Raw genomic sequence first — 72,089 nt, forward strand, 5'->3', positions numbered from 1 at the left:
GACCAGAGAGAGGTAGGCCTGGATTAAGGTGGGACTGCTAGACCCAGCCTCTTTCCTCTTCAATGCCATCTGCCACCGCGCAACGCCCGCCCACACTCGGTGGTTAAAACAATTTCCAATTGCAATCCCCTAAAATAAAGCTTAATATATTCACATCTGGCGGTTTTCCTGCCCTAGTTTATGCTTAGCATTGGCCTTCATTTTAGCAAACTATTCTATGATTGCTTTGTGTTGCTTTGGAAGGGTTTCTGGATGGGGATTTGCGGCTCTGTTTGATTGCATTGTGATTGCGTTTGTGAGTGACAGAGCAGCGAGGGAATCTGAAGTCTGTTTTTATCTCGTGTCTGTGCGGGGACCAGCCCTGGCTGCACATCAAGAATCAGCTGAGCAAGCTTTTAAAGTGCAGATTTCTGAGCCCTGCCCCGGACCCAGAGAAGGAGCAAGACAGCAAGATGTTTGGTTGAAGGATCACCCCAGGTCAGTGCATTGATCTAGGCTGCTTGTGGACTTGGCTGTTTGGCAGGTTGAGCAAGGAGGATCTTTGCAGCCCAGGAGTTCAAGATCAGTCTGGGTAGCCTATAGAGGGGCCATCTCTTCCAGTGTGCAGCCAGGACTGCTAACTCTGATCATCTGTTTCAAGTTCCATCATAAACATTCAGCACAGCAGCTGCTGAAGAAACCCTCCTTTTGGGCTGAACTTGACTCTTGAGTATTCAGAATGTTGAAACATCCGAACTTACCATGCATAGATCGTGAACACAATGGCTCAATGATATCAGTGTTTAAAGGAACAGTGGATGGCTTTGGTGGAGCGCCTAGCGAGCTTGTGTGAAGCCTTTCAGTCAACTCTAGCTCCATAAACCCCAGCACTCAGAAGCGGAGGCTCGAAGAACAGACTTCCACAGCCATGTTTCGCTATGTAGTGAGTTCGAGGCCAGTTTGTAATAAGTGAGACTTGTCTCACATTTAAAAAGAAACAAACAGCCGGGAGGTGGTGGTGCACACCTTTAATCCCAGCACTTGGGAGGCAGAGGCAGGCGGATCTCTGGGAGTTCGAGACCAGCCTGGTCTACAAGAGCTAGTTCCAGGACAGGCTCCAAAACCACAGAGAAACCCTGTCTCGAAAAACCAAAATAAATAAACAAACAAACAAACAAACAAACAAATAATAAGTAAAAACAAAAAATAAGTTAAATCAAAGGATACCACAGTAAAGCATTTATTTGACTGAAACTCTAATCCCCATTGATTTCAGGTGGCAGGACCCAGTGTCTTCCTCCAGAAGTCTGTCAAATCAGAGCACTGACTTCTCTGGTCCTCTCTTTTTTTCAAAGAGTGTCACAGCATTGGCTTTGGCTGAGTTTTGAGTCTTGGCACTATCACGATTTTATGGTTATCATGCCTAGTGTCCACATCTGTAAAGTGGACATATAATGTATTTCTTTCAGGATCATTGTCTCTGGAGTTTTAAATAATACCTACCACATCACAGTTGCTAAGATGGCAAAGATGTAGCCGGGTGGTAGTGCACAGCTTTAATCCTAACACTTGGGAAGTAGAGGCGGGCAGATTTCTGTGAGTTCAAGGCCAGCCTAGTCTACAAGAGCTAGTTCCAGGACAGGCTCCAAAGCAACCCAGAGAAACTCTGTCTCAGAAAAATCAAACTGAAAAAAAAAAAAAGATGGTAAGAGTGGAGAATTGCCCTGTAGTGGGATGCTTCAGATCATACAAGTCTTAGCTCCATAAGTTTCTGTTTTAAGACATTATTTGCTCTGTCCCTAACCCATGTCTTTCTTTTTTACCCAGTTTCCCCATTTGTTTATCCCATAAGCCTACAAAATTAGAGCCAAGATGCTGTGCACAATGGTCTCATATTGTTTTAATGAAACTCTGATTGGTCAGTACCCAGCAGAAAGTATAGGCAGGGCGACCAGGCAGGAAGTAGAGGCGGGGTGATGAAAACTGGAGAATTCTGGGAAGAGGAAAGGGTCAGTTTGCAGACGTTACCCAGACGCAGAGGAAGCAAGATGAGAACGCCTCACTGATCAAAGGTACCGAGCCACGTGGCTAACACAGACAAGAATTATGGGCTAACTTAATAAGAGTTAATAAGAAACCTGAGCTAATAGGCCAGAGCTAATGGACCAATTGGTTTATAGCTAATGTAGGCTGGCTGCGAGATTGGGCGGGACAGAAACCTCTGTCAACACCAAGATAGTTTTACCCCTCTGTACCAACTGCTGGGATCCATTCAAGCAAAAGCTAGAAAACACCCTCGTTTAACCAAAGCAAGATTCTGGGGGATACTGTTCGCCTTCCCTCTGCATGCAAAGTCATCAGGAGCCCACCCTTCCAGCCCCTCTGCCATCTCGCCAGCTCTTCAGGATGCTGTCCTCCCTCACCATGTGCCCCAGCAGGGAATGCCGTCAGCTCTCTCTCCTTCACATCCTCACCATGTGCTCCGGCAGGGAATGCCATCGGCTCTCTCTCCTTCGCGTCTTGGTTCTGCTCTGCAGCTTCTTTTCATTGCCCCTCTGAACCCAGGGCTTTCCCCAGCACCGCTGCAAAGGCAGAGCCTTCCCTTCCAAATACTCACAGGGGAGGTGTTACACACCTGGGCAACTAGGAGAGCTGTGAGGCTTGAGAGTCTGGTGGAGACCTGTTCTCTTTCTTTGGCAGGCAGTAGCCTCCTCTCTGGAAGAAGGAAATGTCTCCTCTGATAATAATTAGCATGGCCCCGTTTCCGCTGAATTCACATTCATGAATTATAATGTTTGGCCATTTCTTTCCATTTTATTTAGGAAAAACTGCTACCTGGGATTACAAGCAAATACCTCATCGCCCTACAGTGACTCGTATATTACTTGTAGCACAGCAGTTTTGACAGATGGCATTTTTAGATGATGAGAGGAGTTGACCAGATGGGGAAGGGTAGGAGGGGGAGTGGGTGGGTGCCTGGGGTAAAGAACTTTCCCATGAGAACACTTTGGGTAAAAATTAAAAATGTGCTTGAAATGAACAAGGCGAAAGAAAAGGGCATGAATAATTGGGGACTTTTCACGATGGCTGTGTGACCAGCGGTTTGGGCTGCCACTCGGGGACAGGAGTAAGTCACATTAAGAAAGGGAAGTGCATTAGACCTGAAGCTGTAGGGCAAGAATGGCTCAGAGCAAAATGGATGAGGTGGGTTAGGAGGAAGACAGACAGAGGAAATTTACTATGGAGTAGCGCTTGACTCTCCCTATCTACAAAAAACTGGAGGCGGCACCCAGAGTGTATCAGGAGTGAGTGAGGGCCAAAGTGAGGACATCCCAATTCCAGGGTCTATCTTGACTCTGTAGGAACTCCCAGTACCCCGAGCTGCCTGACTGATGGTAACGCCTCTCTGCTGGTTTGTTTCTTGTCCGCTTGACCCGGGCTAGGTCATCTGGGGAGAGGGACCCTAACCTGAGAAAGTATATCCATCAGATTGACCCGTAGGGCATTTTCTTGAGTGATGATTGATAAGAGAGGACCCAGCCCACTGTGGGTGGTGCCATCCCCGGGGCAGGAGTTTCTGGGTAAACTCTTTTCTCCCCAAGTTGTTTATAGTCAGGGTCTTTATCACAGCAGTAGGAAGCTAAACTAGAACAGCATGCAACCTCTCTCTTGAGATTTGGCCGGGAGGATGAATGAGAGAAGACGGAGTGGGTACTCAAGAGTCCAGGGGTCTCAATCAGTGTGCAAAGATACACAGATATCCCTTAAACTCTTAATGGATATCAGTGTACTCTTGTGTACTGTAACCCCAGCAGGCATAAGACATATGCTAGATTTCCAAGTCCCTTTAGTACTAGACTAATAGGGGTACAGTTTGATGTGTTTGTGTGTGCGCGCGCGTGCGCACACACGCTTGTGTGTGTGCATGTGCGAGTGTGCACTCATGTTTTCTTTTTTCTTTTGTGGGGAGAAATGGTGTGTTTGTTGGTACAGATGAGAACTTGGCCTCAGGAGCCGCCAGGGCCGTAAAGAACTCTTTTTAACAGTGACTCAGAGACAGAGTGTGGGGGTGAGGATCAAGTAGTGTGAAAACCAGGGATGCTTTGAAGGCCAGCTGGCTTAAAATGGAACGCTGAAGCCAATGATGGCGTGTTTGGGGGCCCCTCCTGTTGTTCTCTGGTTTTAGTTTTATTTTGTTCTTTTGAGATGGAGTCTTATTTAGTATGTAGTCAAGGCTGGCCTCAAACATATGATTCTCCTGCTGCCTTCCAGTTCTGGGATTGCCCAGCTACTTTTCTGTTATGCCAGATCAGTCCAGAAATGGGGGGACACAGTGGTTTAAGGAGCATGTGATTTTTTAAGGTCCTTTCCAGTGTCTATAGGTCGGTGAAGGTGAACTGGACACAGTAGCGCATGCTTGTAATTCTAGCACTCAGGAGGCGGAGGCAGGAGGATGTTGAGTTAAAATCCAGCTTGGGTTACTTATTAAGGCCCTGTCTTAAAAAAGGAGAGGGGGTGTTGAACTGTGGACTGTTCCTTCCTTCTCTGATTTCAAGGTATCTTCCCCCCGATGCATTGTGAACACCCTCATCTTGGTTTCTTCACTTTGGACATCATAGTACCAATCATTGACTACCTGGTGTTACTGGATGTTTCCATATGTGTTTAAAAACACGGTTCCCTATCCCAGACCTTTTTATTTTGTTTTGCTTCTGTGGTAGGCTGATGAGAGCCCTCTCTGCCCCCGAAAGATGATCCTGTCCTAATCATCAGAAGCCGAGAGTATTCTGTTACATGGCAAAGGTTGTGCAGAAAGATAACACTGCAAACCATCTGACCTTAACACTCAGGTGGGCTCTACATCAAGACGGCAAATCCTTAAAAGTGTGAGAAACATAGAAGAAAAAGTGGGAAGTAGACTTGAACGCATTGGCATAGGAGACCACTTCTTAAATATAACCCCAGTAGCACAGACACTGAGAGAAACAATTAATAAATGGGACCTCCTGAAACTGAGAAGCTTCTGTAAAGCAAAGGACACAGTCAACAAGACAAAAAGGCAGCCTACAGAATGGGAAAGATATTCACCAACCCCACATTGGACAGAGGGATGATCTCCAAAATATATAAAGAACTCAAGAAATTGGTCATCAAAAGAACAAATAATCCAATTTTTTAAAAATGGGGTATAGACCTAAGCAGAGAACTCTCAACAGAGGAATCTAAAATGACTGAAAAACATTTAAGGAAATGTTCAACATCCTTAGCCATCAGAGAAATGCAAATCAAAACAACTCTGAGATTCCATCTTTCACCTGTAAGAATGGCCAAGATCAAAAACACTGATGATAACTTATGCTGGAGAGGATGTGGGGTAAAGGGAATTGCTGGTGGGAGTGCAAACTGGCACAGCCCCTTTGGATGTCAGTATGGCGATTTCTCAGAAAATTAGGAAACAACCTTCCTCAGGACCCAGCAATACCACTTTTGGTATATACCCAAAGGATGCTTAATCGTGCCACAAGGACATGTGCTCAACTATGTTCATAGCAGCATTGTTTGTCATAGCCAGAACCTGGAAACAGCCTAAATGCCCCTTGACTGAAGAATGGATAAGAAAAATGTGTTACATTTACACAATGGAGTACTACACACCAGAAAAAAAGACATTCTGAAATATACAGGCAAATGGATAGATCTAGAAAACATCATATTGAGTGAGGTAACCCCGACCCAGAAAGACAAATATCACATGTACTCGCTTATACGTGACTTTCAGACATAAAACAAAGAAAAACCAGCCTACAATTCACAATCCCAGAGAACCTAGACAACAAAGAGGACCCTAAGAGAGACATTCATGGATCTAAACTACATGGAACATAGAAAAAGACAAGATCTCCTGAGTAAATTGGGAGCATGGGGACCATGGGAGATGGTAGAGGGGGAGGGGAGTGGAGAAAAATATATAGCTCAATAAAAACAATTTTAAAAAAAAAGGGAGAGAGAAAAAGACCTGGTGGTGAAGGCCAGTAATGTCAGCTATTCTGAAGTCCAAGGCAAGAGGCTTGCAATTCAGACTGCCTGGGGTATGCTCAGGCCCTGGGTTCAGTCACTGGCACCATGCAGACACAAGGAAAAGTGGAAGGAGGAGACTGTGGTTGAGTCAGAGTGATTCAACATGAGAAGGACCCAATCTGCTATGGTTGTCTTTGAAGATGAAAGAGGGAGCCATGAGTTAACCTGGGAAGGTGACTTCTAGAAGGTAGAAACAGCAGAGAAACTGATTTCAAGAAAATAAATTAAACTTGTTTACTTATTGTGCTGGGGATGGAACCCCGGACCTTCTGCATGCAATGGATTCACTCTGGAACTAGAACCCCAGCTCAGGAGTTGTTAACATTCAAACCACTAAGTCATGGTAATTTTTTGCAGCAGCCACAGGACTCTGATAACATTTGCATCTCCCGCTCTGTAAGCTGAGCCAACAGCAGCAAGCAGAGGTCAGCAGCCACACAGAGGTCTTGACTGGTGCCATTACACCCGGGCCCCTCACTGCTTAGAGGAGAAACCCTGGCTGCCTCAGAGCTCTGGCTGGAATGTCATGGAATGCCCCCTGGAGGAACCTGTTCCCACCTTCCCACACCCTCCCGGTTCTGCTCCACACTCGCTGGCTTACTTCCTGTTTTGGTCCTTTATTTACAGGAAACTCATCTCCCCCTTCTGAGAATCAGGCCACATGAGCCAGTACAGAGCAGTTCAGGAAGTGCGTACTACCACAGTTTCATTCTGAAAACCCAAATTTGAGAGTGGGGGTTAGAAAGCTCCAAGACCCCCCAGCTCAGCAGGTTTGGGGACTACTGCCCACCATCCGTTTTTGGTAGCACAAGTGGTTATCTTTCAGAAAACAGTGTTTGAAATATCCTTTCATCCTTCACCCCTGAAGGATGGGCAAGGCATTTTGAAACTCTTAAGTGGCAAATAAAAAACCTGTTCTTCAGTCACTGTTTCCCTCCTGGGACCTGCGTCTCACAGAGTTGTCCTTCTTCAGCGTGTTGTATCTGGAGCCATCAGGCGTTTATTAAGGTGACAGACCTTGACCTTGGGTTGATGGAGAAGTGCGAGGTGTTGCTCGTCCCCATTGTCTCTGGTTAGTTACTAATTATATTCACAATTAAAATCTGTGGTTAATAGCGATTGTGTGGCTATATGTGCGTGTGACCAGACAAAGCGGTGCTGATTTGTCCTATAACTTGCTGAATTGTATTTGGATAATGCCCAAAGAAGCCGCTTAGATGCTTTTCTAGGTTGAATAGCCCTATTGGATCTTTTCTTTTCTTTTTAAATTATGTGTATGTGTGTGAGTGATGTGCCCTTGGGTGCTGGTGCCCACTGAGGCCAGAGGCCTGGATCCTTCTGGAACTGGAATTACAAGTGGTTGTGGGCCACCTGAGGCAGGTGCTGGGGATTGAACTAGGGTCCTCTGCAAGAGCATCTTAACCACGGAGCCATTTCTCAGCCCCTATCCTGGGGAGCACAGTAAGAGACTTTTATACAATTGAACTAATGGTTATGAGCCACCTTCCCCCTTTGCCTCTTTTCTCTCCTTTTCCCCCAGTTTTGATATTGTGTCTCTTTCAAAGCACGAAACTGTCTGTGATTGACTTCTGGTTTTCTCCCTTGAGTCTCAAACACTCACTTATGAGGCACAGGCAAGGGAATCTCTTCAAGGTCTGCCTGGTCTATAAAGCAAATTCCAGGACAGCCAGGGCGATGCAGAGAAACAGAAATCCCGTGTTGAAAAACAAATAAACCCAAAGACTCACCACATCTTTATATTTTTCTCAGCTGTGTCATTTTAGAAAGGCATGGTGAGAGGCAGAGGCAGGCAGAGCTCTGTGTTCGAGGCCAGCCTGTCTACATAGTGAATTTCAGGACAGTCAGGGCTGTGTGGAGAGATCCTATCTCAAAAACCAAACAAGGTTGTTTTGTTCTTTTGTTTTGTTCTTTAGGTTGAAGGTGGCACAATGCATTTGCCACACAGATGGTATTTTACTTCCCGAAGACTATTCCAGAATGGCCAAGTTCAAGAGTCAGGCCTTCAACATGTCCTATGATTTTAGGGCCCTATCTGCAGGGCCCACAGGAGGCATGAAAAAGATGCCAGGATCAACAAGAAAGGTCTCTTTGGCCGTGGTAGCATATATCACAGCAAAAAGAAAAATAAAAAGACACCACCTAAAAAGAAAGGCCCGGTTTTCAGAAAAATACCATTCCCAAGTGGAAGACATGTTTTATTTTTTTGCTGCTGCTGTTAGCAGTGGCAGGCGTCGCCAGGCCAGCAGCAAACATCCGGGAGCCCATGGTATTAGGCAGGATGTTCAGATGCCAGCTCCATGGAGGAGAGGAACAATGGCTGTTTAATTTGCTTTTTATAGCAAAGCCCATTTGGGAAGAATGAAGACAGGAGCCTCTCAGAAGAGCTTCCTTTCCCTGAGGGCCGGTCCATCTGCTCTGTGGAGAGGAGGCTGCTGACTCAGGCCAGAGAGCCTGCCACTGTTGCTCTGAGCCCAGGCGCCTGGCCAGGATGCTGGCCCACACGGCCGGCCGGCGACCAAATGGTGTGCCCGGGGTGCAGGGAGGTTGTCAGGGCTTCTTTCTAAGATGGGACAACTGACTTCTGTCCTTGGATTACTGAGACATATGTTCCGTGACCATCACACAAGCGCCCTTTCACTAACAAAGCCTCTTTCACGGAGCCCTTGTGAGGAGGATAAAAGATAATGAAGGTTGCTCCTAAGAGATTAAGCATTTAAGAAAGATTAGTCAGTGTTTCTTAGTATCACTGAGCTCCACCGCTTTTTCAGGACGAAACAGAAAATGCAATCTCTCGTAAACATCCACGCATGCTCACGAATATTCATCTTTAAACATAATGAGCTGTCATAACTCCTATTTTATTTTGGTAAATATTACACTGAAATTTCTAGAGGTGTATCAACAGCTAAAAGATGCTGTGTGGTATTTTTGTTTGTTTTTGTTTTGAGCTCACAAATCTATTTTCTATTATCTCCCCCTCCCCCTACTTTTAAAAAAAACTGTTTTAACATCTTTTTGGGGTGAATCTAGAAGCATGCTCTGCTCCCAACCTTCTACCGAAACCGATCAATTATTTTGTGATAGTCACGTGTGAGACTCCAGAACGAACTCTGGAAAGAACCTGAGTGATGTTTGAACTTGATGCCTGTGGAGTGGGTTTTGTTTTCTTCCTGCCTGGGAATTTCTGCCAGTCTTGCTGAAGATTCTGCATCGGTGATCTCCAGTAGAGCAAGGTGTCTTAGGCTTGAGCAGACTTGAGTAGAAAGTGGTCTTCCCTGAATGGCTCAGGCTCAGTGGAGAGCTGGACACTCTAACTGTTCTTGATAAAGAAATCAGAATGGAACTATTTCTCATATGCATGTCTCTGCTATTTTAATTATTATTAATTTCTTTGGTTATGTATGTTCTGGCATGACAGTGGGCATGAAAAGTACCCTCATGACTGCTTAAACCATCAGGGAATGGATGGAAGATAAGGTTTTCTGTTGGCCCTCCATCCATTCTGATTTCATCCCTGCACAATTCCTTCTCGGATACAAAGGGATAAATGAAAACCTGGGCTGGGGACAGAGGTCTTCGAGTCATGGCCCACAGTGCCGGTTCTCTGTTCAATAGCAGTTGTCCTCCTTGAGTGAGTCTTGCCCAGGCTTCCAAGCACTGATTTGAGTTTGGACTCTCCGTGGAGCCTACAGCAAGTCTTGGGTCTCAGTGGTTCCTGTTTAGCAATGTTGTCCAGTAGAATTAGAGTGTGAAGTGTTGAGGTGTTTGTATGTTTTAAAGACTTTAGAGTTACTTTTGTTTTGTTGTTTTTTTCGAGACAGGGTTTCTCTGTGCTCTTTTTCTCCTCCTCCTCCTCCTCTTCTTCTTCTTTTTTTGGACATAGAGTTTCTCTCTAGTTTTAGAGCCTGTCCTGGAACTAGCTCTTGTAGACCAGGCTGACCTCGAACTCACGGAGATTCACCTGCCTCTGAGTACTGGGATTAGAGGCATGTGCTACCCTGCCTGGGTCATTTAAGGAGGGAAAAGGAGTCAAGAGGATCCAGAAAAACACTGCATAAGACAAATACCATACAGCTTTGCTTCTTCATATAATCTAATGAGTCAAACTCAGGATCAGAATTAAAAAATGGTTAAGATGGCTTGGGTGGGAACATGGGAGGATACTGGTCACAAGTCATATTCTTTAAATTACCTGGCAAGGTTCTGCAGATCGAATATATCACATGGATGGTGACGAGTGTGTACAGGAAAAGAGCTCCAAAATGAACGAAGTTAGCTACATTATACAATATGCATTATTTAATCAAATATACTAAAATGAATCGTTTGATTATAACCTATACAATATAATTTCTGTATTTTATAGTCCTGTACTTCATGCTAAGACTTAGTTCAGGCCTGTGGTGCTCAGTAGCACATACACTGAGAGACAGAGCAGCTGAATAATGGGAGAAGGTCTCTGCTTGTTGAGAATATCGTATAGTGTCTGGAGAAAACGAATACTTCGACAGATATGGGCAAGAAATCATGATGTCACGAGAAAGCAAAATGAACATTTCGTTTCCCCTTCACGAACAGAGGCTCAGATGAGCTTCCAAGACCAGACAGGAGTCTGTCTTAAGACTATTTCCTGTTGCTATAACACAATACCCAAGGTGAATAATTTATAAAGACTGGAGGCTGGTTTGGGGAGGGCTTTCTTTCCCTATCCTTCCATGATGTTGAGACAGAACAGGTGTCAGAGAGAGCCACTGCATTTTACAATCTGGGAATCAGCCCACTCACTGGGGTTATGACCCAGTCACCTCCTAAAGTCTTTGCCTCCAACTGCCGTTAACACCTGACTTTGGGAACTAAGTTCTTAGCACAGGAGGTCACACCCGAACTATAGCAGGGGGCTGTGGATTGCAGGAGCCTACAAGGCAAGGCCAAGAGCTGCTCGGTACAGTCACACACACCACAGGAATCTCAGGGCCACTGCTTAAGGCTTTACCAAATGACCGCGGGAAGGAGTCTGAAGCATGTTTGGTTACAGTTTGGGCCAGAACTGGAAAGAAAACAAAAGCCTCAGTTTCTCTACCTTACCTATAGTGTTCCAATGTGTAAGGAAGGTGAAAGAGAAGCCAAGAGGCATCCATGTGTAGACTTAGCTGTGAGATAGGTCGTCAGAATTATGAGGAGAATCTTTTCATGGGAGACAGGTTCTTCTAGCACCAAGGTCAGGCCATTCTCACCCCAGCCTGCAATTTTCTGAGAGCTTTTATTTTATTTTATTTTATTTATTTTTGCTTATCCAAGACAGGGTTTCTCTGTATCTTTGGAGCCTGTCCTGGAACTTGCTCTGTAGACGAGGCTGGCCTCAAACTCACAGAGATCCACCTGCCTCTGCCTCCCGAGTGCTGGGATTAAAGGTGTGTGCCACCACTCCCCAGCAAGAATTTTCATCTTTTTAAAGTTTTTTTTTTTTTTTCTTTTTTCTTTTTTAAGCTTTTAAGGGCCCGGTTACACTGCTCTAGTGAGTCACAGAGACACAGCTTCCCTGAGATTAGCAAGATAAGCATTCAGAGGCTGGGTTAAACAACAGACTTGTTCAGTGAACAACTCACCCTTCTCTGGGAGGAATGCCAGGTAGCTCCCTAACATCACTGAGTATTTTGATTTGTTTTACTTTTTGTCAGGACAGGGTTTCTTTGTATGGCCCTGGCTGTCATGGAACTTGGTCTTGTAGACCAGGTTGACCTCCAACTCAGAGATCTGCTTGCTCCTGCCTCCCGAGTGCTGGGATTATAGGCATGTGCTGCCACCACCACCTCTGGGTGAATCAGTTGGTCTTTCAAAACAGGTGTGCTGTGAAAGCCGTTGAAATGAACTGTTTACTAACAACAAGTGTGACAAGGAAGGTGGGGGCTTGCAGGAAATCGCACATTCCTGTCATTATCTTTGTAACCTTGTCCAAGATAAAGGACCATTTTGGTAGACAGCAAGCACCAACCCAAGGCAGAGAAGGCTGCTTAGGAAGTCGGCCTCAGTCTGGCAAAGTTTCTGTCTGTCTGGCTCCTCATTGGTTGCTCAGATGTGAAGATCTTGTCAAACACCATGAGCAAGGGTTTTCCACAACTCTAGTGTAAAACAAAGTGGTGTATCAGATCGCTACAGCAGCTGTAACACAAGACCTCCATGGAGTGACTTGGGCAACAGGAAATGATTTCCCAGTGGTTCTGGATGCTGGGAGTCCAAGATCAAGATGCAGGCAGATTTGGTGCTGGTGATACCTTGGGGCACCTTGGCGCAGTAACGAAGTTCTATAGCCTTCCCTGAGTCTAGCGAAACACCCAGGAATTGGTGCCCTCTCTGAGGCTGAGGCAGACAGTCTGCAGGCTGGCTGTTCACCGGAAGGAATGTGGTTTCACGGGAGGCATGTAGACCACAGCGGAACCTCCTGGGCTAACCTGACTAACTCCCTAGAAGTGTGGCTTCTCCGCTGGACACTTAAAGCTAGAGAAAGCAGAACTGCCTCAGCCAGAGTCCTCATTGCGAGACCAACCAGCTCGTTCTTAATAGCTTAAGGAATAAAAGAAGCAAGCGATCACCGTCAACAAGGGAACGTGCTGTGTCCCAGTCAATCTCCCAACCTCTGGGTGTCATTGGCATAAACAGCTCAGCCACAGAGGTGGCCCAGAATGGTTTCCTTTTCCGGGACTGTTTTGGCCCTCAGGGGGCCATTGCTGGACAAGGGGGTATAAGAAGCCCACTGCTGTCAATCATTTCTCTACTTCCCACCCACAAGCCCCAGGGCGGCAGATGTGTAGGTAGCCTCCGTATCTTGCTGAGTCAAATCACTCCCAGATGAGAGAGAAAGAGCGGATGTGGCCCAGAGAAGAAACCTGTACGCTGGGTTGTTTGTCTGCTTGCTTCAGAGAAGCGCCACGTGGCTCCACTTCCTCTGCTGCTGGGAACGGGCTCAGGGCTGTAACAGGTGCGGCCCAGGAGTTTTATTCTGGGGAGACTCAAAAGAGGTTTTACCCCCGACCTAACCCCCCTCCCACCTGCTCCCCCCACACAGTGTTCCCTGGAGGCAAGCGCTGGGTAAGGAAACCAGAACAGACTCAAACTGCCTCAGGCTCTCTCCTTGCCTTTGGCCCAACCGCTTGAGGTACTTAAGGGCCACACCACAAGGTTTTTTTTTGTTGTTTTTTGTTTTTTTTTTGAGATCAGATAAATTTGCTTCCTTCCCCACAGACCCACCTCCAAGCAGGAGGAAGTGCGGGAGGAAATAAGTCATTAAAAGAATGTGGGGGTGGGTAGCCTTGCGTGGGTGGTGAAGGGCATCAGTTCAGGCTTTTCTGGGGCTAAACACTGTCCTCACCTCTACAGGAACTCCTGAAGATGTGGCTCAGTGGCGTGCAGGATGGCGTCCCTTGTTCACCTCAGGAAGCTCGCTTTTCTACTCTTTGGATTCTGAGCTTTAAAAGTACATGGGGGGTGGGTTGGGGAAAGACTTTACCCAGAAAATTAAGATAAAAGCATCATTTACATTTTGTTCATCAGTCCTAGGAATGCTAGCCAAGTCCAGTGCCCCCCCCCCTTCACGGAGACCACCAAGAAAATCCACCCAGAAGTCTATACAGAGTGTTATTCTCTGTCTTGGCAGGCCCCTGCCTGCTGCCCTGAGAAGATGGATGAGTTTGCTTTTGAATCTTTCTGTACTCTTCTCCCCTCTTCGAAGTCATGTGTGTGTATGTGTGTGCGCGCGCATTGTGTGTGCATGTGAATGGAGAGTAGAGAGTTAATAAGGCCTTCAGTAAGACTGTTTATAGAACCAAATGGGAAGAAAGCAATTAAAATGGTTGGCATAAAGGCCAATGAGATGGCTCAGAGAAGTGAAGACGATTGCCACCAAGTCTGATGACCTGAGTTCAGTTCCTGCAAGAGACAAAATGGAAATGGGAATGGAGAACTTTGGACTCCCGTGCACACACGATAGCATGTGTGCCCTCACCGACAAAATAAACAAGTGAGAAATATTAAATGATTGGCGTGAGGAATTGGGGCATAGAGGGTGGGCAGTGGGAAGGTCCCAAAGGTACCAAAAGAATGCTACTTTTGATGAGCTAAAACATCCGAGACATATCTAAACAATGCCTCATCAAACATGGGAATCTTAAGTTTGTGGCTACTATAGGAAGTCAGATGGGCTTTTGTGGCCCCCTGGTGTGTTGGAAAGTTCTGCTTGTATTCACTGGAAGATGTGTTCGGAGTGCTGACACCCACTTGGTTTGTCTCTCAGCCAAGTAAACTGGATTTAGGTGCTGCCGGCCTTGAGTTCAGGCTGTTTGGGGGTGGTGCCATGTTGGGTGTTGGGCCTTTTGCTGTGTCATCTGCCTCCTGGTTCCTCTGATCTCGGTCCCTACTCCTCCTAGATTGACACCTACCTGATCCCTTCCCTGAGGTCTTACTGTAGGTTATACCGTAACCCACATCCCAGAAATTGGAAGGCTTTGCCATCAGATAGATACCTTCTACAAGCTCACCAAGCATTCGGCGGAATAAAGGCCTTCCTGGTAGCACCGTCTTCCCTGGTTCATGTGCTCTGGAATGGTTTATAGCCTTGTGGTAGAGGTTCCCTCCACACACTGATTGGTGGACTTTTCGTTCCTGCTCGCCAGGTCCCAGATAACCAACATGAGGTCTTATATTAATTATACATGCTCTACCCATAGCTCAGGACGTTCTGCCATGTGGCATTACCTCGCTTTCATTTTTCACCTCCTGTTTCCTCTCTGTTCATTGGCAACTCTTCTTACTCCGCCCTCTTTTTTCCCAGCCTCCTCTGTGTCTGGCTGTCCCACCTATACTTCCTGTCTAGCTACCAGTCAGTCAACTTTTTCTTTTTTTTTAAATTAAACCAAACTGAGTGACAATTCTTCACAGGGCACAAAAGGATTATTACACACACACACACACCATCTACAGAAGACTGGGCAAAGGAGCCTCCCCCCATTATCCCCAAGAGCAGCCAGCATAGTTACTCCCGTCATCTCACGTCCCACCCGTGCCTGTCTGTCCACCAGATCTAGCCCCCTCCAGGACTGGCGCCTCACATTCTTCCCTTCTCCTGGTCCTGATCCCGGAAAAACAAATGCCTTCGTGTCCGTAAAAAGACCCCCTTTCCAAACAGTACGTAGATTTTATTTAATGTTCCAGGCCAAAGATTATCCCCTCATTTTTCTGAGAACAAGCCTCATTGGGGATGCCTTCCATGTGGTGCTCAGGTTATAATACAAACACAACACAACAATTCTCCCTTTTAGATACACTGAGAGACGTGAATGCCTATATAATTTACATGTAAAGGCCAAATAATTGCTAACATTTTATGAGGTTTGCCCCCCATACATCAATAAATAAATTACAGACATCAAAATATTTTATCCCTAAATGCTTCAGCTTGTATTTAACACGAACAAAGAGATTTTATAAATTGTACCTTTCGTACCTAAAAAAGTAAACTTACTGTGAAATACTGTGAAAGACAAACTGCTTTTAAAACAGCACTCCCACCCCCTCATAGTCTTCCTTCACCCTAGAAACCATAGTCAGGAGCTCTAGGTACTTGGGAATGCCAGGTTCTTCCTATCCAAAGGGGGAACACCATTGCTGACGTTGAATGTAAGGTTAGCTCAGGATCAGAGCAGAGGCGTGCCAAGTTATCTTAAAAGGTGTGAAGGTTGCCAGCTAGATCTGCAACATATGACTGTGTCCAGACTGAGTACGCTCGCCCAGGTCTCCAGGAAGAGCCAGAGGCAGGTACTTCAGTGTTCATCGTGATCACCCAGGACTTGCAGGGTTGCATTGAAGAACCGGAAGTGTTAGCTCCCAGCTGATACAGCAAAATCCCGCAATTCAAAGGAAATCTGGCAATGTGCATAGATCTCAGTTTGTTCTGAATAGAAGTCCAGCATTCCTGGTCTTTGGAAGGTTGGAGGGAGCAGAGTCGGTATTGGAACTTGCAAGAAGCGTGTCTTCAGGTTCCAGAATATGCTTATTTTCTGTCCACATCTGTATCCGCTGGGATTTCTCTGCTACCCAGATGTCAGAAATAGGTGCTCAGAGGAAGGGACATGGTTTTGATGGATATTGGCTAGGCATGGGATGTCAATATTTTAGACAATCCCTTAGAAACACTAAGAACACTATAAAAGATGGGTAAAGTATATGTCTCCAAGAACCAGCACTCCTGGATTTAAGATTATGTTTCAATAACACCACTGTAAACTGAAAAAAATCTGGTTTGAAATACCCTTGGGATATACCTACCAAGCATGGTAGCTGAGCCAGCCCCTTGGGACAGGATCAGAACACAATTTTTCAAGAGCCAACAGTTGACAAAATCATCTAATCTGAAGCCTGTTTTATGCAAATGTTGCTATCTTGTGTAACTTACTGAATACTATATTGGAGATAGACACCAAAATAGTCATCGTAGAGATTATAAATCTTAATTTTCTTGAATATAAGGAGATCTGGTAGTTTTCTTAGGAGGTTTAAAAGGCAGTTTTTGAGGGATCTGGGGTGAAAGTTTAGGGGAGAAAGAAGAAGCTTTTTTGTTTAAAGAGCTGGGTTTTAGTTATCCCCTGCCTCAGACTCTGGAGTCCTGAGATGACCAACACACACTACACCCCCAAGTGGGTTGGTCTCTCTGTCTCTCTCTCTGTCTCTCTGTCTCTCTGTCTCTCTGTCTCTCTCTCTCTCTCTCAGACTTACTTGTCTTATTTTATATCTCAGTTTACATTTCCAGCTGGTTATATAATGTATAATATATTTCTAGAGTATTTGATTTCTAATACACAACGATGTCGCTAATCCCAAATAAGACAAACATGTTACATAAGACAGCAGAATCACAAATTACATAAAGATAACCACATATAAATGTTATGTAATTTATTTACATAATGGAATGGAGTATTGAATTTCTAATATGTGAGTTTTATATAAGAACAGGCCTTGCAATCGGAGATTTGTTCCTTGGTTAAACAAACAAAACTTTTTCAACCATAGACAGCAAAAAGGAGTTAGTTAAAAACAAGGATACTTAGCTCTTGCCTTCAATTCAACCAGAAGGAAAGAAAAGTGGAAAATGTAAAGGAGAAAGGTGGGAAGATTGCTGGTTTCATAGATGAACTTAGATTTTACTTAAAAGAACCCATCAGACCGATATTTTAAATCTCTGAAGAGTACTGTGGTCTAATTTGAGCAGATTCATAAAATTTAAATCAATTAACTATTAAGGATATAACAGGGAATGAATCTGGTACCTTCTTTGGGATGAGAACAGAAACATGGACTTTGTATTCCGTGGATGCAGGAGAAGCTGTGATGGGAGTATTGGCCTAAAGTGAGGATACAGTTGTGAATGATGGTGTTTCCTAGAAGGTTGCTATGGGAACTAAACTGAGTGAAGAGGTGAGTTACTTCATTAGCTAGGGTGCAAGAGGCAAGAGGGCCTGCCCTGGGGGTGCATCACTGGGGAGAGCTGAAAGGCAGGACAGGCTCAACAGTCAAGAATAAGTCCCCTAGGACTGATTCCCAACCTGAGTGTCAAAACAAAACCAAAGAACCAGACCAGCAACAACAAACAAAAAACCAGCAGAGGATCTTATCTCTCATAGACTCTTGCAGTTCTGGAGTGATCTGCATTTCTCATTCCTACCAACGTGTTACCAATGATTCCGAACCGTGGTTCTTCTGGAGCAGTAGGTGAGAGACCCGTTTAGAACCCACGTGTCTAGTAGAATTTTCCAGGCAATCAGTAGAGATGAGAACCTGGGTCAGCAAGTGCTGGGATGCCACTGCTGCTATTGTCACTTAGGGACATCTGAGAGCCCAGGATTAATGGCAACCTGCAAGGCGATGGCCTCCAGGGGCTTCCAGGTGCTTTCCAAGTGGACCAATGCTTATCAAAAGGAAATCTGGGGCCCAGGAAACAAATGTCAAGATATGGAACTTGGGCGTTGCTAAACTTAAGAAGCAGGCCTGAGGTCTCTCAGTCCACATTCTCTGGAAGTGTAGGGAGGGACTTTCTGTGAAATTCCCCTTACCTACCTAAGCATCAGGTCAGATCCTGAAAGAAGAATATTCCCTTCAGCTCTCTTACTGAAGTGTTATTAAAAGAAAGATTAAATTCACTTTACAGAAGACACAACTCAAGCCCAGAGGAATGTTGTCCCAGGCCCTATCTGGTCGGCTTAGTCATCTATTCTACAAATCATTTCCTCATAATGCCCCGTAGCTTCATCTCCCTCTCCCGTGTGAAGAAGGGTGTACAAGTTTTGATTCTTGATGGGTCACAGCATCTGTGTGTTTCACCTGTGTGATGCCCCGTGCTCATACCGGTGATATCGAGTGTAAATCTTTTCTCCTGTTGACTCGTCTACTGTCAGTTCGTTTCAGCACACTTAATTATTAAGACTTTAGAGGGCAGAAAGCAAGTTTCTTTTGCTCCCATGGAGAAATACTAGGCATTTTAAAATAGCTTTCTAAAAATGAAAATGAAATCTGGGTTACTTTGGCTATACGTTTCTAGTCACATGACGAGTTATTTTTGCCATCCTCTGGTTTGCCCTTTCTCAGCCATTGGGACCTTCTGATTAAACAATGGCAAAAATTGTAGTTCCCACTTTATCCTACATGCCAGTGTAGAATATCAGATGTGTGTGTGTGTGTGTGTGTGTGTGTGTGTGAGTGTGTGAGGCTCATCCTGGATAAGGACCCGTCTTCATAAACCCCCACACTACACATATGATGCGAATCACATGGTATCATGTCACCTCTCCTAAGAGTATCAATGTTACTTGAAATATTTTGAGAGAAAAAAAAATTTGTGCTGAAATAATCATTCAAAGGTTAATGTCATATAAAGGAACGTCGCATGACATGAAGTACAAAATTCTAAGAAATGCGCTGAGACTGTTTTGGTGGGAGCCTGTAGATTTGTAGGATGGGCGGGTGACTGTGGGGTGGGAATGCTGTACTGTGGAAGGCCGTTGACACCTGTGCGCACTGGTGGGCGTCCTGAGTTCTTCAGCTCCTCTGTTTGAGATCCAGAGAAAGAGTAGCCACATTTCCATACCTTTACCCCTAAAACAGTTGAGAGTATGCGATCGCCTCCACGTCTTAGAATTCCATTAGGCTGGCCTCTCTTGCCCAAGCATGTAGCGTGATTTCTAATTGGTCTTAATAATTGTCAGGAGCCATGTCCCCCCAAAATTATTATAGGAATCACCGCCGTGAGGAGTTTTGCAGAGGGCTTCATTTCCCAATTGTATTAAGAATTGTTTTATTGACAAAGCCTATCCCACACCCAAATTAACTGTTAGAGAGCTATCTGTTAATGGAACCCGCCTCACATTCCAAACTATCTAGAGAACTAGGTGTGTCAACTTGTGACTTCCTGACCAAGGAATCGTGACCTGACCGATTGTAACCTCTTGGCCTACGTGACGGGCATGGACCACGTGGCAAGATCCCATGCCCCAGCTCCCCAAGCTCCTCATCCAGGGGCTATATAAGCTGTAACCATGACTCTAATAAATGGAGGCTTTGACAAGAATTATGCTTGGTCTTCTTCCTCTTATCAGCCCATGTCTTTCAGGTGGTGCCTCTTCGTGACCCTGGAATAACTGACCAGCCAGGCAGGTTACAGACCCTAGACAGAGTAACCTGTCAAGGTGGTCGACAAATAATAAAAACCCAAAGTCAGATATTAGGGGATGAAAGCTGAAAGATCAGAGAATCAGATCAGCTAGCCACCAGTCCTTCCCTCTACGAAATCCTCAGACTGACTGGGGTATCCTGTCTCTACAAGTCCTCAGACTGAATGCCTTGAGCTTCTGTCTCTTCCGATCTTCTATTCCTGTCTCTGCCCACTCAAATCTCTTCCTGTCCCCACCTTCCTAGTGTTGGGATTAAAGGCGTGTGACTCCCAAATACTGGGATTAAAGGTGTGAGCCTTCACTGCCTGGGTCTGTTTCTCTTTAAGACTGAATCAGTTTAGTGTAGCCCAGGGTGGCCTTGAACTCACAGAGATCCACCTGCCTCTGCCTCCGGAATGCTGGGTTTAAAGGTGTGTGCCACCACTGCCTGGCCTCTGTGGCTAACTGGTAGCTTGCTCTACACTCTGATCCTCAAGCAAGCTTTATTTGTTATAGCACAAACAAACTATCGTCACATAAGCAAATGGCTCCTACTGGTGGCTAGCTTTCCATTCTTTGTGTGATGGAAGAATTTTGGGCTTCAAGAGTTTTCTCAAAATTTGAACACCAAGGAGCCATGCAGGATTTGAGCTAATGGCTAAAGACACCCTCAGAAGAATGGGCTAACCTGGGGAAGAAGATCACAGACTTACACACCTTTAGCATGGTGGGGAACCTCTGAATCTGTTAAGGTAACACTGTCGTGTGGATGAGAAAGTTAGACGGTAGCGAAGGGATAACAGGGACACATTATTGTGACATCTACTCTTAGACTCCTTCCCTGCCATGCCAACGCTGTTTCTAGGGAGCACTGTGGATGAGTCATCGGGCCCAGCCCTCCTCCCTTGATTCCAGTCTTTGTCTTTGTTCAGTGCATAGTGCCCCATGCTTAGAATGATCAGAGAGAGTCCATGAGCTGAGTTTGGATTACAATCTTCTGTGAATTTAACATTCATGGAATCAGACCATTTTGACTGACCACCTTCTGTGAACCATGGGAACTGGTGGGATATTGTCTCATAAATGGTGTATAACGTTTTGGTATCTTTGGCCTCATCATGAAACCGTAAGCTTCTGAACTACTTTATGTGGCTATTGTTGTTGATGATGATGTTTCAAGGGAAAACCGTGTCCCTTATAGAGTCCTGTAGAGAGGCATGAGTTTGGGGTCATAGAGTAATAAAGATAAGTCCTGCCGGACTCCCTTCTTATGGGCACTTTAACCAGAGTTTTTAGGGTCAAAGTCTGGACTCTTGCAGGGCTGATCAATGAGCTAGGTTTGACCACTTTGTCTCAGTAATAAATTGATGATTAATACTAAAAAAACAGAGAAAGATTTGTTCAATGTTGTCGCACTGGGGAGAGGGATAAAGGGACCCAGTGACTGGCAAGTCTGTGGCTATGTGGCTAACATGGAGTTATAGTTGAAGGGAGGGACAGTAGGTGTGAATAGTTAGCGATCCTGGCAAGGTGTGGCCCTGCCCATCACTGTCCTGCTGTCGCGTCAGCTCCAGGCCATCCTGTGAGGTGGCTTGCTTTGTCAGAACTGTATAAAATCTCCTCCTGTGAGATGTGTCCCTCCTCTGGCTAGTACCCGGCTTCAGTCTGTACCTCCCCAGCACGGCTTTCTGGGGAAATTTTAATCCTTTGGAACACACTGTTTCAACAATCTGATGGTTCAAGTGCTTCTCTTTAGAATGGCTTAACTCCTGCCAGCATGGCTATGGTACCACTGTGAAGCAGGTTAGAGGGACATAGGTAGACAAGGAAAATGAAAGCCGGTTTGGGGGATGGGGGTGGAGAGGTGAGAGTGGGAGGGGCAGTAGGGATGAAGAACACTCATGGTGTAGATATCCATACAGGACCAATAGGGGAAAAGGGCTGTCCAGGAGCCCTATAAAATACCCAAGCCAGTATCAGCTAAGCAGACTTCGTTCCAGCTTGAAGTCTCTCCCAACCCCAGGGACAAAGATGCTACTTTCCCTCTCTCCCCAGATGGGTCTTCTGTCTTTTCTGGTCATCCAGTCCTTTGTCTGTACCAGGGAATGAACTCAGCAACCCCGCAGAAAACTGCCAGCAGCACCCAGTCACCACTGCCCTGTCTGCCTTTTTGCCCTGGTTGCTTTGGCAGCCAAGTGCATCCCTATTCATAGCTCCAGTCTGCCCCAATTCTATCTGCTCTCTGAAGTTTTTCTTGACTTTCCAGGTGACCTGGGGGTGATGCCTCTGGATTTCTGGGAACCCATTTTTGTTGTGGTAATTGCTTTAGTGGTTATATTATTCTCTCTCTCTCTCTCTCTCTCTCTCTCTCTCTCTCTCTCTCTCTCTCTCTGTGTGTGTGCACATGTGCATACACGCGCTCATGTGCAAACTCTATAATATAAACTTATAGAAGTCAAAAGTCATGCTTTTCATGGTCACTGTTTACACAGGCCTGGCACACAGTGTGTTCTTAGCAGAGGCTGCTGGCTATCCAGCACTTGATAAGTCCTTAAAGAATATGAATCGAATGCAATGGTGCTTTGAATGAGAAATGTCTCCCTTCGGTGAAGGAATTTGAACACTTGGTCCTCAGTTGGTGGAGCTGCTCGAGAGATTTAGGAAGTGTGACCCTGGTGGAGGAAGTGAGTCACTGGGGGTGGCTTCCTGTTTGCTGTCCCTTCTTAGGCTTGTGGTTGGTTGAAGATATGAGCTCTCCTCTTCCTGTCATGGCTGCCATGGCTGCCCCTTGTTGCTATGATGATCTCTCGGGAACCATAGCCCAAATGAACTCTTCCTTCTATGAATTGCTTTGGTCATGGTGTTTTACCACAGCAGCGGAAAAGTAGCAGATACAGATGTGGTTAAAGAGAGCTGTGTAGACGGTTAAAACAGGACAGATGTGTTGGGAGTTTGCTACACCCTACACGCTGGTGGACATGTTTGTGTCTTTTCACAATATCAAAATTTAGTGAGTAAAACTAAGTTCACAATCTATAGTTATTTTGTTGACTGAGATTTATCCCTGAGTTCCAATTTCTCTTTACAGGGAATCCCAGGAACTTTTATCCCAACCTTAGATTCTGATATTAACTCCAGGACCACACATGGCACTTCAGACAGCTTTGTCTCTTGTGTGTCTTACAGAATGGCTGCAAAAGGGTTAAAGACAGCAGAATCCAGAGCTGAGAAGATGGTGGTCTGAGCATGGAGATGAAGAGCTGTTACAGATGAAGAGAGTTGGTCACTGCAGGTGTTTAGAGAAGATGACGATGAACCCGAGTTGAAGAGGTACAGAGATAACCACAGGGTAGAACTGAGAGGCAGAGTTTGGGGCGATGGGCAGATTTGGGTTTAGACTTAAATAGAGATGGGAAAAGACAGTCTGAGTAGGACACAGGAAGTGCTTGTTCCCTTCGACAGCGGGCCGTTCTCTACCCGCTGATTCCTTGAGGCGCATCCTGGGTGATAAGAGGAGGGTTTGCACCCTCCCTTGGTCTAGTGTGTTCCACAAGTTCTCAGGCCCAGTTTACCCGATGTTGTTTTAATGCACCCGTATGTCCGTGTGTTCCCAGGCTGCTCTGAGAGATGGGCAAGTAGAACATTTTAGATGAACGAACAAGGCATTTATCCATGCACCTCATGGGCAGTGCTGGACAGGCAGTGGTGTGTCTGTGTCCACAACAATATCGTGCATTCTTCTGCATTCATACTCAAAATGGAACTGTTTTGTAAAGTGGAGGCACACAGGGCAAGACACAGTCTGAGGTCACTGCCTCATGCAGTATAGAGGAACTTAAAGCTGAGCGTAACGTGATCTTCACAGAGTGTAAGTCAGGAAGAAGGGTGGCAGCTTGCTGAAGAAGAAAGATGTGTAGGATGGTGGGAGGAAGTCAGGTTGCCTGGTTTCTGAGGTGGGTAAGCTTGCAGACTGTGGAGCATCCTGAGTCAGCACATTTTGCCTTGGGTGAGAAGAATGTGGTAGGAGCTCAGAAATGGGACTTGAGTTGGGCTTGGTCCTCACAGCCTGGTCTCATCCTTGATGCTGTCTTAACACGTTGTGTCCATGAGCCTTCATAGGCAGATGTATGCCAGAGTTCTCCAGAGGAGCAGAAACGGTAGGCTGTCTGTTAGTGTACAAGGGGATTCAGTAGATTAGCATCTGTGATCAGAGGGTGAATAGTCCCACTATCGTGGGCTGCAGGGTAGGGATCCAGAAGACACAGAGCTGCTCAGTCAGAGAAGTTGGAAGCCTCAGGACAAAATTTGGGGCCAATCTGAAGCTCTAGGTCTGGAAACTCCATGTCATGTCACTGGTGCAAGTTCTCATGCAAAGGCTGAAGAGTCTGGTGTCTGATGTCTGCAGACAGTGGCAGCGAGACATACCCGGTCTGCAGAATTGTGCTTGCATGTGTGGGTCACCCCCCTCTTCTGCTTCGGAGCTTTTTGTTCCATCTGGGTCCTCAGGTTATTAGATAGAGGTGCCTATATTCGAGGTAGATCTTCTCGCATCAGTTCACCTAATGTCAATCACATCTAGAAACACTCACATAGACATATCTAGAATTACACTCTACCAGTTTCCTAGGGATCATTCATTCTGGTCAAGTTGATGACAAACATCAGCCATTAGAGGAGACCAGACTGCATGCATTCATTTTTGCAAAGATTCTGTCTGTCTCTCTGCCCACCTACCCATCCACCATTGTTCTTTCTTTCTTTCTCTCTTTCTCTCTTTCTCTCTTTCTTTCTTTCTTTACCTCTTCTTCCATCTGTCTGTCTTCCCCATGACCCCGGATGGTCTTGGTTGGATATCCATAGAAGTAGTTGTTTTGACAGGTGTAGAAGTAGAGATAGCCCACCTAGACACCATGAAAAGTCTGCTACCATTCTTTCTGTCTTCATAACTCTTAAACCTCCTTTGAAGCAATGATAACTTGGAGGGCATGAAAGAAGGGTAGACTTCAACTCTTCTTTCTCCTTGGTAAGTACTGTAACTTGTCTGCCCCCGGCTTCCCTGATTGTGGACTAAGAGTTGAACGAGGTCTCTTGGATCCTTTTTAGCATGGAGATATCATCATTTCATGTCAACATCGGGGGTTTTCCCCGCTATCACCAACTGATTCTGGGTTAACTGACTAGGGTGTGGCAGCAAGCCTGGCTGGAGTCCCCACCAAAGAGGCCACCTTTTGCGTTCCACCCAGTGCACCCTTCTGCGGTCTGTGTTGGACTGGGTGAGCAGAAGCCTCATGTGGTGTAACAGAAGGAACACGGTAGGGCCGGGTCCATAGCCAGGTGGCCCGTCTCTGCTTCCACACCCATGCCTCTGATCTTCCTCCCCAAGGTGGAAGGAAGTGGTTTTTCTATCCTCTACACTTCTTTGTAAGTAAAAAACAAAATGTCCACCATAAATAGCCATCAGAGAAATGGAAACAAAGAGGACTTTGAAGTTCTATCTTCCCATAGGCAGCTTGGCTGTTGGGAAGCCAGCAGCAAAGGCTTGGAAGGAAGGTGGTGATTAGAATCTTTATACACTGCTGGAGAGAACGTGAACCGTTAGGGCTACTGTAGAAATCGGTACAGTTGTCCTCAAAAAACTCCAACAGCTACCATGTGTCCGGCTCTACTGCTGCTTGCTATGTCCCTGAAAGGACCTAATACAGAGACTCTTGTACAGCCAAGCTTACTGGAGTATTATCCATGACAGCCAAGGTATGGAGTCTACAGATGTACACAACTCCGAAGAGTGGAACCATGGAGAAATGAGGGGAACTGAAGGCCATGTTAAGAGGAGTAAGCCAGACTCATGAATGCAAAGATTGCATGTTTTTTTCTCATGTGTGCAATCTAGCCTTCTAGCTGTATGTTTAAACATCTGTCCATATGTTTATTGATGTGTCTAACTATCTGTCTGATATAAAAGTAGAAGGGGGATGGAAAGAAAGTGGACCCCAGGAGCATGGATGGAGAAGGGTAGTGGGGAGGCAGATATGAGCAAAGTACAGCCGTGTGATGTGTGTGTGTGTGTGTGTGTGTGTGTGTGTGTGAAAATGTCACAGTGAAACCTAATGAAAACTTTGTATTATTTAAAGTCATTGGTGTATAAGAAAGGAGGAATGTAGTGTCAGTCAGAGGCCTACAGGAAAGAGATGACATAGTCAAAGGGCAATGGAAAACATCCACAAAGGTTTGCAAAGGAAGAACAGGAGTGGTGGCAGCCCCAAGACTCTCCATCAAGACCAGCGCTAGTCATCCATCGGTGTGAAGGTTCATGGGTGGACAAGGGCATAGGGCTACTGGCAGCAGGGGCCAAGGATGTGTGCTGACCTTTAAGTAGGGGGAAACTGCCATATCAGGGCAAAGGGTGGGCCACCTTCTCTCTCCTAGTGTCCTCTGGTCACTCGCCCGGCCTTCCCACAAGCCAAAAGCAGCAGGGGGCCAGAGGAATGGGCTGTGCGCTCCAGTTCAGCAGGAAGAATAGAAGGGGACCCTGGAGGGATGGAGAATATCCAGGATAAAACCTGTGCGGCAGGGGTCCAGGAAAGCTTTTGCTGGAGGCAGCATCAAAGGAGCTATTCCAGGTGACCTCAAATTTCGGAGACTTAAAGCCACTGCCTGCTGTAATCCAGCAGCTCGCTCTGGTTTTCAACCGGAGCCAGAGCCTGCTTCTATTGTAGCCCTCATTCCCCGAAGAACTCAGACACAAGAACCAGCTGTCTAGCTCAAGCCCTTGCTGGTGGTAATGGGTCTATTCTTAGCGCTTGCATTGTGATGGGTGTGAGCAACTTGACGGTCAAGGTAGCGGGCGCCAAGCTGACTGAAGGATGGTGTGGTTTATTGGTTTGAAAGAGGTCTTCCTCATTACCTCGTTATCCTGCCGGAGAGGCAGTTGCATTTTGGCTCCGGCTTTTTAAATGATAGTGGCTCTATTTCCGACTTGCTTGGAAACTTGTTATTAACTATTATTCCAAACAATATACTTGCATATTGGACAACCCCGAAGCCAAATTTAGCTGTGCAAATTATAGACACTCTCCTATAATGCCGCTGCAGTGTCCTAAATTTTAAGACATGAAAGATTAGAGCAAGGCAAGCCTTAAATGCTTAAAACAATATTTTATGCCAGAAGCCATTTCCTCCCATAGACGTGTAGACTGTGCGATGCTGTCAAGGCTTGCTGGAAGATAAGTAATGTTCTTACAAAGGCAGGGGAAACTGCAGGCCATCAAATGTATGCAGAAGCCTTCAAGGCTGGAAGTGCCGTCAACTTGTAAAGGAATTATGTTTAAACTAAGGAAAACTTAAGGGGCCATTTAAATGATTTAAACACCGCACTTTCCCTACACCCCCAAGACGATTCTCATAATGTTAGCCTGATCTTTAGGATATGTGATTTTTAATGAAAGGCAAGGCCCATCTCGAGCCATTCTTTGAGGTGATCATTTCTCAACAGGGCTCTTAGACCTCTTGCCATGAAAAGATATCTGACCTTTGAAAAATATTTCATAGGTCCGAATCTGCAGTATATACCTTCAGTCTTGGGGACAAGAGAAACCATAAACAACACATTGGATCCTAGAGACATCTGTTAATGCAAGCGGATTGGAGTCCTACTGGGTGGGATCCCAATGTTTGATTTTAGCGAGTTTCGAGGCCACTCTCATCTCTGAGGACGGTATGCTACTGCATGCTTCTGAATGTGTCCTGATAAACAGTAAATGAATTTACGTGTAGCACAGATGAAGGAGCATCAAGGTCTTCCCCTTAAATGTCCTTGGAACAGAAAATGCAGCAAAGTAACCCATTTACAGCACTTCTTATGGTTCAGAGGTCTGAACAAACTGTGCAGCTTTGGCAAGAGACCCGGGAGATAGAACATCACCCCATATGTGAATCAGATGTGATCAAGGTCTCTGACAAATTGATGGAACGTGTGCTGACCTGGGTGGGGGTATGCATCTAGATCATCTCTTGGTTTGCCCGGCATTACTTGGCCAACTGGCGCAAGGGCGGTAAAGAGTGGGACAATTGTGGTCCTCGTTCATGTTGAGTGTTTGGTGTGAGGTGCCTGTTTGCCGACCACGGGTAGGGAAATGATACGTCACGCACAGGAATTGTGTGCTTGCTGTGATAAACAGGTGATAAACAGCTTCAAACAAACATGTGATAAACACGTGATAAACAGCTTCAAACTTAAACATGTGATAAACAGCTTCAAACTTACATGGTTTCAAGTGCTATACAACTTTTTTTTTAGTAGCCTTCCAACCTCTCTGTCTAGCTCCAGAGATCTGCAGAACTTAAAATTTTGGGAGGGAGATACACTGACACTGTTCTTTGTGTTTTTCGTATTTTTAGATAAATTTTTTCACAATGAATAGTTATCTTCTAACTTAAACAATGTATAATAAGAAAAATACCTGCCCTAAAATTCTTACAAATAAAACATTATCTTTTAAATAAATTAAATAATTGTTTATTTTAATGTAATTTTTGTGTGTTAGAATCATTGATTATTCATGAAGCATAAAAGAGAAGAAGGAGAGAAGGAAATAAAAATAGTAGCACATGCCTACAGTCCCAGCACTGGGGAGATTGAGGCAAGAGGTTTTCCATGAGGTCAAGGTCAGCTTAGACAATACAGCAGCAAACTAAAAGCCACCCTGAGCTATGCAATGAAACCACGTATCAAAGTCATAAAGAAAACCAAGTGAACCAAAATCGAAAACGAAAGTAATAATTATTTTCTCTAAAAGAATAATAAGTAGTTTACCACCCAGGTTCCAGAGCTTTCTGTCTCAGCTCACGTGTTTACCATGCTTACTATTACATGGATTTTAAACAACTTACTTGGCTTTAACTGTGCCTCAGTTCCTTGACGAAATGGACTCTTAAGAATGTTATGAGGAACTGGCCAGATGGCTCAATGGTTAATAACACTTGTTGTTATTTCAAGGACCTGAGTTCAATTCCCAGCACCCAACTGTCTGTTCATTCCAGCTCCAGGGGGTCTTATGCCTCTGGCTGCTGGAGGTGCCTACACTCACGCACATGCCTGCATGCAGACACACAAACCTATACATAATTGAAAGTTAAAATAAGTCTTTAAAAGAAGAGAAAGAGAGAGAGCATTATAAGGTTTCAGTCAGTTGTGTTAATACACACCTGCAATCCTAGTCATTGGGAGGTGGAGGTGAGAAGATCAGATTGTCAAAACGTTAGGAGATTTAATGAAGCATGTATATATTAAGTGCTTGGACAACAATAGCAGACAGTAAGCATGAATGACATCTGTGCTGGCATTATTACTTCTAGAATCATTCTTTAGTATCTTCCCTTTTTTCTTCCTCTTTGGTTTTGCTTTTTTGAGACAGGACTTCATGTAGTCCAGACTGTTCCTGAACTTACTGTGTAGCTGAAGAGGACCTTGAATCTTGATCCTCACAAGTCTACCTCCCGAGCGCTGGGACTCCCGGTGTCTGTCACTGTGCTTGACTCTAGAGTCTTTCTAGCGAGTGTGTGTTCATCTTTTCCCTTTTAGATGTCTTTATTTAAAGCCACTTTTGTGTCAGTATTACACTTGATCTGGTTAAAAATCAGACTGTATTTAAAGACCAATAATGAAAACAGCAATTCCCACCTCCACAGTGAATCGGTGGCCTCTCTGTGTAGAGGCCTTACGTCTAGAGCGTTCTTTCAGTTGGTTTTTCCAGCATTTCCCTTCTTGGCTATAAGTGATATCCGATGTTTCCTTTACTGTTAGTTTTTGGGCAGCAGTCATACTGAATTTTTCTACATCCTTGAGTCCATTCCTATAATTCTACTGGCAATTTATAAAAATTGCAGTTAAATTGCATTTGGTTTAATATGGGTGTGTGTCTGTTGTTTACCACTGAGCTGAGCAGTATGCCGTAATTACATCTTATATACATTAGAGATTTCCCTTTTTACTGCAGATAATAATTAGCTTGTTTTTATTTTTGTTTTCAGCTGGATCATTTGTTCATTTTAGAATTTGAATTATCATTCAGAATCTCTCAGGTGGTGGTTTCTGAGCATCCCCTTCCTTGTGGGGACCCTACTGTGTGACATCAGTGTCCTGTGCTATGGAAGGCTGCAGAGAACAGAATGTGCACACATCTGCACACACAGAGCAGGCTTTTTCAGGATGGATTGCCCAAACGGAGTTGCTGGCCAAAGGACATATGTGACCCTGGTCTCACAGACAGTGCCGAGCTGACATCCAGTTTCTACTTCTTTCTCGGTTGTCTCAGAAGCCGTCTTCCTCCCGGGGAAAGTAATCACCCATTCACCTCTGCCGCCTCATTTCTTTCTTCATGTGCATTTTGCATGATATGCATGCATGTTCCCATGTGTGTGGGTCCATGTGCATGACATGATGCATGTGCGGAGACCTGAGACTACCTTGTTTTTAAATTTCATTGTTTCTTTACCCCCTTCCTTATGCTCATTCAGCTCTGTTAAACATCTCCCATTTCACACATTCAAACGGTGAAATCTCTTTGTTTATCTTTTACATTTTCATACATGCGAACAATGCATCTTGATCATAAGCACCCCCAGGTTCCTCTTTCTACTCCCTCAAGAACCCACCAGACCATCCCTCCCACTCCCAGCGAGGCCCTCAACCTGCCTCTGCCCCTCTTCATGTCTTCTCCTTTGTTAAGGAACCGCTGAGTCCGCTCCGCACTGCTGGTGGGAAGGTTGACTGACCTTGCTGATTCAACGTTGTGCATAGCCACAGCTGCAGTTTATGAGTGCGATGGTTATGCGATGCCCCTTCTCAGGACATAGCCCCTCCCAGCATGCCCCCTCAGTCTCTTGCTCTTATATCTCTTTTACTCTTCTGAGATGTTCCCTAAGCCTCAGTGGGGGAGGGGAGCATTAGCTGTCTCACTTAGGGTTGAGCACTTCATAGAGACTCAGCACTGTGAACAGTCAGGAATCTGTGCATTTACTGCCATCCACTACAGAAAGGCTGGTCTTCGGCCAAGGTTGAGGGCAGCACCAAACTTGGGTATAAGGATGAACATCTAGAAGGTTGTTTGATATGTGGTATGTTGATACGTTTAGCAAAATAAGAATAATAGGTTCCTCCCTAGGGCCTGTGACTTCCTGGGCTTATGACCAGGTTTCCATCACCAGGCTTAACACTCCTTCCTCTGGAACATGCCTACCACTGAGATTTAATCTAATAGCTCCTGTCTTCTGGGGAAAACACTGTCCGCCCGTGCAGGATATCTGCATGCAAACACCTTCTAATTTTAAGTTCTATTTGTAACTTAACTTAGAAGAGTGGGTTTCCGTAGGGGTTTTCCATATGTCCTTCTTTTGGTTAACCTACCCAACCCTTCTTCTCTCTCCATCTCCCTGTCCCCATCCCTGCTTAACCCTTTAACTCCCAGTCTCCCCTTCATCCAGCCAGCTTCATATCATGTGACTCTCCCCTTATGACTTCTTCCCTCCCTTTCACAGGCCCCTTCTAGCTTCCCAGGCTGTACAGCGACGCCAGATTCCATACAGAAACCTCAGCATTCAAAGCTGGGATCCACATGAAGGAGACCACATGGCGTTTGCTTTCTGGGTCTCGGTTACTGCACTTAATATATTTTCCAGTCCCCTCAACTGGTGAAATATTTTGATAATCAGTCAGGCCTGGAGCTCCAAAAAGTCTCTCTCCCTGAGCCCTCCAGTTCATACTCTTGCTCTAATCTACCTGCCGTATTCTGGATTTTTCTCATCCCTGTGTTTTACACGCTTCTCTTTTTGTTTGTGCGTTTGCGACAGGATCTGACGTAGCCTGGGCTGACCGATGACTCACCGTGCAGCCGAGGCTGCCCTGTAGCTCCTGATCCTCCTGTCTCTTTATCTTATTTTGCATGTTATTTTTCTGGGCCATATCCTCTAGAAACAAGAGAAAAAACATATGATAGGATTCTAGGCTTTTTGTGTATTTGAAAATGTCTTTATTTTCACATTCGATTGATGGTTTGGCTGGCAATACGATTTTAGTTCGAATACCGCTTCCCTCAGAACTCTGAAGATGGCAACGGTTCTGTCTCTTCTGTGCAGCGTGGCTGTTGAGTTTTCCAAGGTGTTTTGGTGTCATTTCCTTTACATATGACGCTTCTGTTCTTTGCTAATAATTTTGTCATCTCTGTTTGTAGGAATGCCTGACAGATTTTAGTGTGGGTCGTCGTTCGTCCTTTAGAACAATAGTGCCTTTATTTTAGTTGTTTATTTACGTGTGCACGCAGGCGTCCGAGGTGTGCACAGCTTGTGAGAAGTGGTTCTCTTTTCATTTGTGTCGACCCTGGGAATTGAACTCGGGCTGTCAGGCTTGGCAGCAGCACCTTCACCCGCTGTTATCTTGCCAGCCAGCTTATCCTTTATGCTGAGGACTTCGCAGTTTGTTTCAGTCTAGAGCCGTAGTTGCCAGCCTTCCTAATTCTCTGACCCTTTAATCCAGTTGCTCGCATTGTGGTGACCCCTGATCAGAAAATTATTTCATTGCTACTTCGTAACTGTAATTTTGCTAGTCATGACTCATAACGCAAACAGCTTTGTTTTTCCATGGTCTTCGGCAACGCCTGTGAAGTGGTCATTTGACCCCAAAGGGGTCGTGACCCACAGGTTGAGAACAGCTTGTCTAGAGATTCATGTTAGTATTGTTAAGTTTCTGTTATTTTTCTAGTTGTTGCCTTTCTTCTTTTCTCCTTTCCTCAAAGGTACAGCTAGCTGACGCCAGACTCTTCCCAGCTCTCAGGAGGCAGAGACAGGCGGATCTCTGTGAGTAAAAGGCCAACCTGGTCTACAAGAGCTAGTTCCAGGACAGGCTCCAAAGCCACAGAGAAAACCTGTCTCGGAAAACCAAAACCAAAAACAAAAAAAGACCAGTTCAATCATCATTTTCAGTCATTGACTTTGAATCCAAAGTACCACGGGGCCCACAGCTGCTCGATGCTTTTGAGGTTATGTGGTACGGCTGACAGTTGTCAATGCGATCGCCTTCTTACCTGAGAGTTTTCAGTGATCATAAATAACATGTAACTGAATTGGGGGGCAATGAAAGATTGTGTCATGGAGCAGCCTGTGGCTCTTCTGCTCGGTTTCAGAGTGGCAGAGATGAAGTGCCTTCAACTAGTGTAGATGTAAGAGCACTCCCTTCAATTGGTATTTTTAAAAAATGTCACTAAGATCTTCTAGCATGATGGGAGGTACCAGTTGAGAATGGGACTCTCTCGGCCTTCAGCTAACATCTCTGGTTAGACTATAGGGTGTGTATGTGGGTTTGCAGATAGCAGGGACAGTGAAGCGTTCTAGTGGGTGAAAACCCTGTGGGTTAAAAGGAACTATGACACACACACACACACACACACACACACACACTCAAGCACACATTTCATACAAATATCACATTTCACACATATACTCTCACATGTACATCATGCATTTCTCTCTCTATAGATATACAATGATTATAAGAAAGATAAAAATAAGGACAATTTTCAAATACCAAATTCCCTGTGTGCTCATCATCCCTTCCATTGCTTAATTAATTAATTGCCTTCTGATCTTTGCTTGGCTTCCCAAGTACCTGGCTCTTATTACAGATGGACGTGGTATTGTCAGTTTGACACAACATCTGCTTCCCAGTCAGTGCTTTAGGGTGACAGACAGGAATAGTCCGGAAGCTTTCTCCCTCATTCTGGGATCAGTTTGGAATGTAGTGTAAGCATAAAACATCAGTGCTTAACCGCAGAGATCATCTTAGTATGAATGCATGCGTGCTGTTGATTGCCGCACAAGTAGCCTATCCCTGCTGCCTCTGGCTTCTTGTTGCTTGTGTTTGTTTAGTGATATTAATTGTTCTGCGCGATTACAACCTCACAGAGCCAGCTACATTAATACCCTAAGGGAAGCATCGCGAACAACATCCCATTCATTTCTGCGAGTTCAATTTTGCTAGAAACTCCAGAGTAAAAGATATATAACTGGTCTGTTAAGTCAGTTTCATCAGGAACTTGTATCCTGATTAAAGTTACAATAGTCTAGTCCAGTGCTTTTCAAGCTGTAGTTTGCGATCTTCCGAGAGGGTGTCTCAGATGCCCTGCCTATTGGATATTTGCATTATGAGTCGTAACAGTAGCAAAGTTACAGTTTATTAAGTAGTGATGAAAATAACCTTATGATTGGGGTCACCACAGCATGAGGAACTGTATTAAAGGGTCGCGGCATTAGGAAGGTTGAGAACCACTGGTCAAATCAACTTAGGTCTCGGCTATCAAGCTATATGCTTGTTTCTTAAGGAAGGCCACACCAAACACCTAGCCTGAAACTAGAAGCAAAAAGTATGTGGGTGTAATTTACCACAAATTGATACCAATTGTTTTTTTGTTTTCAATTGAAATGGACATTGGTTCTCTTTAGGGCTTGAGTCAAAACTTTTTGACTTTGTTCTCTGACCCATAATTGAAAATAATTTTCTTCCTCCGGTTTTGAATTCTCCCACCCCAGCCTGACTCCAGGTTTTATTAAATTCAAATCACATGAAATAGCACTAATCTGGTCTAGATGAAATTTTGGCATTTTTTAAATCCTCAAACAGCTTGAGTTTATCTGGGGCTCAGAAGGAATGCTGAACTATTAATACCACAAGGCTTACTTTGAAGGAAAAAATAAACAGGTTGCTTTCCTCCTACACAATTGTTCTCCAGTGCTGGGCAGAGGAACTGTGGATGGCTACTTTTCTTTGTTCAAAATGCTCTTTTATTTCAGATGGGGAAATGAAAACATTAGAAGACAAGTATTGTGCTCATGTCTAAGCTTTAAACATTTTTTTTTCTTTTTGAAAAATAGATACCAATTAAAGGCTCCCATTCCTATTCAAGGCCTTTTAACTTCTACGGTTTGGCCCCTTATGCGATGAGACTCTCAGCCCCGTATGGTTTGCCTTTTAGGGAACCTGAGACCTGGGGGTCTTTAAAGGTGGCTAGAAGAATTTTTAAATTACTTTTATTTTTATTTTTTTCAAAAAGCTCCACAGGCATCACGCATCTCTGAAAATAAAACTGCCTTCATTAACTAGAATGTCATGGTATTTTTGCTTTTGATTAGAGTCAAATTAATTCAGTTTGATAACATTGATTACAAGCTGATCTAGAGCTGTGATTAGAGATTTATATATCTTAGATGATTAAATGGGGAAATAGGTTAATTATGTCTTAATAAATGCAGTTGATTTGATAGAAAGAAACTTATAAAACCTGAAATTAGGCAGAAAATTCTGACAAAATTTCAGTATACATCTTGAACAGGCAGAATGGTGAGGAAAATGAAAGTTTCAAATATATCTATTTCAGCATTCTTCTGGAATCAAAAGATTCTATATATTTATTATTTTTGCACACCTTAATGTGAAAAATGCGAAGCCAAATTGTTTATACTCTCTCTCTCTCTGTATCATACACACACATAATGAACTAAACAGAAAACACAACTGTACAAATATTATATGAAGAAACAAAATAAAAATTCAGATTTTCCTCCTGTTGAAAGTCTGCAGATAGCATCTCGCCTGTGAACATTCACACGGGCAGTTGAGCCAGTTTGGAAGGTATTAATAGCAGCATACCAGATTTCCTGATCTCACATGAATCATTAGTCCTGATGAAAGCCATCTCTTTGAGGAAGAACAGTTTGGGTCCCTGAGCTAATGCTAAGGGGCGGGTGGGGCTGGGGTTTTCACTCTCGGCCTCTGATCGCTGTGGCTTTGGGCGTCACTTTTGTGACTCACCTGGCTCCAGAGTTCACATCGCTGAAGGGCACTGACTGCGGATCTTTGTTTCTCAGGATATGCCCTTTAAAGGTTACCGGCGAGGAGACGGGAGAGGCTTTGGGGCTCGGCGACATGTGACTGAGCTTATTTCTCTCTAGGACAGTGATTCTAGATGTGATTGTGGAGACTTCCTTGGCCCTATGGAAATGCCAAGCCTGACTTCCACTTCTATCTCCACGCAGATGCCCATGAACTTGGAGGCAACATCAGAGTCAGTCACGGAGTTACATGTGTGATCCTAGTGGATCACGTGATGCTCAAAAAAAAAAAAAGGACAGGGGTGGAGCCGCTTCATCTACACCCCCCCCCCCCTTGCTTCCTCACACGAAAAAGAACGGCGGGACAGTTGGCCTGTATACCTCTTAGTTTCCTTGAATAGCAAACACGGTATTAGCAATTGGCCTGGGTACAACACTCTGACGGAGTTGACATCAGATCAATGGCAAATTTTACAGGTACATGAGCCTTTTATTTGGAAGTGAGGAAAGCTAGGTTGAGACCTAGTCCTCAAAGTTCCTATTTTAACAAAGGGAAGGGGAAGAGAAAGGGGAGGAAGATCTTAGACCTGGAAGACTGTTTTGTGTAGAAATGGCCAGTTTTGACCTTTCCATGGTTTTACACTGAACCTTTTACCCTAGGGACTTGAAGGGTTAATGATGAGAAGATTTTTCCATGCCCTCAAACACACACACACACACACACACACATGTCTTTAAAGCTCTTAGCTTCTCCTTATTCATTCTCAATTAGCTCTCCCACATGAGACCTGGGGGAACTTGACTTCTATGGCTGCTTTGATGAGTGTTTATCAGTAACCTCAGCTGTCACTCACTCGGAATTTACTCAGGGCTAGCCTGCATTGTTCTGAGCCTATCATACACAGTCATCACAAACTCCTCTTGTTTTACTCTTCCCCTTATTTTACAGAGCAAGAAGTGGAGATTTTTGTGAGGCTGAGTAATCTGCCTGCAGCCACACAATGTGGACAAACAGGATTTGGATGTAGCGAGTTCTGCAGGAAAGTTTACGCTCTCAGTCTTTCCGCGGCATTTCCCTTCCTTTTGCTGGGAGGGTGGCTCCTTTGGGCTTTTTCATCTTGTGCAGAGCCCAGAACCAGCAGATCTTCTTGGCTTTCAGTCATTCTCAGAGGTAGGAGGGAGGATGTGATGAAGGGGCATCCATCCCCGCCAGCTTCCCCAGGAAAGTAAAAATATACAACCTGAGACCTACGGTAAAGATTTTAAAATAGGTATACACAAAGCAAAAGGGCACATTTTACAAAAGCATGTTTAACCCAAATGATGTGTGGTTAGCCGGTTGAATGGATAATCTTGTGTGGGGGAAACAGGAGTGGGGAGTATAGCCAGAAGATGATTACAGGATTATATAAAACAGAGAGGCACTAGATGGGACTAAGGGCAACATTATGGATGAACTGGGAAATATGATCAATACAGCCTTCTCTTGCAAAGGTAAGGGAAAGAGAAGAACAGAAACAAGGCCAGGACAAAGAAACTCGGGTTAATGTGTGGAATAACAAGGACAGCATGCATGAATGGGCTTTAAAGCGAGCATTGACCACACATAGGCATGAACTTGGCTCCAGGAGGCAATTCGTTTTTGTCAGTGGTCCCATCGCTCATACAGCAAGTGCACACACATGCATGAGAACAGGCTCAGAATATGCAAGACAAGAAGACAGAGCTAACTTGCAGATGGCAAAGCTAAAGTTTGCTCCAGGTGGCCCAGCAGGTTTGGGTGAATCCTAAGTGACAATCTCATTGTCTGGTCCACTGGTCTTGGGATGCCGGGTTCAAGTGCCATGTCTGCCCCTGCACAGTCTTACTGAACTCGGGGTACACTTGCTTGATCAACTTTCTTCCCTTCATGACCTTGTCTCTGCAGTGCATTTGACCAACGTTAATAATCATGGTAGTCAACATTAAGGTATTCTTTGATTCTCCAAATGCTCTAGTAAGGAGATGTTCCAGGTACCTCTGCTTTTCATCCTATTCTAGTTTCAGCTAGGGTAGCTTTATGAACGTGAACCCATAGCTCTTACTGCTGCGCTAGTATCACGGTTTGGCCAGAGCAGAGTGGTTTTGTAATACAATTTCTAAGGAGTCAGCTACAGCCAAAGTGTCTATGGAAAAAGCACTTTGGGGTCCTGAAGTAACATCATCGTAAGAGAAAGAATCAGAGAGATAGTCCTTGCAAGGTAGGACATCTGGGTAGCTCTTTGGTATTTCAGCTTCTCAGCCATGCAGGACTCCTGCGATCTCACCCAGAATAAAAAAAAAAGGGTGAGGAATTTAATGAATTCAGAAGCTGAATGTCATGGCTAGAGAGGCAGACCTTGCTATCCAGGTTCTCTTATCTGGGAGGAAGAATGCGGACAACCAGGCAGTAGTGTATTAAGTTCCGTACAAGGACAAGGATAAACAAACTGTGTTTGCTTACACCGGATCAGTTCTGGCCACGAGAGCCTCTCAGAAGAAGGAATTACACCTCATGTTGAAAGGGGTGGGATTCTAACAGCAAAGCAATAAAACACAGGTGGAAGTCATCGCTATCCCAAAGGCAGATTCTAGGGAACGCAAGGCCCCTGTACCACCTGCAGGGAGCTGCTCTATTGGAGTGGAAGATGGCATTGTTTAGGTCTCAACATCCAGAATAAGGATGAATTAGGAAGGTGACTATCTGAGGTGTTCTTTATAGAAAAATGGGGTCAGCAGGCATTTGAGGACATCCCTGAGACGGAGAGGATGAAGCCAGGGTCTGATGAGTGTGGCTGGAGCAGATGCAGGAGCATGCTGTGTCTGCACTGGAGAGTGTGCATGTGCTGGGCATCTCCAAGGCGTATTTGATAGCTATCTGCCCTCTTGAATGTGGAATGTGGAGGTAAACTCATCAGAGCCACAATAAAACAAAGTCAAAAGGCGAACATCCAATCTAGGCAGAGATAATGCAAAAAAAAAAAAAATTAAAAGTTATTTGACTGGGAATTATTGAGATGAGCAGAGAGTTTTGCAAGTTCGAGTAATCTTAAAAAGCAGTTTAAAATCCAACTCTTCTAGACAAGACATAGTACTTCTGGAAGAACGTCAAACCACTAAGCGTGTTTCCTGCCTTCACAGAGAGTGCAGGTGTGATGAAGTCTGAACACTTGGTTTGGTGTCTGAGCAAGTTCAAGTGGTCATCATAGCCAATGACACTCTTAGCAGAATTACCACACCATGGTCTGTCTCTTTGCTGGGCTGTCCTATCTAGCAGATTGCTAATTTTTGATTCTCTTAAGGAGACAAGCAGAATTACATTCAGACAGCTTGAATTTTTTCAAATACGCCAGTACAGAGACAGTGGACAGTTGCTCACATTTGTGACATATTGGCAGCTCATGGTTTCTGATATATGTTTTTAATCTCACAGTACTGTCCCAAGGCATCAGAGCTGGCATTGAAACACTTCCCAACCCTTTAGAGACAGGAAAACCGAGGTGCTAAGAGCTTACGCGATTGCCTGGGAATGAGTGGGTAGCAAGTTCAGGGCTGAGATGCCGTGATTCTGATGTAAGCCTCCGACCAGTGTTGCTGAACCCCAGTCTTGCCATATAAAACATAAACAGACAAGCAAAAACACAAACAGCCACAAGTGTGGCTTTCTATCAGTAGTTCATTCTGTGTCCTTGGGTCTTGAGAGGCTGCCGACCTCTGGGCGGACTGTAGTCAAAGGCCAAGGCCTGACTCCGTTCCCCTGAATGGGAGTCTCAGGCAAGGAGCCTGCTACCCCCCACACACATTCTCATTTGCACAGAAGGGATTGTATTACAGGGTCGCCTCTGTGTGTCAGTCCACGCTTCCGGGCTCGTTTGCATACAGAGAAAGCTGTGTTCAGGGTTTGCAAAGACTGTTTCCTTGTTTCGTCGTGCATGTTTATTTAACCCGTGATATACCAGGTTGTAAAACGTGGCTATGGTGGGACTATGATTCTCAGGAAACTAAGGTATAAGCAGGGTGCTTCTGATAGGTAGGGTAAGACACTCAACACTGCCACTGTATTCCTGAGAATGGAACAAAGCTGTATCTACCAATTTCTCCATATCTATCTATCTATCTATCTATCTATCTATCTATCTATCTATCCATCCATCCACATACTTACCTACCTACCTACCTACCTACCCACCCACCAACTACCTACCTACCTATCAGGAATTTGCTATCACTTAAAGGTAGGGCCTTTGCTATTTATCTTCGCCTCTTGCTCTCTTTCCAGTCCGACAGCCTGAATGAGACCGATTCATAGAAGACTCGGTGAAGACATTGTTGTCTGCAGCCATGACTAAGAAACCCAGAGGCTCGACTGTCTGGCTTCCGCGGAGCTGTGTTCCTGCTAGTGGTTTATTTAGAACAAAACTAGACAACGCTTAGTTTGACTTAGGCACACCAACTAGCCCAAAGACAGCTGGGGCTGGGGTCTCTCCTGCTCTGAACCAACCCCAGGACGAGGATAAAAGTTCTTTTATTTAGAAATTAGTAACGGTTTTACTTTCTTTAAGGATCTTCTACTCAAAAGGGGGGGGGGCTGTGAAGCCTTCAGGACAGCACAGAAGGTAGAGGTGCTAGCCTGCTCAAGATCCTAACTTGAGTTCAATCTCCACAAACCATGTAAAAGTGGAAGCAGAGCACTGACCCAACAATGTGGTCCCACAACCTCCGCACGTGCCCTTGGCCTGCATTTCCTTGCCTACATCGTGCGCACACATTCACAACAATAATACATCACTTAAGAAGAGTAAGAGAGGCTGTCAGTTGTTTCGAACCCAATGCCTACTCTAGGACTTTGGCACTGGATCCCTTCCTTGGCCATCTTGTAGATGTGATGATGTCCAAGGGTGTACGGGACTGTGGAGCCCGGAGCCTGGTGTGCAAGATGCCAGCGCTCTCATGGCCTTCGTTTCTTCAATTCACATTTGCTCAACCCCCAATCCTGACGCCTCCATTGAGAAGAACCTCAATTGGCCGCGTGAGCGAAGGCTGTGGCTTCCTTCATCAACACCCTGGTTTTCTCATCCTGTGACAGGTTAACAGTAAGTACCACAAGGCTGTTTTTAGTACCATGGGAAACAAAAGCCGTCGAAGAACCTGCCCCGAATGGAGCTTTGGAATCTGTCATTGCTTTGCTCATCCATCCTCTTTTCTACCTATTCGACTTCAGCCTCTCACTGGAGTCTCACCTCCATTATGAGTCCTCTCTAAATATCTGCCTTCAAAGCCCTGATGCATTCCTGGGCTCTTAGCATCTCAGTAAGTAGTCCTGGTAGTCCTTGGCCTGAGACTGGGCATGCCTCTGCCCCACAGGGGCTCCAGGCAGGTTACATTTCCTCAGAAAGGGATCCTTGAGAATAAGACAGAGGAATTAAGATACTTGGTGGGGTATGGGAACAGAAGTAAGTGATGGAGGCCAGCCCAACTCCTTCAGAAGGGCTAGAGTTGGCTCTTGGCATCTGCAGATCCAACCAACCATGGATCAGGTGCTTGAGTTGTAAGTACAATGGTTGGATCTGTGCAGACATGTGCACACCTCTATTTCTTGTCGTCATTCCCCGCCTGGTACAGTATAATTCTTTACATACTATTACTTGGATTGGGTGTTGCAAGTAATCCAGAGATGATTTATCGTATATGAAGGAAGTATGTAGGCTGTATGCACATGTATGCCATTGTATGTAAAGGACTTGAGCATCCGGGATTTGGGTATGTGTGGGATGTCCTGGAAACGATCTTGCACCCCCACTTCCACCCTCTCTGCCAATACCAAGGCACAGCTGTTTTTCTGTAGGGAATCAGCTGGGTTCTAGCAATGTGAGCTGAAGAGATACGGATCTTACACTCAGTACAAGGATGCTAGATTTGGGGATTCTTGAGGGACCAACCTCTGGCCAGTGAGACAGGGAAATGTTTCGAGAACATGGGGAGAACAGCAAGCCAAGAGTCAGCCACAAGTGTGAAGGGCTTCCACAGGTGAGGGGCTGACTAGACAGCAGATTTCCTCAGTTCCTCACACTCACCAGTGTGTTAGCTTCTGAACAACACGCCAGTCCCCAGCACATCCACTCACAGCTGCCGGGTAGGCCTGCCGCGTCTGTGGGTGCTTTCTGTTCAGTGCAGATGGCTGACTGAGAAAGCATTGGGGAGGGAGCTCCGGTGCTGTTGCCTGATGGGACTTGGGCTGCAGTTGCTGGGTATTGGAAGGGAAAGGGGCCTGGTCTGCAGAGCAGGTTCTAGAACATCTAGGGCTAGGCAAAGAAACCCTGTCTGAAAACAAAACAAAACAAAATTTAAAAATGTTTTTAAGAAAGGAAGGAAGGAAGGAAGGAAGGAAGGAAGGAAGGAAAAAAGGAAAGGGGAAAAGAGAATTTAATACTTATTAAAATAGTCGATTCTGTCATACTCTGTTCCTCATGGTCAAGGTCACGCCCCTACATCCTTGCACTATTTATGATCAAAGATGAATACCTACAAACAGGAATTGTAGAAAGAGGTTGTGTCGGGGTTGTTTTTTTTTTTTTTTACTTATTTATTTATTTTTATTCTTTTTTAATTAAAATTTCCACCTGCTCCCCATTTCCCTCCCCTCCTCCCAAATATTGCCCTCCCCCCACTTCCCTCCCCCATCCCCACTCCTCTTCTCCTCCCCCCACTTCATTCCCCCTCCCTCTCGTTACTGAAGAGCAGTCCAAATTCCCTGCCCTGCGGGAAGACCAAGGTCCTTCTATCTACGTCCAGAAAGGTGAGCGTCCAAACAGGCTAAGCTCCCACAAAGCCAGTTCATGTATTAGGATCGAAACCTAGTGCCATTGTCCTTGGCTTCTCATCAGTCTTCATTGACCGCCATGCTCAGAGAGTCCGGAATCAACCCATGCTTATTCAGTCCCAGACCAGCTGGCCTTGGTGGGCTCCCAATAAATCAGTTCCACTGTCACAGTGGGTGGGTGCATCCCTCGTGGTCCTGATTTTTTGCTCATGTTCTCCCTCCTTCTGCTCCTCATTTGGACCTTAAGAGCTCAGACCGTTGCTCCAAATTGAGACTCTGTCGCTACCTCGATCCATCGCCAGATGAAGGTTCCGCAAGTTCCCAGTTTTTGCCCTGGAATCTTGTCTACTTCCGTCGGGGTTGTTTTGAGAAACACTAATAACGATAACAAATGACCTTTTTGAAAAAGAGCTGTAACTCAAAGTGTCCAATTAAAGGGAGCCAACACTAAGACAAGAGCTATGTGTATAGACTAGTCAGTCCAGCCACGTCTGCATGTGGCTTTTTAAGAGGAATCCACACCTCTTTGAGTTATTAAGCCCAGTCACACTGCCATCAGAGATAATGGATGAAGACTTGGGAGGCTTCCGAAAAATGCTGAGAGCTCTCTTCTGATTTCTGCTCTCCTCCCCGCTCAGTCCCTGCTTGGTTTCTTTCTGGATGTTCAAATGTTGCTATGCATTTGCAGGAAAGTCACGAGACTCGGAGGCTGTCTAGCCTCCTCCTCAGAATCCTTGCTTGCCGAGAGCTGGCTATGAAGCCCGCCAGGGTCCTCCGGTTAGTGTCCGTCAGCACACAGCCATTTCTGGTGGTTCGGAGGACAGATGAGTGGGCCACAGAGGGTGACAGTTCCTACTTGGTGGCAGGATATGCCATTTGATGCCTGTCCATCCAGTTCTGAATCCAACGCCCAACGCTGTCCCTCATATGAGGTGCTTCATTTTTTTCTTCCAAAGTAATTACAGCCTGGTTCACTCTTCTCCAAAGCCTTTAAATGTAAACGGCAGATGAAGGCGAGGGCCCTGGAACAATGCCCCTTGCTTTTCATACTATCACCGTGTACCTGAGTGCATTGGCTGCTTTTCACTCCGTGCCCCATGTTCCTGGCACACTGAGAACTCTAGTGTGATTGGCTGGGCTGAGGTGACTCCTGTGTTTTTGGCAGGATCCTTCTACAGCTACAAAGGCAGCTAACGTCCACGGCTTCGGCTTGAGATGCCCTTTTGTTCCTAAGTCCTTGGCCCTGAAAACGGTTATCCTTTGACAGACTTACCACGCACAACGTGTCCTCATGCCATCCCTCTCTAGGCGGAGAAGTAACAGTGACAGCCCTTTCCTGAAGCGGCCCTCATTCTGGTAGTGCCCATGTGGAGCTCACAGGGTGAGAAGGGCACCGTCAGCAAACACAGGTCCAGCGGAGGGACAGCTGTGGCCGTGTCTGGACTACTTAGAGGGTCCAGTGAGAGGATGGTGAAGCTCAGTGATGGAATTCCACACATACGCGAAGCCCTGCACTCAGATCCCAGAGGTGCACTCGATAAAAAATAAGGAGTTTGTGTTGGTAGGTCTTGTTGGTAGGCATTGAACGTGTGGGACAAAGACTGGAAGCCTTATTTGTGGTTGGGTCCTAGAGATGGTTGAAGTTGACCAGGACAGAACCATGTGACAGAGCCTGGCCAGTGGGGAAGAGTTTGGAGACATTGTGACATTTTTTTTTTAAATTGTTTATGTGCATTGGCGTTTTGCCTGCACACATATCCACATGAGGATGTTGGGTACCCTGGAGTCCTGGTACTGGAGTTACTGACAGTTGTGAGCTGCCATATGGGTGCTGGGAATTGAACAGGCGTCCTCTGGAAGAGCAGCCAATGCTCTAACCCACTGAGTCATCTCTCCAGCCCAGCTCTTTTTTTTTTTTTTTTTTTTTCTTTTTCTTCTTTTCGAGACAGGGTTTCTCTGTGTTTTTGGAGCCTGTCCTGGAACTAGCTCTTGTAGACCAGGCTGGTCTCGAACTCACAGAGATCTACCTGCCTCTGCCTCCCAAGTGCTGGGATTAAAGGCGTGCGCCACCACCCCCTGGCTTGTTGTTTTGTTTTTCAAGGCAGGGTTTTTTCTGAGTAACAACCCTAGCTGCCCTGAAACTCACTTTTGTAGACCAGGTTGGCCTTGAACTCACAGAGAGCTGCCTGCCTCTGCCTCTGTCTCTCGAGTGCTGGGATTAAAGGTGTAGGACACCACTATTTCACTTCACCCGCATGACCCCTCCATAAGGAAGAGATGCCGTCTCACCTCAGCCATGAGGATGTTGAGGTCACCTGCATGAGGTCACACAGCTAGCAGATGGTAGAGCCAGAGTTAGAAGTTACGTAAAGTTCCCATGGTCCACACCATCCAAAGCAGATCAGCCACTTGGGCTCAGGAAGATGGCAGGATGAGTCAGGCCCTCTGGGAGTCCTGACTGTGAAGTCTCTGGGGGAAAGATCTGAGTCATGAGGATCACAGGATGCCTTCCTTACCTTTGAGAACCACTCAGACATTTGCAGGATAGCTTTCCACCCCCTCTTCCATTTGTCTCTGACTCAGCTCCGTTGAGTGATTATCAACATATTGCTAATGAAAAACATCTTTATGAAGAGACGAAGACCAGCCTAAGAACTCAGAGCATCTGACTGCTAGTCTAGACCTCAAGTCTCTGTTTATCAGAGAAAATATCATTTCTATTAAATATTGTATAAAATGCGTGCAGGAAGCTCCTGAGTTAGCAATGCTACAGGATGGATTGGTGTTTGTATGATCCATGTCCAGCAAATCTTATGGCTCATTGCAGAAATACTTTGCATCTTTGGACCAAGGTACATTGGAGTTTGTGATTTATCTAAGAATCAGTGAACCCCACTGCCCTGGCTTCCGAGTCAATTTTGAATTAAAAACAGAGTATTTTATACAATGTATTCTGATCATGGCTTTCCTCCCCCAGTTCCTTCCAGATTCCCCCCAACCCTACCCACGCAACTCTTTGCCTTCTTGCTTGCTCTTCAGAGTCATTCTTAATGGCTCTTCCTCCTCTCCTTCCTCCTCCTTCTTTCCTCTCCCTCCCCACTCCTTTTGTGTAACTGTTAGGAATTACGGATTAGAATAGTTTGAAACATCTTTGTCAAAGATTCCCAAGGACAATCTTAGGTAGAATCTGATATGGCAAGTGGTTTTGAGTAATTGGCATAGTAGGTAGTTTATGTCATCAGTGACTGATGTGAGACTCTAGTGCTCCCCGACACCCCTGGATTCTCTCTCAGTTGCCCAAGGTACACATGAAGGAGTTCACTCGTGAAATCACTGAATTCATCAGAGGGTTGCTTATCCCTTAACCTTGTGCTGAGTTATGAATGGATGAGAAAAAGAACATGGAAAGAAAGAATGGAGTATTAAATCATGGTCATGGAAAGAGCAGGGGAACACTGGGCTAGCACTCAGGATTGGATTATTAGGTCCCTGTAGCAGAACCCACTCTAACTAGTTTAAACTCTTATAGCTATGAAGAGCATGCTGTAGCAGGCTTTCTTTTAGGCCACCAACCAGCTCCCAAATCATGACACAGGGATGTATTATTAGTTATGAATGTTCTACTTTATTTTACTCTTATTTTAATGTTTAATCTGTGTTTTGCCTTGGGGCTTTCTCTCTCTCTCTCTCTCTCTCTCTCTCTCTCTCTCTCTCTCTCTCTCTCTCTGTGTGGGTGTGTGTGTGTGTCCCCTACTTTCCTGCTTCTCATGTCTGACTGACTGGCAGCTGCCTGGCTTCTGGCCCTGGCCATTTCCTCTCTTTCTCCCTTGTTCTCTTCTCTCTTCCCTGGAACCTAGATCTCCCTCCCCCATTTATTCTCTCTGACCGCCAGTCCCACCTATCCCTCTACTGCTTAGCTATTGGCCATTCAGCTTTTTATTAGACCAATTAGATGCCTTAGACAGGCAAGGTGAAATAGCAACACATCTATATGTAGTTAAACAAATTCAGCGTGAACAAATGTAATGCACCTTTACATAGTTGAAGTAATATTCCGCAACAAAGACAAACGTAGCATACCTTTGCCTAGTTAAACAAATATCCCACAACAGTGTACAGTGAGTAGGGCCACTGGAAAGGCTGATAAAAATGCTTTAGAGTAGGCAGAGCTCCCAGAAAGGACTTCTAAAGCCATACAGCAACACTGGGCAGCCAAGGGAGCTAGCTGCCCCCTCTTCCTCCTGCATAGTGTATCCGTGGCTGCTATACAATTACGTTGTATTTAGGGGACTAATCTTTCCAGATTATGAAGCCAATCAGAATGCCAGCACTTTTACCAGTGCATGAATAACCATTCCTCTCTCTCCCCGGGTCCATATCACAAAAATGGTTGCCTTGCACTCTGCCTTGCTCCCACACAACTCAGTTCATAGCTAAATTCAGGTAGAAGTGCTGTTGAATGACAGATACTGAGCAATGCATCATAAATGCTACCCCAACGAGAGCTGGCTTGGTCCCTAACACAGCAGGGGTCAGAGGTGGGTTTTTGGAAGAGACTGGCTTGTGATGTCACTGACTCATGAATGGATTAATCTGTTTTACAGATTCATAGCCACCAGCTGCTCTGCTCCAACACACTCTCCTGATCACGATGGGCCGAAAGTTCTGAAATGGCAAGGCAGAATAAATCCCTCTTCCTTAAATTCTATCTTCCAGGCATTTGTGACCAAGATGTAGAGTCTAGCACGCTCCTCCTTCTTCCAGTTTCTCTATTCTCAGCTACTGCTTCATGTTGGATAAAGTTCTTCCTTGGTAAATACGATAGTCAATTTTCATTGTCAGCTGGTTATAAAATTACCTAGGCAACATACTTCTGGATACACTTATATTTCCAGAGAGACCATTCTGAATGTGGGTGACAGCATCCCATGGGCTGGGGACCACAATAGACTAAAAGGGGAAAAGGACCAAGTGTGATCACCATTTGTCTCTCTTTCCTTCCTGACTATGGATACAATGTAACTACCCACCTCACCCTCCTGCCATCATGATTTCCCACAGATGATAGATGGTATCCCCTCCAACCATCAGCCAGAATAAGCCCTTTCTCCCCGAAGTTGACTTTGGCAGGTGTTTTGCTGCAGCAACAAGAAAAATCAGTAATGCAGTGGATGAGTTAAACTGCAGACTTAGCTCTTGATGGTTTTGTTTGTGCAAAGTTGTACAGTCATTGTTACCACAGAGGTATCCATTTAAGAGATGCCCCGCAGGGTCCCCAGCATTCTGGACCTATTACTCTCTGCCTTCAGTGCATAACAATCACCTCTCTATAGTCTATTGTTTCATAACTACAAAGAGCCTAAAGTAGCTAGATGGCCGACTCAACTTCTAGTTCAATGGGACCATTATTTTGTCTACTGGGGAACCACGACTTGTACGGCTTTGGAGCTTAAGGTCCCAGGAAGAGGAAGCAAATATTTTTTAAATAGGTCATCAGATGTAGGAGTGGGCCAGACTGTACTGCTTGGTCCCATGGTTTCGCATTTTGGCAATGGGACAAACACCGCAGTTTATTTGTTGATCATTTGAAACATCCTGCATCCTACAACCTTGCACAGCATTGTCTCCTAGGTAGCTCTGTCACTGGTTAGTGGCCATGTCACTGTCCTAGGAGACCTTGTGGGAATCCTCCCATTCACTTCTTTTTCAAATCATCATTGCTTTCCTCAGACTCCCTAGGCAACCCTTTCCCCTTACTCATGTGCATTTGAGTGTGTTGTGCATGTGTGTCTACACATGTGCATACAGTGTGTGTGCATATACCTACGCATGCATGTACAGAGACCAGAAGTCAAAACAGGTATCTTTTTCTTTTAAAATTCATCACCTGAGTTTTTGAGAGAGGAATTCTTATTGAACCTGGAACTCACTGACTGACAAAAGCTGGGCAATTAGCAAGCTCCCCAGATCCTCCTGTGTCTGCTTCAAACACTGGAATTCCATTGGCTCCAAGATACAACATACAAAACACAGGGCCTTCAAGAGGCAAGGGGCAGTGTACTGTGGCTAAGAATGTGATATGGAATTAAAGGAGTCATGGATTATTCTCAGAGCAGTGTTTGAACTGAAGGCCCTTGTTTGGTGAGTCATTGAGCAGAATGAGGTGTGGACTTTTAGGGGTTCTCATTATAAATTAGGGATACTACGTCAACAGCAAAGTCAAATCATTGCGGCTAGTGAGTCTCCTGAGCTACTGCCTGCCCAAGCTTCCAGAAACTGCCCAAGACTCTCAACTGTCTCAGCTCCTTCTGGTTTCTAGGAACTCAGTAAAGGTCACCTCACATGACCAGAAGACAAAAGGCTCCAAATGACAAGCAGAGGCCATGGGGAAAACTCTCAAGGAAAGCGGGCTGAACAGGTTGCAGTGTGGATTCTCGAGAAAACCCTGGAAGACACTCAGCATAAGAAAACCCAGGCTTGCTGTGTGTTCACAGACTGGGGTCAGACATGGGGTGTTATTGACCCCGGGTGTTTGCATGCACCATGAGTTGTACAAAAGCCAACCTTTCCCCCAGAAACTTATGAGATAGTCTAACTGTGAGGCTTAAATACACTCAAAAGGAGTTAGCAACTTGGGGGCACTTGCCGTGTGACATCTGTGAATGCGGGAGTGGGCCCGTTTGGGCCACGTGATTTCCCAGGCCCCTGGTTGTCAGATCTATCATTCTGTGACTCTGACAAGTGTGGTGAGCTAAGAATTTTGTCATCTAAGTAGATTTTCTTCGCTTCCTCTGGTTGCGTAGCATGGGGAACCAACTCCAAAGAGCAGCAGTTCTGTTAGAGATCAGGTCTGTACAATGCCATGTGCTAGCATGTGCCTTATTCACACCACCATTCAGGACGTTATTGACTGGCACTTCTACAGCCTATATGCACACAGCGTTCAGGATATTGCCTGGTACATGTGTGGAGCATGTACTTTTAAAAGCATTTGCTTTTAAAATGTGAGTCTCTTAAGTTTGTTCCTAAATCTTAGCACTTGGAAGTTTAAAATGCCACCAGACAAGCAACATTTAGCATTTTCTCACCACTGTCATTTTTAAAAATTAATTTATTTTGGGCAGTGCTTTTGGAGAGCTCTACTGTACCACCAAGCAGTATCATTAGCCTTCTTTGTGAGCTCTGTGTCTGCTTTGATGGCGGTTCATTCTCCTTACCATCTTCAACACTCAATATTTTCCTTTATATTAGTCAAAATGAAGCTCAAACCAAAGTTCACCTTTCCTGGAGGCCTTAGAGCCACACGGGTGCAGGGTTTGTAACCTTAGTGCCGTACGAAAAACTCTATCAAAAGCTTGGCTGGCAGCCTGTGGCACCGTAGGGAGACCGGGACCTTTGGAAACTGGGCCTAATGGAAAGAGGTTAAATTATTGGAGGTCATGACCTTGAAGAGATGAGGGACTGGGGCCCCCATTTCTTTCTTTGCTTTCTGATTGACATAAGGTGAGCAGAGGTGATACAACAATGCTCTTGTCTTCCCATAGACCAAAGGGGATCTCTGAAACAGTGAGCCCAGTCGAATCTTTCTTCTAAGCTGATTATCTCGGCTATTTTGTCGTAGCAATGGGAATTTAACTTTAACAACTTTCTCTGGATTTTTTTCCCCCAACTATATATGAAGCTCAAGGGGCAACTTGGAATTGAAAGTTCCACCAAGACTTTGGGAACCATCTCTGAGTTCAGGAGTTAGCTGAACTCTTTTTCTGTACTTACAGCTTCATCACCAATGCTTTTGATGGGCCAGTAGGTCTGGTTTCATTAGCCACTCTGTTTATTTCAGCTGCTGTAAGAAGCCCAGGCTCATTTGTCACCTTCATCTAATACCCTCTCCTTTCCTCACTGCCCAGTATTCGCCAGTATGTTCGCTAGTATGTTTGCTACTATGTTCGCTAGTACATTCACTAGTATGTTCACACATCTTCCTTTCTAAACTCTTCTGTCCGGCTTCTGGCATCCCCAGCCAGCAGCAGCGGCATATGCTCACAACTACCGGGTCTTCTCTTGGAACCAAGTCTCTTCCAGAGACAGTGCTCTACCCATCAAAGGGTCTCTATTTGCCCCACAAAGCCTTGTATCCAGTGGAGCCTGCCTGGTGGACCGTAAGGTCTCTCTGGAGGTGAAAGGGTGTTTCTTCACAAACACTGTGAGCTTGGAATCAACGACCAGCTTAATCCCGTTATCTCAGTCCATATCTTTCTGTCTTAGTCGCATTTCCTGATGCGCGATAAACTACTCTGAGGAAAACCAGCATAAGTGGGAAAGGGTTCATTTCAAATCCCAGTTCCAGGCATCACAGCAGCGGAGTTGAGGCAAAAGCAGCTTGAAGCGGCGGGTCACATTTCCTCCACATCCGAAAGCCAGGGTAATGAAAGCCAGGGTAATTGACTCCTTCCCACCTTATTCAGTTCGGGACTCTGAGCCTAGGGAATGGAGCTGCCCACCTGTAGGCTGGGTCGTCCTACCTCACCTAACCCAGCTGAGAACATTTCTCACAGCATGGCCAGAGGCTTGTCTCCCAGTTGGTTATGTGTTCAGTCAGCTGCTAATTTCACCTAATCATTAACCTCCACTGTCACTTCCAAATATTAAAGTATGATGGCACTCGCTCTTCCTCCTTTCTTCTTTTCGGTTTCATTAAAATCGTTATTACTAAAAATCTTTAGCTCCTGGTTTGCTATTAGTCTCATTAGTTTTTCTCCTATTTTAATATTTTGGGATTTTAGGATTCCAGCGAATGCTCATTCTAAAGCTCTGGGCTCCTGGTGCCGTGACTCCTAATATACAGCCACTGCCTTCCATGTCATGTTCCATATCAAACCAGACACTGATAACCACAACACTTCTGTATTTCTGTCTTTCCCATCCTTCCTTCTCTTCCTTTCCTTTCTCCTTTTATTCTAAGAGACATTCTAACAGTACAGGTCAGGCTGGCTTCAAATTCACTCTTCTCCCTCGGTTTCTCTAATGCTGGCATTACAGGTGCATGGCACCAGACCATGATTCCTCTATATTTTGAGTTCAGAACCTCAGATCACTGCCTCCACTTTTCCCCCCCGTTCCGTCAGTGTAGGAACCCGAATCCAAGAGTTCATGGCCTACCAGAACCTCCCATCACTTTATCCTGCCTCTTGTTCGTGGTTCCCACCTCTCTGTCTCCCACATCCCTCCATATTTAGTTTATATTCCCATGCTGGGTGGGCAGAGGTTGAGTGAGTGAAGGCACTTGCCAATGAGCCTGACCGTCTGGGTGGATCCCCAGAACCCACACAGTGGAAGCAGAGAACTGACTTCTTCAAGTTGTCCCCTGGCTTCTACAAGTGTGCCTCTCATCACTAAGCAAATAAGTAAAAACACAATAAAAATGATACCCCATGGTTGATCTTTATGATTGCTTCTTGGTAAAATACCTTTGGCTCCCCCGGGATCTCTTGGGCATAGTCTTTGTTCAACAAAGCCACTGACCTGCTTTGACCTGCTTGCTTTTCCCGCAAGCACTCAGAGCCACTTCCTAGGGTCTCCTAAATCCTCATCTGGATCTTCATTGCTGTCACTGACACAAGATGCAGGGAGCCCCGGCCACGCCCACACACCAAGACACGCCCATACTCCCGGGCACGCCCACAATCTTAACCAATCAGTTATCTGCCTCTTCTTTCTTCAGATGCTCGGGCCTCCTCATCTCAGCTGATGAACTTGCTTCTCTTACCACCAGAGACTCCCTGAGGAGGTAGAAGAGCTTGGTTGCAGAGTCACATGCCCACCCCTTCCTCTCTGACTCCTTCCCACATCTGCGCTTTTGTCCCCAACCTCCCCAGCCACAGGCAGACTGACTCCCCTACCACAGCATTCCATGTCACCACTTTAGCTTACTGATCAAGTGTTACCCACTCCCACCCTTTTCTTTTTAGAGGCCATTGGTCTAGAACTTTTCCCTTTCGTACCAACATTTTCCATTTTAAAAATAATTAGCAAAAACCTTCTAACCACCCTTTCCCCAGCAGCTCCTGCTCTGGTCATCGGCCCCCTGGCAACATAATTTCTTGAAAGCATTGTTTGTATTTCCTGCACCCATTCTCTGTAAGTGCGGCCCTCTGAAACTTTCTAAACAGGCTTTCGTGCCCAGTACTCATGGCACAGGGAACCATGCTGAAGTCACATCAGCGCATCTGATAAAGGGACACTGCTACTTCTCGTATCTTAGTTGAACTTGCCAACATTACTTAGACAAGTCATTCCCTACCCCAGGAACAATCTCCTCCGCTAGCTCTAGATACACTAACTCTTCTTGCCTTTCTGTCTCTATCATAATCATTTTTCCAGCCTCCTCTCTAGTAGGTGTCTCCTTCCCTCTCTTCTTGCTTCCTTCTGGTAGCTTTAATTTTTTTCTCCTTTCCTCCTTTGACATCACTGGTATCAAAACTTTAAATACCGTCTATACACTGAAGGCACCCAAATGCTTAACTTTGTTCCAGATCTCACCTGAGGACTCTAGACCCCGAGAGCCTTCTTGGCTTTTCTCCTGTGTGAAGCGTGTCTCCAGCTGCAGCTCTCAACCCTTTACTCTGAGCCCCTGCTCTTCACTTGGCTGCAGCTTCAACTGTCCAGTGGCTCGGGCCACAGAATGTCAAATCTTGCTCAAATAGCTTCCCATGATGCCACTCCTACCACACTACTTCAAATTATATGCACTCCAAATCCACACCATCTCCTTTCTTGTCTATTTTGTTTCCGTGGCCCTTCTCTCCTTTTTAATATTTTGTATAGTTATTTATCAGATCGATTGTTCTTTGTCTTTCCATTTTCAACCTTGCCTAGATAGTCTAGAACCCCCACAATGGCAGGGATTTCATTTGGATTATTGTTTCCCATGCTCCTAGAATAGACTCTGGCATAAAGTGAATACTTCAGGCATCATTGTTCAATGAATGAAAGAAGCAAATGAATCACAGTGGCCTGAGCCACTCTCAGGGGACAAAGTAATCTATTTGGTTATCACTGTCATCTCTTGGTTGTGAACAGAATGACATGAAGTCATGAGGAGTAATGTCCTGAACACGAGCGTATTAATGTAATGTCTGTAAGTAGAAAAGCGTATGTGATTCCCAAAGTGGAATGAACTTAACGGCAAGATCAGTAGTAAGGGGTGGGCTTAGTGCCTTGCTTTATAGTCATTGCAAACACCGAGCCGTGTTGTCCTTGAGCCTTACCGTGCTGTAGGCTCTTACATGACTATTACTGTATGCCCAGTAGGGTGCTGAGCACCGTGCTATCATAGGCAGGATTATGGCTCTGTGTTTGGAGTAATCTCGGATGCTCACACCCTCCACTCGGTCCTCTTCTGCGGTAGGAGAATAGATATCATGATAGTGTCTAAATGGCAGGTATAGACTGGCTGGCTCTAGGGGGCCAGTGAAGGCTCTGAGTTGGTCAGTAACCTGTTTTTGATCTGACCATTTAGGTTAGAAAACTGCTGAGGATTAACTCTTCCATGTGTAGCCGCTTCTCTGTTTGGCTGCCGTGATGGATGGACGTGGTTGACGCAACCAGTGTCCTGGCTATATAACATCACAGAATTCCTTAGCTAAGGTTACAATGAATCCCTGGATAAACTCCAGGATGCACACAAGGTTGGTGCTGGGTGGAGGGTCGGGGGTGCTGAGAAAGAATTTCGGGAACTGAATAGAGATTCAGGAGATTGGATGGAAGGAAGGAGGTTGTTCGTGGAGTAGAAACTGATGCTGCTGTCAGTCATTTGTGAGTGGGAGGGAAGGGTATCAGGTGTATCCAGGACTGTAAGGGCCCAGGAGAAAGAGAGACAACCCCTCCAGCTGGGGTTTATAATCACCCTCGTTAAATAACTACCTCTTGTAAGTTAAGTAGTCTTGGGTATTCAGTTATAGCAACAACAGCACCAACAACAAAAATAAGCAGAGACACATTCGAGTTGGCTCAGTGCCGCCACCTCTTACATGCTAACCCCCACACCACGGCCAGAAACAATTCCACCTTTTCAAATCTCTCATCTCCTCCCTCATATCACCCCAGTGACAAGAGTTGCGCAAACGTTCCATACCTTGATGTGGACTTATTTTCTACCTTTAACCACTTCTTTCTGTTTGGCTATGGAAGTGATTCGCTCAACAGTGAGTTCTTCCTGTACTTGACAAAGCGTCGTTCAAGCAAGGAGACTAGTTATCCTTCCAAGTGCATGCTTGCCAGACAATTGGGAACCCTACATGTAGTGAGATGAGAAATGGGTACGCTTCCATTATATTTTGCTAGACTGAAAATATATGCCCATAATGAGGGAAGTATCAGGGTCACACACTGCTGAGGGAATGGTTCTGCCGTTAGGAGTACTTACTTGGAGCACTGTGTTCTTCAGGTACATACATGTCACTTGTGAGTTTACTCGATAAGCAATAATAATTGATGCTATTTATAGCAACATAGTGGTAAAACTTGACTCTCTTACTGCCCAGCCTGTGTACCTCAGCTTTCTAATTTATAAAATGGGAATCAAGATATTATTATCTAATGTAGTATAAAGGAAGTATGAGGATTATTGTAATTTATTAAATCTCAAACATTATTTGTTACTTTCTGGAATGCTAACAAAGAAAAATGCCTGGAAATCAAACGGAATACTACAGATTTTTGTTAGATGGGGCCTGATTCCACAAATGTTAAAAGAAAAATTTGAATGTGTCCAAAATTCAGAGAAATGTGGTCAATGGATTACATGAATATTGCTGTGTGCTCAACTGGATCCCTGATTTGTATGCTGAAGTCCTAACCCTCAGTACTAGATGCAGCTATATTTGGGCATAGCATCTTTACAAAGGAAATCTCAGTGTAATAAGTTTCTATAGTTGATCCAGTGTAACCAGTGCCCCTAAGAGAAGAGAGGGTTAGAACACAGATAAGCAGAAGGGAGACCATGTGAGGTTGAAGGGGAGAGAGCCGTCTTGAAGCCGTGGAGAGAGGCCTCAGGAAGGATCCATCCTGGCTGTTCATACACTTTTGACTTTTCATTTCTGGAACTCCGAGGAAATACTTTTGTTGTTGTTTATGCCACCAAGATCCACAGTTCTTTCTTATGACAGCCTTAGAAAACAAATGCAGATTATCTTATTAAAACTGTCTAGGACCACATGGCAATATGTGGGGCGAGCCTGTGACAGAAGGAAGCCCTCTATGCCATCCTTAACTGGATCTTTGTGTGCAGTGAACTCGGTACTCGGTTAGCCCTTCCTTTCCAGTTGACTCCCCAAGCCATTCGTATAGAAGTCAATTGTTCTGTTGGCACACACGAGCTTTATGTGAACTATTACTGCAACCACTTGACATCGTATTTAAGAAATTTCCACGTATGAGGGCATCAGGGAAATGTGCGAGGAACTCCTGAGTCTCAACACACCATGAACAGAGCGGTGACGACAGCCACCCTTCGCTCAGATCGTCTTCAGCAAAATTGACAGTGGGCACTTGACATTAAGAGGATCTCCAAGGTCAGATCATCTACATTAATTAGGTCTGTGAATGGGCCCGGCACACCCCCCATATTTTTTTTTCTAGAGTGGCTTGACATTTGTGCATAGTATTAAGAAAGATCATAGGGACTGAACTGCGCCCGCTAAGAGGTTGAGCTCCTGTTTGTTAATCTCCCGTGTGGTGCAACCCTGGCATCCAGACAAGCCCTCATTCACAGTGGAACAAAGCGCTAGTTATGTGTGTTGAAATTCCTTAGAGAAAATGTCTTGCAGGCTGTTGGGGAGCACATGAATGCTGGAAATCCTTCACCAAGTGTTGCTCAATGTCCTGGGAAGATGGTCTGCTGGCATCTGGAGGCTCGCCCTTGAGGGGGGGGTTGCTGTACACGGGGGCACGTGGGGCTGGTGAGGACAGAGAGAGCATGGCCATTCGGGTAGGTGGAAGCGGGGTTGGATGCTTTCTCTGTGATCTCCCTGGCCACACTGGAGCCAGCCCCAGACTACCCACGTTAGGAGTCCAGTGGGACTCTCCAAGTAAAGTCAGGCTTGTCATTGTGCCTACCATTTCCCCAGCTTGGGACTGGATTTTCCTGTTTTCTGAGAGTGTCTGAGTGAGCCTGGTGATTTGGGTGTCCGTGGCTTTGATTTAGAAAAGCAGGAGGGTGGAGAAAAGGAGGAAAGGTTTTAGATGGGCATCAAGGGATGGATTGAGTAGGTGGGAGTCTGTAGGTGTTAAGACTGAACTAAACCAGCATTGGTTCTCAACCTTCCTGATGCTGGGACCCTTTAATGCAGTTCCTCATGCTGTGATTGTTATTCTTTAGGTCCCTGCCCTAGCCATGCCCACTCCTTTTTTACCTCTGACCTCCGCCACCATCTTTCTCTCCTGTTCTCTCCCAGTGTACACACGGGGCTTTGCCTCTCTCCTCCTTCTCTCTCTCTCTCTCTCTCTCTCTTTCTCTCTCTCTCCCTTTCTTTCTCTCTCTCCCTTAATAAATACTTATGGCTATTTTCTGTGTCTATGTGTCTGTTACCCGCCGCCACCACGCGTGCCCTCCTGCTGGTGGGAAACTGTAGCCACTTGTCGCATGGCGGGCTCCACCAGCCCGCCCGGGGATCTTGCAGGGACCACAACCATCTCTGCCGGGCTAGCAGCTACATCGCAAACATCTTAGAAAGATCTTAGGAATAAAAGTGGTGACCCCCAACCGTAAAGTTATTTCATTGCTACTTCATTACTGCAATTTTTCTACTATTGTGAATCACAATGCAAATATATGGTATGCAGGATAGCTGGTAAGTGGCCCTAGAGGAAGGTGGAAGTTGAGCCAGGTGTGATGGGAGAACAATAAGAAGTCCCCTCGGAGAGCACGAGGAATGGGGTTAGAGTGGTGGTTTTCACTGTGCCTCTGGACCAACTGTATCATCACTTCTTCAAATAAAAATGTCATCTTTTAGCCCCACCTCCAAGCCTACTGCATCAGAAACTGAACACGGAGCCCAGTGGTCTCTGCTTGCACAAGGCCTCCGGATGGATGGTGCAGATGAAGACAGAAGCTTGAGAAACAGGTGTTAGAGAATCCTGAAGTTGGTACCAAGGCTCTGCAGAATTCAGAACGTTGTAGGGGGAGAGATGACAGCCAGGATCAGAAAGAGGTTCAACTCCAGCAAAAAGGGATGAGTTTCTACTCCATACAAAGGCAGAATAAGAGTCAGTACCATAACAGGTTAAAGCAGTGAGAATTCCTGATAGTTGCCTATTCCCAAGACTTGAGGAGCATCTTAGCCCGCAAAGGCAAAGAACAAGCGTTGATGTGAATCCCCCTTAGACATCAGACAAAGGGAAATCACTTTGCTGAGATCCACCTGCAGGGCCCAGTGTGGTTCCTTGCTCACTTCTGACTCCGTTCTAGTGGACCGGTTTGTCTGCTGACCCTCAAATGGTTTGTTTATGTCCTAATCAGTTAATGTGGCCTTAATCAGAAAGAGGGGGCATTGCAAAGATAGTCAAGAGTGGTATCGGATGAGGTCATTCTGGATTATGCAGAATCCTACATAGAATGATAATCATCCTCCTAAGACAGGCAGAAGGTGACATGGGGGCAGCAGGACAGACTGAAGTGACATGACCACAGCCCACAGAGGACACAGAACTATCCGAAATCGGAAGCGACAAGGAAGGAGTCTTCCTTTGAACCTTCCAAAGAGCCATGGCCCCATTGCCTTCTTTGAGCTTGGACTTTTGACCTCTAGAACTAGGAAAGAATACATTTTCATTGCTGTCAGCCACCAAATTGGAGGCCATGTGTTATGGAGGCTCGAGGAAATGAATCCACTTGACTTGGGAGGAAAGGCCTAGGGATTTGGAGTTCAGCTGCGCGAAGTCTTAAACTGTTTGAATGTTATTTCTTGGATGAATTGCAAACTCTGAGTCACAAGAGTCCCCATCTGGGTTGAATCACTTCTTGCTTTATCTGCTTCTGTGAGCATCGTGGTTTGGTCCTCTGGCTGAGATGACTCTCTAAGTCATCTCCATCTTTGCCATCCTAGAGGTTGGGTAAAGATGAGGCTGGCAGGCTATTAGTCCAAATCTTGGGGAGCATCTTTGGAAGTGACGCAATCTACCATCCTTTAAGCAGGGTGTCCTTTAAACTTTTACTGCAGAGGATAGAAAGAATTCCCATTACGAGGTTCAGCATGATGTTATCTTTAGAGCTGCGCATGCCAGTGTTTTGTTGTTTTGTTTTCCTTAAGCAGAGAAATGAAAATAAAGGCATGCTGGCTGGATTTCCTTTCTTCATTCTTCACAGAGGGCGGGAGAATATGACTCCGGAATATGACGTAAGGAAAACACCCCCCCCCCAAGCCAAATAACCAAGCCTGCAGTGGGATCGCTGTATCACTGGGTCACTACCATCTGAGTGTGAGACATGGCTGGCTGGCTGGAATTGCCTTCAAGTTTTGCACCAGAAACAACATAAAACAACCTCTGGAGCTGGCCTGTCTCCAAGGCTGAATGTTCTTCAAGGAAATCCCCGGTATTAGCCACCGTAGCAGAGAAGTCTACATGAGATGCAGCAGCACTATCATGCCCAAGGGGATTCATTTCTAGAGAATCAATAAGCACCCAGTTAACTACATCTATATTACTGCTACTGTTCCTAATAAGATCCCAAGCGTTCCCTTTCCCTTGAGCATTAGTCTCCAGATTCCATTTCCCAGCGCCGGCTGGTGTGCTGGGTCCCATCCTTCAGTATGCCCCTCCCCCCCTTCTCTGATCAGCGTCAGAGGGACCCGTGGCGGCATAAGTGTGTTGTATGCATGATGGTCAGTTTTCATGACTGCAACAAACAACTGAGGCAGCCAGCTTATGGAGAGAAAAGGTTCCTTTTTGCTCATAATTTTACGTGTTTCTCTCGGGGACCCATGGAACCTGCGACAGAGCACAATGGTGGGAGAAGGAGACAAGACTGGTCACCTCATGTCTGGGATACAACAGAGAGAAGGAAAAGGATCTGAAACCCCAATATCTGCTTCTAGGGCTTTCCTGTAGTGACTTAAGACCTCCCACTGGGCTCCACCAGCTTCTAACAGTGCCAAGCCAGTGCCCAAGCCTTTAACACACGGACCTCGGGGGATACTGAAGATCCAAGCTACAGCAGTGTGTAAATGCCCCCTTTGGCTCTGCAGCTGGGGTGAGGAGAGGTGATTCCCGCTAGGGCAAGGCCCAGGTGCGAGAGATAAAGTCTGTCCTTAATAGCCTCTCTCTGCCTCCCTACCACAGAAACCCAACCCAGTTTCTATCTGCTTCCCTTTCCCCTGGGACACTCAGACGTCACACTTGCATCTTCTTGCCTGGCTTCGCTGTTGAAGCGTGCTATTCTCTGATCTTTAAACTTTAAAGTATGAAATTGTCAAAGGGCGAAGGTTCTCTCTGCTGTGTTAGCATTCTATTATTTCCGAGCAAGCCTTCTGAAATGTAGTCCCTTCTTGGATGCCCCACGAGCAAAGCAAACCAGGCGAACTTCAGACTTGTGGTGAAGACTTGTGGAGAGACGTGTCTCCCTCCTAGAGTGCTTGACATCACAGATGTGGTGGTGACCTGTATGTCCACAGCCTACACCTGTACACTCAGCAGACCTTGGACCACTTAGACAGCAAATGGATGAATTTAAACAATGGGTTTCAGCTTTACCCCAGAGCCAGTACCAGGAAACAAATGTTCAGAGCTCCTCTTGTAGGGCCTTTCTTGGCAAGGGCTCCTAGGATAGTAGGTGGGTGTTGGGGTGAGCTGACAGAGTCAGAGTGTCTTCTGTGGCTAGCATGGTGTGGGACATGTGGTGCCTGAACCATCTTGCAGTTGTGGCCTATCTCTTAACTCCTCTTAGTTGCTTCCATCTGAAATATCATGGGATGAAGGCAGTGAGTAGCCATAGAAACCCTCGAGTCTCAAAGTAAGAAAAGTCCAACTGCATCCCCGTTGTCAGACCTTGGAAATCAGACTCTCCAAGGAGGGACCTGGAATCCCATCTTCAATGAGTACTTGTGGGCTCTTAAGGGTTTGGCCAGAAAGAGAACCAGATACAAATGGCATCTCAGGCATTCTCTGACCTCTCTTCCATGACATTGTCCGGAGGGGCTGTAGGTCGACAGGACCAAGCCGAGGCCCAGTACAAACCCTGGGTCTGAACTTTTCCAGTCATGAGTACTTGGTAAGCGGCATCTCTTTCTACTCATTTTTCTCAGTTGTGGTTTAGATAGAATGAGTATACCCACCATGTAGGTCTGACTTTATTGCTGTGTGTGTGTCCTGGTGGTAGGCTAGGGTCCCCTTGTCCCCTTCCCAGTGCAGAGCTCAAAGTAGCCCAGCAGCAGATGTCAGCCTAGTGACCTCATTTCTGCCTCTGTCACATCTCAGCTTTGCCTCTCTGGATTGGAATGTCACAGGGCTCTGCTGAGACATAAAGGCTAGTGTACGACGAAGAGCCATCCTCTCTCCCCTTTCCTCAGGGACAGATGTCTGTGCTGTGAACATGGGTCAGATCAAGGGCAGAGGTTCTTCTCCGGCTCTCAGGTGACCGGGATTCTTGAGAGTACGGGTGGGAGGGCCTGGCATTAGGACAACATTCTCCCTGCTGCCGGGCAACTGCCACTAAGGGAGGCAATGACAGGAGCATTGTCCCAGTGTATGGTTTCCTTCTCAGTTATTCAGTATTGTGCCTCATAGAGAATGTGGTCAGGTGGCCTGGAGGTCAACCCAACTGCCAATAAGGAAGGGGCTAGACTGTAGGAGGTGAGAGTGAGCACGGAAGGCTCAGCTTCTCCTCTCAGGGACACTACCCTGGTACCTAGCCTGCCTCTAGCTTTCTTGGACTATGAAATCCAAGCTTCTCCATGCTGTAACAGTAAAGATAACAGTTGTAAAAACCAACTCGGTAGAAGTTATGGTACCTTTGTTGACTTAACCTCGGAAGTCACAGAGTATTATGGCTGCCATGGTCACAAGTCTTCTGCAGAACACAAACAAGTCTGTGGGGTCCCCATTTTCTTTATTAGACTACCACCTACTCTAATTCCATGTGTCCCTAGGCTCAAGCACCTTACCCTTCTTGTTGGTCTCTTAAATGTGAAAAACCACTAAGAAACAGAGGAATGAACTCCCAGGGATCTGTTACCCTCTGACTAATCTCTCTCTTTCTGCCTCATCTTGGTATCAGTTTGTCTTGCTCATTTCCCCCTGAGGACAGGTTGATGAAGGATACAAAATTTACTTCATAGGAAGAGTGGGTAGGATGTGAGGCCCTACTTCAGCCAAGCCTGGAAATCACAACCTGGTACATTATTAGAGGGCCTTACCATTTTCTCTCAAGTCCCCAGGCAGCTCCAGAGTTTTACTGACTGTTCTTAGGGACATTGCTGCTGTTTGAGATGAGCGTAGGATTCAACCAAGGCCACTTCCTCCACTTTTTCTCTATTAAGCCTTGTCAATGAAAGCGTCCAGAGGTAGAAATGGTGATTTAGGATGATCTTGTTTGGATCCTTGCCATTTTGGAGAGAAACATGGAAGCCGTGAGTTCCTGGGTCTTTTGAAATGAGGCTGGCCAGGAAGTAGACACACACAGGGAGCCCCGGTCCATATGGTGAATGTGAGAGTTGGAAAGACACAATCAATTCTGACACTGTGGCTAAAATCAAAAACCAGAATAGATGTAACAGAGGCAGTTGGACAAAAGAATGGGGACTTATTGGGCTCCACCTCTGTGTTAACAGATTCGGGGCCGTTTATGGGCTATTTCATTTACTTCTCAAAAAGCTTCCATTTCAATTTGAGCCAGAGATGAACCGACTTGACCCCGCGGAGCAGCCAGTGGTGACGTACGTAGGATTCAGATGATGCTGTCTGATGCAGTAGCTCATTCTGCGGAGTTTCCTCTAAGAGTGAAAGCAATGGGGAAGAGGCAACAGAGGAACTTCCAAGGAGTAGCAGGAAGGAGTTAGTCACACGGAAAGGGCTCAGCTGGGTTTCCTCCCTCTGGGTACATCTTAGCGGCTGATTGTATTTAGGAGACACCGCGAAGGCTGGGTGCTTGGTGCCAGGGATGGGAAGGGGTCTGAGCAGGAGGTGTACTCACAGAGGAAGTATGGACATGGGTAGGTTTGCTTGCATCCAGTGGGAGACAAGGACAGCCTGCTTCCCTGCAAGCCAGTGGTCACCTGAGCTGGCCATCGGACAATATTAGCCATGTCTTTTTCTGATCCTCAGTTTGGAAGTTTCCTGGCCAACACGTCCCGTTTTAATTCTCTGACAGAAGGTGGGATCCAGAGGATCAGGAAGAGAACTGGGAAGTAGAAGCTGTGTTTATAAACCTGTCACTATTAATTAGTCTGAAGCCTGTTCTTTCATCTCTGACATTCTTCCAGCTCTGTCTGGAGTGTACGGTTATTTGTTTGTTTGTTTTCTAACACAGGGCTGGTATGCGGTTCACCTCAAACATGCTCAATTATTTCCTCTGTTGAAGAAAAATCTTTGGTCCTTGAATTTCAAAGTATTTGCTTTGCTCCATGGAGAAGTCTAGCAAGAGGCAGGCTGGTGAGCTGCAAGGCCTCTCCACCTTTTAGCCTGGTAAGCTGGTGTAACCCCAGGCGGTGAGCGTTTCTGTAGGGCAGGTCATACCAGATCCCTGGCAGCCCATAAATTTCTCCTGTAGCTGTGACTCCTAAGTCACCTTTGTGTGATTTCTGCAGCCAAGTCATCCCACAGGGCTGCACTTTGGCTTGCCCTTTGTTCTAGTCCTCAGAGCCGCTGTGGGAATACACTTGATGAATCATGGAACTGAGCCTACTAGGGAGTTGCGGGTATCATGGGAAAGCCCTAGCTAGGACTGAGGGAGGTCCAGAGTACAGTGACTTTTCTCTTACTTTCCCCTTCACTGACCAGTTCTCCTCACCGACCCCACCTCCCATCCCCTCATCCTGCTTCAAGTCTGGGCCTCTCTTTATTAGATCTTTGACTTGGTGCTCTATTATTCTAAGATGAGCTGCCTTTCTGTTGCTCATTCCAGCTCAGACAATCTTGTGGGGGGAGCGTGAGGAGGTGAGAGGAGCCGGGGCCATAGCGAATGGCGGATGAGTCATCTCCCCAGGTTGACTTGGGGAGAAAAAAGACTGTGTGGATCTGCTGTTAGGAAAAAATGACACTTGACGAGGAGCACATCTGAGTCAAACATTAGTCACTGAACCCAGGGGAGAAGATGCCCTCTCTGGGAGGGACTGTGTGCATAGGGCTGTGGCGGGGACTCAGGTGTGGCAAGGATACCTGAGAGCAATAAGACCCACCATTCAGTGGGGCCATTTGTCAAGTGGAGTTCAAGAGTGAACTGTGGAGTATTTAGATTCCTGAAAGACCCTCGAAGTTTACTACCAACTTCTACCAAATGGATACTGGGCGCTAAACGCAGGTAGAGGAAGCTGCACTAGATTTCATGGAAAAGAAGGAGCCGAGTCTCCGAAACGTCGTAGGCTACAGCATTGGTTTCCTGGTATCTAAAATGCTCAAGGCCAGTCTGAAGAAAGTTATCTGTTTTACAGGACAGAGGTGGCACCTTGCTCTCCCTTTCTTCTGCAAGACAGACTCCCTCAGTCTAGAGCTGGTTGTCAATGCCTCTTTCACAGACCCTGCCATGACCTTGCAACTAATAAAGTACCTGAGCATCTTATTTTTGTGTGTTGTTCTTTTCCTGAGACTGATCCCTCCCTCCAGTTCTACCGTTCTTATCGCGGCGTTTTCTTCTACATTCTGCTGCCATCAGCTGCCATTTTGCTTAACAGCATGATGAGTGGCCCCATCCACACTGTCAGCTTGCAGCTGGTAGTCATCTTGCCCTAACTTCCCTGTTTGTGCTGGGACGATGAGGTGATGGAGCAAGTGTTGAGATCTGCCAAGGCATCTCCGTAGAGGTTTTCATGTGAGCAGATATGCGCTCCCAGTCTTCTAAGAATTTCTCTCTCCTCCCTTGTCACATGGCCGGCCGACGTTCCCTCATCTTCTGTGTATTGAGCTGTAGCAGATATCTTGAGTTCCAGGCAGCATGATGTTAAAGAAATGACTCGCTCCCAAGTAGCACCAGCTCCAGGCAGACACCAAAGCTGAGGTTTAGCCTTGGAGATTAAAGTTCCTCGGTTCCTGAGTTACTGTGAGGAGGAGAACTGCCCACCAATGAAATTAGACTTCTACCAGCATCAGGAGGAAATGAACTTGTGTTTGATGATATTTGGCTCTATTTATAACTTAAAAACACAGAACACAAAAACCCAGTTCAAAGCCTAGCTCCTCTATTTGTTTGCTAGCCTTTCATAAGCGCCTCTTTCCTACTTGGCTTCAAGTCCTGCTGCTCTACCTGGGTTACCCTGGCCTTTCTGTTAGCCCTGAGCGTGCCCGATCCTGCCCTCCTGCCCATGCCCGCTGCTTCTCCTGCCCTCTGCCTCCTTTTCTTTTGCTTATCTCAATCTGCTGCTCTTCCAGGAAGAGTCCCAAATAGTCTTACTCCACACTCCTCTCTCTAGGCCAGTCTTGAGTTTTGTTTGAGCTACTCCTCGCTGCCCTCCACAACAAGAAGAGCCCCTGGGCATACTCCTCTGCGCTGAAGACAGTCTGAAGACAGTCTTGTGGGTGTGCGGGTAGGTTGTCCTCTCAGGCCTGCAGACTGGATTCCTTGGCACGAGTCACGTGGGGTGTGTTCTCTAGTAAACAACTGCTTGTTAAATAAAAGTCTCACTGGGTGTCTGTGTTAGTTGATTTACATTACTGTGAGCAAATTACGGAGAGAACAGTGTAAAGGGAAGCTCACTCATTTCAGCTCACAGTTTCAGAGATTTCACTCAACAGTCCTTTTGTTTATTTTGAGTCCAAACGAATCAGAACCTCGTGGCAGCAGGGTTGTAACGGCAGGAAGCAGAAGGGGGGGGGGTACAGGAAGGGGGCAGGACAAGACATAGCTTCCAAGGATGTACCCTTAGTGACCAATTTCCTAAGCCAGAGCCCACTTCCTAATGTCCACCACCTCTCATATTGTGAATCCACGGGGGGGAGTTCATCCACCCGTTAGGTCAAACCCCCCATGATCTAACTGCTACCCCAGAGCTCATCAGCTTGCAGTCAAGTCCCTGATACGTGAGCCTGTGGGAGACATTTCCTATTCAAACCGTAACAGTGTTGTTGCTATGGACAAGTCCACTGAAAGCTACCAGAGCACATGCTGAATCCGTCGTCTCGTTTGTTTCTGTCCTGACTAGTCACAGAGTTAAGAGATAGTGTCACTTTTTTTTTTAATTAAATCTTTTGTTCTGTGTTAATGTTCTGACTCCAACACTGAACCCTGAGACTAGTTGGAGCCAGGGTAGAGGTCCCCCAGAACAAGAGGTCAATTGTTGCCTTCCTGTTTGACCTGGAGTCTCACAGTTTGCTTTCTTTGCCTTGTTATCAGAACAGCAGGCTTCCAGGTGAGGCTTGAGGAGAAGAGAGGGTCTTTTCCATCACAAAGAACTTCCCTGGGATTCCTTCCCCAGGGGAGGATACACATCAGATTGAGAGAGAGACGGAGATGATGAGTGGACTTTGGGAGGAGACCCTCTTAAAGGGTTACCCCTCCAATGCCACAGGATTTTTGGAATGTCAACTCTATTAGGGCAGCAGGGCCTATGCTTTGTTTTCTGATCCCAAACACCCTAAACTCTAGCTTGTGTATGTTGTGGAATGTTCCTTTACACGGTGTGAAGATGCGTCACTGTGATTGATTTCATAAAGAGCTGAATGGCCAATAGGTAGGCAGGATTTTTGGAGCAGAGAGAGTGCCGTGAAAAAGAAGGTGGAGTCAAGAGGAGATGCAGAGGAGGGACCTATAGGAGATGATGTAACAAGCTGTGAGCCACGCGGCAGCCTGAAAGTGAAGAGAAAATTGGTTCATTTAAGTTATGAGTTAGTTAGAAAGAAGCCTACGCTATTGGTCGAGCTTTCATAATTAATAGTAAGTTTCTATGTAGTTATTTGGGAGCTGACTGGTAGGACAGAGAAAGACTCATTACATGTATGCAATAGATGTGTATATGGCTAGCCTGGGTGGGTCGCTACCTTTGGGCAGAGTCCTCTCATGTTGTTTGGAATGTATCTCAGAGTGGAGCTGGATAGTGATCTTGTGTTAGATGTCACCACAGTGGAGGCTGCAGGGAGGACCCTTTTGGTTGGAGAGACAAAGTGTTCTTAGTCAGTCCCAGGGAGCCCTTGAGTACCAGTAAGAAGTGGGTGAGGCTGAGTCAGACCAGGGGGGACTGAGAGTAGCTAGCTATGAGACACAGCAGCCTCTTTGACACACACCAGCAAGGTTCAATAGACAGGGGCCACCATATCCTAAAGGTCCTCTAGAGGACCGAGAAGAGGGGGACCAACTCAAGGTCATGGACTTAGACTATCTGAGTCATCCCTCACCCCCATCCATAGTATCCATAGTTCATACTGGACAACTGGAGGGAGAAAAAGCTAAAGATTTTTGTGTTTGTGTGTGTGGCTGCTTTAAAGTGACACGAAACTGTTGGATTAGTCAGAGACTGGAAATTGCTAGCTAGCATATTTCAAGTCTGTTTTCACTGTTACAAGTAGGAGGTTCTGTTGCCACCCACTTCATAGGATGAGGCGTGAGTAAGTAGATAAGGCATTTTGAATCTCAACAAGTATGTTGGCATCAGTATGGTTGGGGCCATTGTGGGTGTCCCTTCCAGAGGGATGAGGACCTCTGGGGAAGACTGGGTCAGTCATCAAAAATAAGACGCTGAGTTTGTTTTGGACATCTGAGTGCACTGTGAAGAAGAACTGGTAGCCTGACAGGTAAGGGCAGCACTGTGCATAGGGGGTTTTGACTTCCAGAGAACATCGAAAACTGTCCCCCAGCCTCTGCTCGACAGTGCAACAGAGGGAAAATAATTTCTCCAGATTTAGAAGTTAAATCAATCAATTTGGCAGATTTGACCCAAACCATACAGCAAACGACAAAGCCAGCTCTCAGATCCAGGGTTTCCTGACTCGCCATCTCCTGTTTCAGCTCCATCTCCCTTGTCCACTGAACCGGTTCCACCAGAGGGAGCATGTCTTCCCACTGACGTCTTGGGCTATGAGACTTCCCTTGACAAGGACACTTTCATTTAGTTGGGCCAGGATGCTGACAGGAACAGAATACAAAGAGGTTCAGAGCATACAGCGGCAGAAGAGCAGATTCTGGGTTCACTTCTACAATGATCTTGCCTGAAGGAAAAACACTTTAATGATCTTTAGCCATTAGCCATGTGAAGAGGTGAGGGGGGGGGCGAGAGAGAGAGAGGCTGGGGGGGTGGAATTAAGAGGCTTTTCTGGGTCATACGGAGGTTGCTCAGATCATCACCAGTGAGCCACACCAAGAAAACCGGAGGACGAAAGTGATGCCAAGTTCTGGCTTTGGCTCAGGCCCTACCAGTGGAAACCAGAGCCCCAGGTCCCTGAGATGTAATGTTCCAAAAGAAGGACCTTATAGTCATTCACATCTCCTCCCAAGAGCACACCACAGTGTCCCTGTGACCACACAATCTCTCTCCTTCAGTCCCTAGTTATGTTGATCAGGACAGCCTTGCCTCTGACTGCCCTCATCAGTCCCCTCCTCTGCAGGGACATCATCTTTCCAGCGTAGTCTAGACCCCTTATCTGCTGCATTAACCACAGGACAAGGCCATTAAAGAGAATTGTCTTACTCCTGGGACTGAAATTGCATGGTTAGGACCCCAAAGTAAGACAGTTATATCTTCTCCAGTTGCATTCAGTACCCTGGGTGCTGTTGCCCTTTGAGTGACCCCAGGCTTTGAGTCAAGCTCCCCTAAGAGTGAAAACATTACTTAGAAAGAAGGTGGATGATGTCGGGGATTCTTGGCCAGTTTGTGTCAGCCTGAAAGGGGTGGTGTGACCATTGTTCCGTCAGAGTGCATTTAAGTACCATCATCAAGATGATTAGGCTAAGGTGTGGTGCAAAAAAAGCCTGCCTAGAGTTTTGCTTAACAGTCAGCCATTGATTTCTAGTGTTAGTATGGGAGAGACAAAAATGTCCTCTAGGCCGGATGGTGCATTAAGAGGGAAGCACGAAGGAGGATTTAGGATTTTGCCACACCTCAGACGCTTGAGTGGCCCACAGTATCTTGTTTACTATGACTGGTCCATTATTGTTATGTTAGGTAACAATGGAACAGGACAATAAGGAGATCTAAAAAAAAAAAAATACTTCTTAATTATTGTAGGAATTACCCTAGACTTGCCCCCACCCTAACCACTACAATTAAAACTGCTAGAAACTCCAAAGGACAAATTATAAATGGCCACAAAATACACAGTGACTCTCAGTCAACCAAGAAATTCATATCACAAAGTGCAATAGAGCAAGGGACGGCAAGACCACAGGTGTTTCTCTGCCTTGTCTTCCTTGGGCTAGGGATCCACCCCATTCTCCAATCTCTTTTTGAGACACATTTCCCAGGCCTCAAATGCCTTCAACTCTATTTTTATTTTTGATCTGGGGATCAAGCCCAGGGCTTTGCATCTGTTAGGCAAGCACGGTACCAATGGAGTTACATACATCACAACCCATGTTCGTTCACCCCCTTCCTCGTGGAGTGGATGCTGTAGCCTCCATGTAGAGCTGTGTCTCTCCATTCACACCCATAGGAACTGGCCAGGACTTCCCTGATGTAGATTTCTCTACCTCTTTAAGAGCACGAACACAGAGAGACACAATTTTATTTGCACGTGTTCTTCAAATAAAGCCAAACGAGTCCATGTCTGGTAATCTGCAATTCTTTTTCACTTAACAATACGTGTTAAAGCCCCTTCCATACTGGGACAGGTACCTATTTCCTGTTCTCTACCCACTGCACTACATTCTATAATGTTTGCTGCCAAGGATGGATGTCTTCTGGCTTGTTTTATCGTCCCCATATGATAGGAGCTTAATCTGAGTCCAGTCTTCTGCCATCCGATATTGTAATGCTGCAGTGAAAATCTTGCTTTATAAATATTGTACCTATTCTCTGCATAAATGTTTTCAAGAGAATTTGACCTTTGAAGGGATGCATTCGTATTAAATATTGATACCTTCTACAAAATTGTCTGTCACGAAAATGACACCCACTTACTTTCCAACTCATCCTGAGCAGGAATCTCATTTTCTATCCTCTTGTCTACACAGAATCATGTTACTAACCTAATGTTTGACTTGTTTGACAAATACATCTTTATATATTTAACTTTTGTGCCTCTGATAACAGATAATACTACCTACTTTTACCTGTATTTATTAAGCATTTCTTCTAGGAAACTTGTGTTCTTACTCTTTGTTTTTATCCTTAGGTTGCCCATCTTTCAGTTAAGGATTTATAATAATATGTATTCTGATTATTGATCCTTTCTTGAATATTTAAGAACTTATCATCATCAATCAGAAAAAGAGGCGCCTAGAAATTTTTCTAATTATTCCTATAGTTTTCTTTTTATATTTAGCACATTTATATTTAATATAAACACTACTTATTTCTATGTATGGGATGAGGTAAAGATATAACATTAAAAAAAATTACCAAATGCAGAGGCAGTTTCTCAAACACTGTTAGTTCCATTCATTATCTTTTTCCCTAACTGTAATGATGTCAACCCTTGGTGTCCATGAGCATAGTTAGTTCCAGGACCCTTGTCAAGACCAAGTCTTCAGGGCTTAAATTCATTATATGATGATATAATACTTACATATAAACTATACATATCCTCGTGTACACTGCAAATCATTTTTAAATTGCTTCAATAACTAATGAAGTATAAATACAAAGTGAACTTTAGCCCTCTGAAACAGCCCCAAATTAAATGCTCTTTATAAGTTGTCTTGGTCATCATGTTTTTACTTTTTTTATTATTATTTTTTCATATATTTTACATGCCAATCACAGTTTCCCCTCCCACCTCTCTTCCGGTTCCCTCCCCCTACCTCCTGTCTATCCCCCCCCCACATCCACTCCTCCTCTGTTCAGAAAGGCGTAGGCCTCCCATGGGAGTCAACAGAGCGTGTCATATCTCATTGAGGCAGGACCAAGCTCCTCCCCCAAATTCAAGGCTGGGCGAGGCATCCCTGTATCGGAAATAGATTCCAAAAAGCCACTCATGTGCCGGGTACAGGTCCTGATTCCACTGCTAGCTCCCCCCCCCCAAAAAAAAAAGCTTATGAACTTAACAGACAGCTAGGGAGCTTTCATGTGACCTGCCTAAGCTCTCTGCATATGGATGAGAGCTGTGTAGCTTGGCCTCAATGCTTCACAGCAATAGAACAGTAACTAGTGCACTCTGGATGAAGAGGTGGAGTTAAGAATCTTTAGCGGAAACTTTGTTGGGTTTATGGTGGTCAACGAGAGACATGAGTAGCTGCTTCAACAGGTAAGTGTTACTCAAAATATTACTTCAGGAGTCCTGAATACTTTTCTCTTTTACCATCATGATGCCCTTTAGCTTTCTCTCTCTTTTCTCAGCAGCATTTCTCGTTCAAGCTTCTCATGGGCCCCTAAGCCAACTCTACTGCTACAACTTAGTTCCAGCTGTTTTCTCTGTGGAAAGGGCTGAGTCTCTGATTTTCAGAGTGGCCTTCATGACCAGCTAGGAAAGGCAATAGCGGCACATGTTTGGGACGTGTGTCGTGAGGGTGCAGTTGACTTCAGAAGGAAGAGCGGAAAGGCAAGGGAAGGGAGTAGAGAGGCTTCCTGGTAGCTGTGAAGTACAGGCACTGTGCTAAGTGCTTCACACCATCCATCGCCCTTGGTTGTTGTCAATGACCTTTCAGTAAAGTGTTACAAAGAGGTTATTCACCTAGGTAAGTAACTTCCTGCAGACTGCACAGATAGGAGATGGCACTGTGAGAATCTGCACCGAAAGTCTATATGGAGCCCAATTCGCAGATCCATCTTCTTTGCCTAGTAAGCCCTAAGGATAGGATGGCAGTTCAATGGCTCTAACATCTGGACCACATTGCTTTGAATGTGAACTTCTTGTACCGTCTCCACTCTAGCTTCCCACCGTCTTCTAGATTCTGGGGACATGAGCCCAGGCTGGCTCTTATGTCTGGAGATGCTGCAGTCCCCACCCATATCACCCTGGAATAGAAGGGTTCAGAACCCCAGCATACTCACTTGTTCCAACACAGCTTTGATGGATCACGTACTTTGTTCTTCAGTGCTCCTGGTTTTTAAACACAATTCTAATTCAGGAGTCGGACATGAAGCAAATTAGTAATCAAGGAAAGGAAACAGCATGTGTTTACTTAAAGCTTAATCCTCGGTGCCACTACTCATGAGCAATGATTGCTCATGAAGATTCCTACCATTACGATCAGGATGCTCTCTTAAACTCTTGGGAGATAAGCTTCGTAGCAATAGACGAGATTTTACTCTTTGGCCAGATCTGGTGGTACAAGCGCCCAATCTCAGCAGCTCGGGATATTGAAAGCTGAA

This window comes from Chionomys nivalis, chromosome 20 (genome assembly GCF_950005125.1).
Source record: "Chionomys nivalis chromosome 20, mChiNiv1.1, whole genome shotgun sequence".
Taxonomy (NCBI): domain Eukaryota; kingdom Metazoa; phylum Chordata; class Mammalia; order Rodentia; family Cricetidae; genus Chionomys; species Chionomys nivalis.